The sequence below is a fragment of the Ahaetulla prasina genome, chromosome 1 (genome assembly GCF_028640845.1).
Source record: "Ahaetulla prasina isolate Xishuangbanna chromosome 1, ASM2864084v1, whole genome shotgun sequence".
Classification (NCBI taxonomy): Eukaryota; Metazoa; Chordata; class Lepidosauria; order Squamata; family Colubridae; genus Ahaetulla; species Ahaetulla prasina.
In genome coordinates this window covers 372,874,976-372,947,064 of record NC_080539.1, presented here as the reverse complement: position 1 = coordinate 372,947,064, position 72,089 = coordinate 372,874,976, and the positions used below count along the sequence as shown (strand labels likewise).

Genomic DNA, 72,089 nt, shown 5'->3' with positions numbered 1-72,089 from the left:
AGAATACCTCAGCCAGCAAAGCTGGCTGAGGAATTCTGGGAGTTGAAGTCCACAAGTCTTAAAGTTGCCAAGGTTGGAGACCCCTGTTTTATGACAGTTTTGCTGAAAACCAACATTTTAAGTTTTTGGCAAAATCTCACCCATCGTGAATCATTGGTTCACTTAATGACCATGGCATTTGCTTAATAACTGCTGTGGCTGCTTAACAACCACTGTATTCGCTTAATGACCATCGCAAAAAAGATCCTAAAATCGGATCAGTCACATAACCAACTTGTTTTATGTCTAATAGAACAAACGACCGTAATGGGCAGGCTCCATTATGGTCATATGTGAGGGACTACCTCTACTATTACATCGGGTAATCTGATGTAATAGGAGCACTGTGATGTTCAATCTAAATTCTTTTTAAACACCAAAGGCCTCAATCTTTGGCAAAATTAACTTTGATGCTTCCATATCAAGGAGGTATATTTATTTATTTTTATTTATTTATTTTTTCACAACAATATATGTAACTATCATACAGAAAGGTTATATAGTATATAAAGGTATAAATATATATATATATATATATATATATATATATATATATATATATATATATATATATATATATATATATATATATATATATATATATATATATATATAGGAAGAAGAAAAGAAAAACAATAGGACAGGAACGGTAGGCACGTTTGTGTGCTTATGCCCCTTATGGTCCTCTTAGTAATGGGGTGAGGTCAATAGTAGAAAGTTTTTGGTTAAAGCTTTTAAGATTATGGGAAGAGACCACAGAGTCAGGTAAAGTATTCCAAGCACTGATGATTCTGTTACAGAAGTCATATTTTCTGCAATCTAGATTAAAGCGGTTGACATTAAGTTTAAATCTATTGGTTGCTCTTGTATTATTGCAATTAAAGCTGAAGTAGTCTTTAACAGGAAGGACATTACAATAGATGATTCTATGAGTTAAACTTAGGTCTTGTCGAAGGCGACGGAGTTCCAAGTTTTCCAAGCCCAGGATTTCAAGTCTAGTGGGATAAGGTATTTTGTTGTTTTCAGAGGAATGGAGAACTCTTCTTGTAAAATATTTCTGGACACGTTCAATTGTATTGATGTCAGAGATGTGGTGAGGGTTCCAAACAGGTGAGCTGTATTCTAGAATTGGTCTAGCAAATGTTTTATATGCTCTGGTTAGTAGTGTAGTGTTTTTGGAATTGTTTTTGGAATAATTTTTGGAATTATATGATTGTGTTTTCTCAGCCATCCCAGGAGGAGTGGAGACGTCTATGCAGGATCTTTGCAAAGAAGGTTGTTTCATGAGGATCAACTCGCTTTCGACCCAGCTGAGGAACCGGGCCTTCAAAATTGTGTTGCGCCAAATCAAGGCAGCGCGTCAGAACACACATGAGAATCTCTCACTGCTTGATCAGATTTTAGAGATGGTAGGTCTGAGGAGAAGCTGGAGCAGGCTAGTCCCACCAACATTACATCCTTATTTCAAAGTTTTCTACTATCATATGTCCTCCATCCTTATTCTAAAGTTCTCTGCTATCGTATGTCCTCTATTCTTGTTTCAAAGTTCTCCACTACCATATGACCTCCATCCTTATTCCAAAGTTCTCTACCATCATATGTCCTCCATCCTTATTCCAAACTTCTCTACCATCATAAGTCCTCCATCCTTATTCCAAAGTTCTCTACCATCATATGTCCTCCATCCTTATTCCAAACTTCTCTACCATCATAAGTCCTCCATCCTTATTCCAAAGTTCTCTACCATCATAAGTCCTCCATCCTTATTCCAAAGTTCTCTACCATCATAAGTCCTCCATCCTTATTCCAAAGTTCTCTACCATCATATGTCCTCCATCCTTATTCCAAAGTTCTCTACCATCATAAGTCCTCCATCCTTATTCCAAAGTTCTCTACCATCATATGTCCTCCATCCTTATTCCAAACTTCTCTACCATCATAAGTCCTCCATCCTTATTCCAAAGTTCTCTACCATCATATGTCCTCCATCCTTATTCCAAAGTTCTCTACCATCATATGTCCTCCATCCTTATTCCAAACTTCTCTACCATCATAAGTCCTCCATCCTTATTCCAAAGTTCTCTACCATCATAAGTCCTCCATCCTTATTCCAAAGTTCTCTGCCATCATATGTCCTCCATCCTTATTCCAAAGTTCTCTACCATCATAAGTCCTCCATCCTTATTCCAAAGTTCTCTACCATCATAAGTCCTCCATCCTTATTCCAAACTTCTCTGCTATCATATATCCTCCATGCTCCATTCTTGTTTCAGAATTCACCTCCATCATAAAGAAAGTCTTCACAACAATTCATTTAATGACTGTTCAAACTTACAAAAGCACTAAAAAGTGACTTATGACCATTTTTCAGACTTACTACCATTGCCGCATCCCCGTGGTCACATGATCAAAATTTGGATGCTTGGGAACTGGTTTATATTTATGATGGTTGCAATGTCCCACGGTCACGTGATCATCTTTTGCAACTTTCAGACAAGCAAAAGTCAATGGGGGAGCCAGATTCACTTAGCAACCATGTTACTAATTTAACAGCTGCAGTGATTCACTTAACAACTGTAACAAGAAAACTTATAAAATGGGGCAAAACCAGGGGTGAAATGCTACCGGTTCACTCCGGTTTGGGAGAACCGATAGTGTTAAAAACTACCAGTTCGGGTGAACTGGTAGCTTTTTAAACGTGCTGTTATGACTCAGCCCCCGAACCTGGCCCCATGCCCGAAAGTGACTCCAAAAGTGAGGGGGAAGGGCCAGTAAGGCTTACTTCGGGAGCACCAATTCCTGTGGCTCGGCTCCAGGAGCCAGAACCAGACCAGTCGGAGGACGTAATGAGGCCGTCATCCCCTGATTCGTCCCTTCCCCAGGCTACGCCTTCAGACCCAGCTGATAATAATAATAATCAAGCTTGGCTTGACCCGGGCTTCAGAAGATTAGAGAAGCGGCGTCATCAAAAGGAAGGGTGGGGCTCCACAGGATATATAAGGAGCTTTGGGACTGCTCTCAGTTCCACGGGAAGCAAAGTTTAGCTGATTCATTTCAAAAAGAGCTGAAAGTCTTGCTACCTGAGTCATTTGTTTGAACTTTGGCAGGCAGCTGCGATTTCTCTGCCAGGACTGATAAGAGTCGTGAATCCATTGGCTGAAGGCCAGCTCGTGGGTCTGAAGTGGGGAAGGAGACAGAACACGTGCAGCACGCAATTGATGTGCACTCTGCATGTGCACGCAGTACACGTTTGGTATGCAAGTACGTGCGCATGTGCAGCCAGCACAACGGTAGCAAACCGGTTCAGATTTCACCACTGGGCAAAACCCGCTTAAAAACTGTCTCGCTTATCAACAGAAACTTTGGACTCCCATTGTGGTCGTAAGTCAAGGAATACCTATATTATCAACCCTGGCAACAGATTCGTTCTTGAGCTGAATACAGTTAGTCCTCAACTCACAGTCACAACTGAGGACAGACTTTCTGTTGGTAAATGAGACATTTGTTAAATGAACTTTGCCCCATTTTGCGAATTTTCTTGTCGCAGTTATTGAGTGAATTGAGTAAATTGAATAAAGCTGGTAACTCGGTCATTAAGTGAATCTGGCTTCCCAAGCTTGATTTTGCTTGTCAGAAAGTTATAAAAAGTGGATCACATGACCCTGGGACACCGCCACCCTCATAAATATGAGTCAGTTGCCAAGCGCCTGAATTTTGATCAGATGATCATTGTGATCGCTAAGTTAGTAACATACATTTGTCAATCTTTTCATTTAACAAACAGAATTATGCAGGAAGAGATCTTCTCTCTCATGGAGATTTCCTCTTGATACATTTTCCATTCTTTTATCATCCTTTGCTGATATTGAGTCGCCAGAAAAAGACATTCTAAGGAATATCCCACAGTATTTTGCTTGAAAAAAAACCCTTAAGAGATTTTTTGCTGCTCCATTGTGGGGTAGAATAGAATAGAATAGAATAGAATAGAATAGAATAGAATAGAATAGAATAGAATAGAATAGAATAGAATAGAATAGAATAGCAGAATTGGAAGGGACCTTGGAGGTCGTCTAGTCCAACCCTTTGCTTAGACAGGAAACCCTACACCACTTCAGACAAATGATTATGCAACATCTTCTTTAAAACTTCCAGTGTTGGAGCATTTACAACTTCTGCAGGCAAGTTGTTCCACTGATTAATTGTTCTCACTGTCAGGAAATTTCTCCTTAGTTCTAAGTTGCTTCTCCCCTTGATTAGTTTCCACCCATTGCTTCTTGTTCTACCCTCAGGTGCTTTGGAGAATAGTTTGACTCCTTCTTCTTTCTGGCAGCCCCTGAGATCCTGGAAGACTGCTATCATGTCTTCCCTAGTCCTTCTTTTCATTAAAGTAGACATACTCAGGTAATAGTTTTCATGGGGGTGCTACAAAGGTCATAACTGTGAAAAATGGTCCTAAGCAGTGGTGGGATTCAGCCAGTTCGCACCTATTCGGGAGAACCGGTTGTTAACTTTTTAAGCAGTTCGGAAAACCGGTTGTTGGAAGAAATTTCATTTTGTTTTTCCCCACTTTACAGGGCTAATCCTGTAAGGAAGGCAGGAAGGAAACATTCTGGTGGTGTTTCTAGCCTCATCTTTATTGCCCTGCTTACAGAAACTGCCTCCCTGGTTAACCCTTATTACATTGTAACAGCTAAGGCGAAGCGCCCATCGACGTGAGTGATGTTGAGTTGGCCACGCCCACACGGTCACATGACCACGGAGCCACGCCTACCCAGATGGTCATTAGGGCAGAGAACCTAATATTGTTAAATTATTTGAATCCCACCATTGGTCGTAAGTCACATTGTTCTGTGCCGATGTAACTTTGAACAGTCACTAGGTGAACCGTTGTAAGTTGAGGACTATCTGTAACCTTTCCTTTCACGCTTTGGATGAAGTTGTAAGTCGAAAGCTGTAAGCTGTACTAATGCTTCTTTCTCTCTTTGCAGGTGGAATACGCCCAAGCCACCGGGAGCGCCACTTTCTCCAACGTCCCACAAAAGTTGGCTAATTTGTGGACTCAATGGAATACATCCCAGGGTTTGCCCAACACGCAGCCAACATTGGCCACCGTCAAAGAGTCGCTCTCTTTAATGCCTGAGGTATTTTGGTACAACAGAAAACCCAAGTGGGTCCAGGTTTTATTAGTAGCCATTGGTGGGATGGGGGACAGAGCGGTGGGGCCGGAGCACAAGAATAACCCAACAGAAGGCAAAAAAGTCAAGCAGGAATCCAAGATTTTGCAGTTCGATTCCTTCTTCTTCTTCTTTTTTTTTTATTGAAAAAGTTTTACAACGACAATTAAATTTTTTCCCTCCCCCCTCCCCCTCCTTCCCCCCCTCCAAAACCCCCCTCCCCCCCTCCCGACTTCCCGGAGAAAACACAAGGTGTAGTTCAATAAACGAACAGTCATACATTAAATTTTTAAAATCTAACACAATTATAATCCTTCTCTCTCACATAACCTGACTTCTTCCATTAAAATCAAAAACAACATCCTTCATTCAAAGGCAATCTGAAATTTCTTAATCTGATATCTATTTTGAATATAATCGATCCAATTCTTCCATTCATTCAGATATTTTTCTTGAGTACTGTCTTTCAAGAAGGCTGAGATTTTAGCCATCTCAGCCAAATTGGAAACTTTCAATATCCATTCTTCTATTGTGGGTAGTTCTTTTTTCTTCCAATATTGTCCAATCAACAGTCTTGCTGCTGTTATTAAGTTCAAAATCAATTTAGTCTCAATCACTGTACAATCCATTGTTATTCCCAAAAGGAAAAATTGCGGTAGGAACTTTATCTTCTTCTTCAGAACATTCTGCATAATCCACCAAATTCTTATCCAGAAAGACTTAATTTTCTTACAAGTCCACCATACATGAAAATATGTAGCATCATCACAATTACATCTCCTTCTTCTTTTTTTGACGACACATGGACAAGGCAGGGTTCGGATCACTTAAGCATGCCCCCGTCCCCCAAGGCTTTAATCAGACCCCGTTAAGAATACAGGGAGCCCTCAACTTACAACAATTCGCTTAGTGACCGTTCGAAGTTACAACAGCACTAAAATAGCGACTTATGACCGTTTTCACACTTACGACCTTTGCAAGCATCCCCGTGGTCACGGGATTTGCATTCGGATGTTTGACAACTGACTCACGTTTATGACATTTATGGCAGTATCCCGGGGGACATATGATCCCCTTTTTGCGACCTTCTGGCAAGCATGCTCAATGGGGAAACCAGGTTCACTTAACAACCACGTCACTAATTTAACAATGGCAGTGATTCACTTAACAAATGTGGCAAGAAAAGTCATAAAATGGGGCACTTAACAAATACCTCACTTAGCAACATAAAATTTGGGCTCAATAAAATTTGGGCTCAATGGGCCTCCAGTGGCTCAGACTGGTAAGACAGTCTGTTATTAACAGCAGCTGCCTGCAATTACTGCAGGTTCAAGTCCCACCAGGCCCAAGGTTGACTCAGCCTTCCATCCTTTATAAAGGTAGGTAAAATGAGGACCCAGATTGTTGGGGGCAATAAGTTGACTTTGTATATAATATACAAATGGATGAAGACTATTGCTTGACATTATTATTATTATTATTTATTATTTATTAATCATATTTTATTAATCATATTATTATTATTATTTATATAATCATATTATATTTGTATACCGCCCATCTCCCGAAGGACTCAGGGTGGTTCACAGCCAAAAAACAACAGAAAACATATAATACATATAAACAGCTAAAAGAATAGACAGTTAAATTCAATTGATGCCCTAAAACTATAAGTATAAATTTTAAAACCTCATTTAAACCCCTTTTTTTAAAAATCCCAATTTAAAAACTACGTTCAAGCTAGTCCTGCTCTTCGAAATAGTAACGTCTTCAGCTCGCGGCGGAAGGACCTGAGATTACATAGTGTAAGCCGCCCTGAGTCTTCGGAGAAGGGCGGGATATAAATGCAAAAAAAAAAAAAAAAATTGGTCGTAAATTGAGGACTATCTGTACCGTGTCCGGTTCTGGAGACCTCGCTTGAAAAATGATATTAATAAGATAAAGCAAGTCCAGAGACTGGTAACAAAAATGGCGCAAGGTGTGAGGGACAAAAGCTATCAGGAGAGATTGGAGGAACTGAGTATATACAGCCTGGACGGCTAAGGGACACATGGTTGGAACCTTTAAATATATAGGTAGTCCTCGACTTACGATCACAATTGAGCCAAAAAATTGTGTTGCTAAGTGAGACAGTTGCTAAGTGAATTTTGCCCCATTTTTACCATCTTTCTTGCGACAGTTGTTAAGTGAATCACTGCAGTTGTTATGTTAGCCAAACGGTTGTTAAGCGAATCTGGTTTCCCCATTGACTTTGCTTGTCAGAAGGTCGCAAAGGGGGAAGGAGGGTCACGTGACCGCGGGACACTGCAACCGTCATAAATACCAGCCAGTTGCCCAGCCTCTGAATTTTGATCATGTGACCTTAAAAATATCACCGGCTATGGCAAACCTCCTTCCCAGGCTGAAGGTAATCAACAACTGGCAGATGACCTGAATGAGTTTTACTGCAGGTTTGAAAGGAAACTACAGCCACCTATCTCCACAACCCCCATCTCAGACACACCAACAACAGCCAAGCCTCCTACAACTGACCCCATTTCATTGGGTTCACAACCCCTAGTGATCACAGAAAAGGAAGTGCAGGACCTATTTCACAGACAAAAGCCAGGAAAAGCGCCAGGCCCAGACAAGATAACTCCTTCTTGCTTAAAAGTCTGTGCTGACCAATTGGCCCCCATCTTCACCCATATTTTCAATAAATCACTAGAGATGTGCTATGTTCCTTCTTGCTTCAAACGCTCTACCATCATCCCAGTGCCAAAGAAGCCCACCATCAAGGAACTGAATGACTACAGACCAGTTGCTCTAACATCTGTAGTCATGAAAACCTTTGAAAGGCTAGTGCTTTCCTACCTGAAAACCATCATGAATCCGCTTTTAGACCCCTTGCAATTTGCATACCGAGCAAATAGATCAACAGATGATGCTGTTAATATGGCTCTGCACTACATCCTACAACATCTTGAGTCTCCAAAGACCTATGCAAGGGTCCTCTTTGTAGACTTTAGTTCAGCATTCAATACCATCATTCCAGACATTCTTCTAACTAAGCTAAACCAGCTACAGGTACCGGAACAGACTTGTAAGTGGATCACAAGCTTCCTAACAAACAGGAAGCAGCAGGTGAAGCTAAGCAAGATCACATCAGATACCTGTACAATTAGCACAGGGGCCCCCAAGGCTGTGTGCTCTCCCCACTTCTCTTCTCTCTGTATACCAATGACTGCATCTCCAATGATCCATTTGTTAAGCTACTGAAGTTCGCAGATGACACAACAGTGATTGGTCTCATTCGAGACAATGACGAATCCGCATATAGGCGAGAGGTCGAACGACTAGCCTTGTGGTGCAACCAAAACAATCTGGAACTGAACACACTCAAAACCGTAGAAATGGTGGTAGACTTTAGGAAAACCCTTCCATACTTCCACCTCTCACAATACTTGACAACACAGTATCAACAGTAGAAACCTTCAAATTTCTGGGTTCTATCATATCGCAAGATCTCAAATGGGCAGCTAACATCAAAACATCATTAAAAAGGACAACAAAGAATGTCCTTTCTGCGCCAACTCAGTAAGCTCAAACTGCGCAAGGAGCTGCTGATCCAGTTCTACAGAGGAATTATTGAGTCTGTCATTTGCACCTCTATAACTGTCTGGTTCGGTTCTGCAACCCAACAAGAAAAACACAGACTTCAGAGGATAATTAGAACTGCAGAAAAAATAATTGCTACCAACTTGCCTTCCATTGAGGACCTGTATACTGCGAATCAAGAAGAGCCGTGAAAATATTTGCAGATCCTCGCATCCTGGACATAAACTGTTTCAACTCCTACCCTCAAACGACGCTATAGAGCACTGCACACCAGAACAACTAGACACAAGAACAGTTTTTTCCCGAAGGCCATCACTCTGCTAAACAAATAATTCCCTCAACACTGTCAGACTATTTACTGAATCTGCACTACTATTAATCGTTTCATAGTTCCCATCACCAATCTCTTTCCACTTATGACTGTATGACTATAACTTGTTGCTGGCAATCCTTATGATTTATATTGATATACTGATCATCAATTGTTTTGTAAATGTTGTACCTTGATGAACGTATCTTTTCTTTTATGTACACTGAGAGCATATGCACCAAGACAAATTCCTTGTGTGTCCAATCACACTTGGCCAATAAAATTCTATTCTATTCTATTCTATTGGGGATGCTACAAAGGTAAGTGTGAAAAATGGTCATAAGTCACTTTTTTCAGGGCCGTTGTAACTTTGATCTGTCACTTAAATGAACGGATGTAATTCGAGAACTACCTGTATTAAGACTGTGAATAGAATAGAATAGAATAGAATAGAATAGAATAGAATAGAATAGAATAGAATAGAATAGAATAGAACAGGGGTGTCCAACCTTGGTCCCTTTAAGACGTGTGGACTTCAACTCCCAGAGTCCCTCAGCCAGCAAAGCTGGCTGAGGAACTCTGGGAGTTGAAGTCCACACGTCTTAAAGGGACCAAGGTTGGACACCCCTGGAATGGAATAGAATAGAATAGAATAGAATAACAGAGTTGGAAGGGAATCTTGGAGGTCTTCTAGTCCAACCTCCTGCTCAGGCAGGAAACCCTAAACCGTTTCAGACAAACGGTTATCCAGTCTCTTCTTAAAAATTACCAATGTTAGCGCATTTACAACTTCTGGAGGCAAGTCGTCCCACTGATTAATGGTTCTAACAGAATGAGGTTCTAGAAGGCAGTATTATCAAATATTAAGCAAAAATCAAGAACCCGAGGGGAACATAACCCCCAAACTGACAGGAGGGAAGCTTAAAAGTAACTTTAGAAAGTCTTTCCTCCCAGGAAGAGTAGGGGGATCTTGGAATCAACTCGGTCGTCAGGAACTGAGTTTAAACGTGCGTAAGAGCACCGTGCAACGGCTGTTCTAATGTCGTCAGAGATGCTGACAAAAACTTGCAGTTTTATACAACTGAGGCAATCTGCGCTGTGATTGGTTGCTGTGGGTGAGGAGGGGGAGGGAGAGTTTCCCTTTTTTTCCCGCCTTTTTCTTCTGTGGGCCATGTGCGCTCCGTGATTTACCTCAGGGTGCTGCTGTTTGCCTGACTATCTAGTATGCTGTATATCAAGTTGTAAACTAGATATAAATAAATATATAAGTACGGTAAATAATTATATATTTATATTTTATAAATAAATATATTTTACAACTCTAAATCCAGCAAACTATATTTTTACCTCAGGGTGCTCCTGTTTGCCTGACTATCTCGAGTAAATAAGTATATATTTGTATTTTATAAATAAATATACTGTACAGCTCTAGATACAGCAAACTTGATTTACCTCAGGGCGCTCCTTTTTGCCTGACTATTTAGTGCGCTGTATAGAGTTGTAAAATATATATAAATAAATACACAGTATATAAAAATAAATATATATTTATATTTTATAAGTAAATATATATTACAACTCTATATACAGCAAACTAGATTTACCTCAGGGTGCTCCTGTTTGCCTATCTAGTTTGCTGTATATACATACAGTTGTAAAATATATATATATATAAATAAATACTTATTTATATTTTAGAATAGAATAGAATAGAATAGAATAGAATAGAATAGAATAGAATAGAATAGAATAGAATAGCAGAGTTGGAAGGGACCTTGGAGGTCTTCTAGTCCAACCCCCTGCTTAGGCAGGAAACCTTACACCACTTCAGGCAAATGGTTATTCAATCTCTTTTTAAAAACTTCCAGTGTTGGAGCATTTACAACTTCTGCAGGCAAGTCGTTCCACTTATTAATTGTTCTAACTGTCAGGAAATTTCTCCTTAGTTCTAAGTTGCTTCTTTCTTTGATCAGTTTCCACCCATTGCTTCTTGTTCTACCCTCAGGTGCTTTGGAGAACAGCCCGACTCCCTCTTCTTTGTGGCAACCTCTGAGATATTGGAACACAGCTATCATGTCTCCCCTAGTCCTTCTTTTCATTAAACTAGACATACCCAGTTCCTGCAATCGTTCTTCATATGTTTTAGCCTCCAGTCCCCTAATCATCTTTGTTGCTCTTCTCTGCACTCTTTCTAGAGTCTCAGCATCTTTTTTACATCGTGGCGACCAAAACTGAATGCAATATTCCAAGTGTGGCCTTACCAAGGCATTATAAAGTGGCATTAACACTTCACGTGATCTTGATTCTATCCCTCTGTTGATGCAGCCTAGAACTGTGTTGGCTTTTTTGGCAGCTGCTGCACACGGATGGCTTATAAACATATATAAATCCCAAAAATCCCAAATTCCCAAAACTTTAACCTTAGACTGTCAACTGTTGACCTCACCCCATTCCTAAGAGGTCTGTAAGGAGCGTGCATAAGCGCACCATACGTTTATTCGTATCCTTTACATGTATTTATAATCATGTTTAAATTTGTATCTGTCATTAAAATACATGCTTGATGAAATAAATAAATAAATAAATAAATAAATAAATAAATAAATAAATAAATATACATACATACATACATACATACATACATACATACATCTCTATATACAGCAAACTAGATTTACCTCAGGGTGCTCCTGTTTGCCTGACTATCTAGTTTACTGTATATAGAGTTGTAAAATATATTTATTTATAAAATATAAATTTTATAAATTTATATATTGATAGATAGATAGATAGATAGATAGACAGATAGATAAGATGATTATAAATATGGATATGGATATAGATATATATATAGATATAGATATAGATATAGATATAGATATAGATATAGATATAGATATAGATATAGATATAGATATAGATATAAACAGTGGTGAGATTCAGCCAGTTCGCACCATTTCAGGAGAACCGGCTGTTAACTTTCTGAGCAGTTTGCTGAACTGGTTGTTGGAAGAAATCATTAGGGCAGATACATATACATATACATATACATATATATATATATATGTAGGTCTTTGGTTGTTCGGGTTTTCTCCCGTGTAAAATTGGAAGTGTCTTGGCGACGTTTCGACAAAGTCTCATTCGTCATCTTCAGGCTTCAGCTTCGTGCTTCTGGGAGCAGTGTGCGATCGCAGCTGTTTCTTCCTTTTAACTGCTAGTGGGGGTTTGAACTGATTGGGTGGGAGCTTGGCTGTGCTCTGATTGGCTGGGGGTTTTTCTGTGCTCTGATTGGCTGGGGGTGTGTCCTGTATTGGTGGGGGCTTGGTTGTGCTCAGTCTAGTCTGTGCTGCAGGGGGATTTGAGCTGGTGAGCTGCATAGCTGTTGTTTGGCTTTGTGGTCGTGCTACATCTTCATAGTGGGTGTCAGTCTGCTGCATGAATGGATTGGAGGGGTTTGAAATGGCTAATGTTGCAGCTGTGGTCTGGCTTCTGGTCCTTGGTCGTGCTTCATGATCAGTGTGGGTTTGGGTCTGCTTTCTGGGTGGATGTGCGGTGGTGACATCCTGTGTGGACCTTGTGAGTGTGGGTCTGGTGTCATTCCTCGTGTTAGGGACTCGTTTGTCAATAAGGGCGGGTTTCCAAATGGCTAGTAGGCGGGAGGTGTCATCTCGTTTGTTCATGCTGTGTGGGCGTTTTTCTATCTCAATGGCTTCTCTGATTATTCTGTTGTTAAAGTGTTCAGTTTTGGCGATAGTTCTGGTCTTTTTAAAGTCAATATCATGTCCTGTGACTTTAAAGTGTTGGACCAGGGAAGAAGTTGGTTCCTCTTTTTTGAATGAGTTCTTGTGTTCTTCAATGCGTGCACTTATTCTTCTGTTGGTTTGTCCAATGTATGTGGTGGGGCAGGCGGTGCATGGGATTTCATATACTCCTTGATTTTCTAACTCAATTTTGTCTTTGGGGTTTCTTAGGATGGTGGATATTTTTCTGTTTGTGCAGAATGCTGTCTTGATGTTGTGTTTGTGGAGGATCTTGCTGATTCTGTCTGTGGTGCCTTTTATATATGGGAGGAGGGCTGTGCCGTATATATATATATATTTAGGTCTTTGGTTGTTCGGGTTTTCTCCCGTGTAAAATTGGAAGTGTCGTGGCGACGTTTCGACAAAGTCTCACTCGTCATCATCAGCGTTCAGGTTCCTCCTTCTGGGAGCAATGTGTATTCCCAGCTGTTCCTTCCTTTTAACTGCTAGTACGGATTTGAACTGATTGGGTGGGAGCTTGGCTGTGCTCTGATTGGATGGTTTTTCTGTGCTCTGATTGGCTGGGGGTGTGTCCTGTATTGGTGGGGGCTTGGTTGTGCTGAGTCTAGTCTGTGCTGGAGGGGGATTTGAGCTGGTGAGCTGCATAGCTGTTGTTTGGCTTTGTGGTCGTGCTACATCTTCATAGTGGGTGTCAGTCTGCTGCATGAATGGATTGGAGGGGTTTGAAATGGCTAATGTTGCAGCTGTGGTCTGGCTTCTGGTCCTTGGTCGTGCTTCATGATCAGTGTGGGTTTGGGTCTGCTTTCTGGGTGGATGTGCGGTGGTGACATCCTGTGTGGACCTTGTGAGTGTGGGTCTGGTGTCATTCCTCGTGTTAGGGACTCGTTTGTCAATAAGGGTGGGTTTCAAATGGCTAGTAGGCGGAGGTGTCATCTCGTTTGTTCATGCTGTGTGGGCGTTTTCTATCTCAATGGCTTCTCTGATTATTCTGTTGTTAAAGTGTTCAGTTTTGGCGATAGTTCTGGTCTTTTTAAAGTCAATATCATGTCCTGTGACTTTAAAGTGTTGGACCAGGGAAGAAGTTGGTTCCTCTTTTTTGAATGAGTTCTTGTGTTCTTCAATGCGTGCACTTATTCTTCTGTTGGTTTGTCCAATGTATGTGGTGGGGCAGGCGGTGCATGGGATTTCATATACTCCTTGATTTTCTAACTCAATTTTGTCTTTGGGGTTTCTTAGGATGGTGGATATTTTTCTGTTTGTGCAGAATGCTGTCTTGATGTTGTGTTTGTGGAGGATCTTGCTGATTCTGTCTGTGGTGCCTTTTATATATGGGAGGAGGGCTGTGCCGTATATATATATATATATTTAGGTCTTTGGTTGTTCGGGTTTTCTCCCGTGTAAAATTGGAAGTGTCTTGGCGACGTTTCGACGAAGTCTCATTCGTCATCTTCAGGCTTCAGCTTCGTGCTTCTGGGAGCAATGTGTGATCGCAGCTGTTTCTTCCTTTTAACTGCTAGTGGGGGTTTGAACTGATTGGGTGGGAGCTTGGCTGTGCTCTGATTGGATGGGGGGGGGTTTGTGCTCTGATTGGCTGGGGGTGTGTCCTGTGTTGGTGGGGGCTTGTTTGTGCTCAGTTTAGTCTGTGTTGCAGGGGGATTTTGTGTTTGTGGAGGATCTTGCTGATTCTGTCTGTGGTGCCTTTTATATATGGGAGGAGGGCTGTGCCGTTTTCTTGTTCTCTGTCTTGGATTTTAGTGGGGGGTTCTTTTTGGATTAGCTTGGTAATCTTATTTGTTTGGAATCCATTGGATGTTAGTACGTTTGTAAGAGTGTGTAGTTCGGTTTTTAGGTGTTGTTCGTCAGCTAAGTGTTTTGTTCTAGAGATGAGTGTCTTGGCTACGGAGTTGATCTGTGCTGGGTGGTGGTGTGAGAGTGCGTGCAGATAGCGGTTTGTGTGTGTTTTCTTCTGGTAGATGGTGTGTCCTAGGGAGCCATTGGGTTTCTTGTAGACTAAGACATCTAGGAAGGGAAGTTGGTTGTTAACTTCTGTTTCCATGGTGAACTGTATTTTGGGGTGTAGGCTATTGAGGTGTGTGAGGAAGTTGTCAAGTTTTTCTTTCCCGTGTGGCCAGATTATGAAGGTGTCGTCTACGTATCTGAGCCAGAGTTTGGGTTTGTGATCAGATTTTTCTAGTGCTTGGGTTTCAAAGTGTTCCATGTAGAGGTTGGCAATGACAGGTGAGAGGGGTGATCCCATGGGTGCTCCTTCTACTTGTTTGTATTTTTGTCCATTATAGATGAAGTATGTGTTGGATAGGCAGTGGTTGGTCAGATCTAGGATGTGCTTGGGGGGGTTATATTTGTTTTGGATAGCTGTCAAGGCTTCTTTGATTGGCACTTGGGTGAAGAGGGATATGACATCAAAGCTCACGAGTAGGTTGCTGGGCTGTAAGTTTTGTTTCTTTATGATCTCTATGAACTGGAATGAGTTTTTTACGTGTGAGGTGATGGATTCTGCATAGGGCTGTAGTTGTTTGGCGAGAAATTTGGCTAGGTTTTGTAGAGGTGAACCTATGGAGCTGACTATGGGTCTGAGTGGGGTTCCTTCTTTGTGTATCTTGGGGAGGCCATAGAGCTTAGGGCATCTGGATGATTTCTCTCTGGGAATGATTCTTTGTTGGATTTCTTCGCTGATGGGGGAGGCTTTTATTTTGGATCTAGTAGTTTTTCTAGGTAGGTGGTGGGGTCTGTGTTTAGGGCTTGTATGCAGGGTCTTGGAGTAGGTTGGTTAATTTGGTTTGGTAGTCAGATGTGTTCATAACCACCGTGGCGTTGCCCTTGTCTGCTGGTAGGATTATTATGCTGGTATCTTTTTTCAGGTTAAGTAGTGCTGTCTGTTCCTCTTTGGGTAAGTTGCTTTTGGGTGGCTTGCTGCTGCAGAGGATGTTGGAGATCTCGAGTCTGATTTTGTTAGCGTCATCGGGGTTGATTTTGGTCAGGCTGGTTTCAAAACATATATATATGTTTTCTGAGATTTTCATGGTGTTTGTATGTAGGTCTTTGGTTATTCGGGTTTTCTCCGTGTAAAATTGGAAGTGTCTTGGCGACGTTTCGTGAAGTCTCATTCGTCATCTTCAGGCTTCAGCTTCAGTGCTTCTGGGAGCAATGTGTGATCGCAGCTGTTTCTTCCTTTAACTGCTAGTGGGGTTTGAACTGATTGGGTGGGAGCTTGGCTGTGCTCTGATTGGATGGGGGGGGGTTTGTGCTCTGATTGGCTGGGGGTGTGTCCTGTGTTGGTGGGGGCTTGTTTGTGCTCAGTTTAGTCTGTGTTGCAGGGGGATTTTGTGTTTGTGGAGGATCTTGCTGATTCTGTCTGTGGTGCGTTTTATATATGGGAGGAGGGCTGTGCCGTGTTCTTGTTCTCTGTCTTGGATTTTAGTGGGGGGTTCTTTTTGGGTTAGGTTGTTAATCGTATTTGTTTTGGAATCCATTGGATGTTAGTACGTTTGTGCGAGTGTGTAGTTCGGTTTTTAGGTGTTGTTCGTCAGCTAAGTGTTTTGTTCTAGAGATGAGTGTCTTGGCTACGGAGTTGATCTGTGCTGGGTGGTGGTGTGAGAGTGCGTGCAGATAGCGGTTTGTGTGTGTTTTCTTCTGGTAGATGGTGTGTCCTAGGGAGCCATTGGGTTTCTTGTAGACTAAGACATCTAGGAAGGGAAGTTGGTTGTTAACTTCTGTTTCCATGGTGAACTGTATTTTGGGGTGTAGGCTATTGAGGTGTGTGAGGAAGTTGTCAAGTGTTTCTTTCCGTGTGGCCAGATTATGAAGGTGTCGTCACGTATCTGAGCCAGAGTTTGGGTTTGTGATCAGATTTTCTAGTGCTTGGGTTTCAAAGTGTTCCATGTAGAGGTTGGCAATGACAGGTGAGAGGGTGATCCCATGGGTGCTCCTTCTACTTGTTTGTATTTTTGTCCATTATAGATGAAGTATGTGTTGGATAGGCAGTGGTTGGTCAGATCTAGGATGTGCTTGGGGGGGTTATATTTGTTTTGGATAGCTGTCAAGGCTTCTTTGATTGGCACTTGGGTGAAGAGGGATATGACATCAAAGCTCACGAGTAGGTTGCTGGGCTGTAAGTTTTGTTTCTTTATGATCTCTATGAACTGGAATGAGTTTTTTACGTGTGAGGTGATGGATTCTGCATAGGGCTGTAGTTGTTTGGCGAGAAATTTGGCTAGGTTTTGTAGAGGTGAGCCTATGGAGCTGACTATGGGTCTGAGTGGGGTTCCTTCTTTGTGTATCTTGGGGAGGCCATAGAGCTTAGGGCATCTGGATGATTTCTCTCTGGGAATGATTCTTTGTTGGATTTCTTCGCTGATGGGGGAGGCTTTTATTTTGGATCTAGTGGTTTTTTCTAGGTAGGTGGTGGGGTCTGTGTTTAGGGGCTTGTATGCAGGGTCTTGGAGTAGGTTGGTTAATTTGGTTTGGTAGTCAGATGTGTTCATAACCACCGTGGCGTTGCCCTTGTCTGCTGGTAGGATTATTATGCTGGTATCTTTTTTCAGGTTAAGTAGTGCTGTCTGTTCCTCTTTGGGTAAGTTGCTTTTGGGTGGCTTGCTGCTGCAGAGGATGTTGGAGATCTCGAGTCTGATTTTGTTAGCGTCATCGGGGTTGATTTTGGTCAGGCTGGTTTCAAAACATATATATATATGTTTTCTGAGATTTTCGCGGGTGTTTGTATGTAGGTCTTTGGTTATTCGGGTTTTCTCCCGCGTAAAATTGGAAGTGTCTTGGCGACTTAAGCCACCCAAAAGCAACTTACCCAAAGAGGAACAGACAGCACTACTTAACCTGAAAAAAGACACCAGCATAATAATCCTACCAGCAGACAAGGGGAACACCACAGTAGTTATGAACACATCTGACTACCAAACCAAATTAACCAACCTACTCCAAGACCCTGCATACAAGCCCCTAAACACAGACCCCACCACCTACCTAGAAAAAACCACTAGATCCAAAATAAAAGCCTCCCCCATCAGCGAAGAAATCCAACAAAGAATCATTCCCAGAGAGAAATCATCCAGATGCCCTAAGCTCTACGGCCTCCCCAAGATACACAAAGAAGGAACCCCACTCAGACCCATAGTCAGCTCCATAGGCTCACCTCTACAAAACCTAGCCAAATTTCTCGCCAAACAACTACAGCCCTATGCAGAATCCATCGCCTCACACGTAAAAAACTCATTCCAGTTCATAGAGATCATAAAGAAACAAAACTTACAGCCCAGCGACCTACTCGTGAGCTTTGATGTCATATCCCTCTTCACCCAAGTGCCAATCAAAGAAGCCTTGACAGCTATCCAAAACAAATATAACCCCCCTAAGCACATCCTAGATCTGACCAACCACTGCCTATCCAACACATACTTCATCTATAATGGACAAAAATACAAACAAATAGAAGGCGCACCCATGGGATCACCCCTCTCACCTGTCATTGCCAATCTCTACATGGAACACTTTGAAACCCAAGCACTAGAAAAATCGGATCACAAACCCAAACTCTGGCTCAGATACGTAGACGACACCTTCATAATCTGGCCACACGGGAAAGAAAAACTTGACAACTTCCTCACACACCTCAATAGCCTACACCCCAAAATACAGTTCACCATGGAAACAGAAGTTAACAACCAACTTCCCTTCCTAGATGTCTTAGTCTACAAAAAACCCAATGGCTCTCTAGGACACACCATCTACCAGAAGAAAACACACACAAGCCGCTATCTGTACACACTCTCACACCACCACCCAGCACAGATCAACTCTGTAGCCAAGACACTCATCTCTAGAACAAAACACTTAGCTGACGAACAACACCTAAAAACCGAACTACACACTCTCACAAACGTACTAACATCCAATGGATTCCAGAGAAATAAGATTACCAAACTAATCCAAAAAGAACCCCCCACTAAAACCCAAGACAGAGAACAAGAAAACGGCACAGCCCTCCTCCCATATATAAAAGGCACCACAGACAGAATCAGCAAGATCCTCCACAAACATAACATCAAGACAGCATTCTGCACAAACCAAAAAATATCCACCATCCTAAGAAACCCCAAAGACAAAATTGAGTTAGAAAATCAAGGAGTATATGAAATCCCATGCACCGCCTGCCCCATCACATACATCGGACAAACCAACAGAAGAATAAGTGCACGCATTGAAGAACACAAGAACTCAGTCAAAAAAGAGGAACCAACTTCTTCCCTGGTCCAACACCTTAAAGCCACAGGACACGATATTGACTTTAAAAAGACCAGAACTATCGCCAAAACTGAACACTTTAACAACAGAATAATCAGAGAAGCCATCGAGATAGAAAAACGCCCACACAGCATGAACAAACGAGATGATACCTCCCGCCTACCAGCCATTTGGAAACCCGCCCTTATTGACAAACGAGTCCTTAACATGAGAAATGACACCAGACCCACAGTCACGAGGTCCACACAGGATGTCACCACCACACATCCACTCAGAAAGCAGACCCAAACCCACACTGATCAGGAAGCACGACCAAGGACCAGAAGCCAGACCGCAGCTGCAACATTAGCCATTTCAAACCCCTCCAATCCATACATGCAGCATACTGACACCCACTATGAAGATGTAGCACGACCACGAACACGAAGCCAAACAGCAGCAGTGCAGCTCACCAGCTCAAATCCCCCTGCAACTCAGACTAATCTGAGCACAACCAAGCCCCCACCCAAACAGGACACACCCCCAGCCAATCAGAGCACAGCCAAGCTCCCACCCAATCAGTTCAAACTCCCACTAGCAGTTAAAAAGGAAGAAACAGCTGCAATCACACATTGCTCCCAGAAGCACGAAGCTGAAGCCTGAAGATGACGAATGAGACTTCGTCGAAACGTCACCAAAACACTTCCAATTTTACGCGGGAGAAAACCCGAATAACCAAAGACACACACACACACACACACACACACACACACACACACACACATATATATATATAATATTTATTTAATATAAATATATAAATATATATGTTTTCTGAGGTTTTCGCGGGTGTTTGTATGTAGGTCTTTGGTTATTGAGTGAAATATCTTGGCGACGAAGTCTCATTCGTCATCTTCAGGCTTCAGCTTTGTGCTTGCTCCCAGAAGCACGGCTGAAGCCTGAAGATGACGAATGAGACTTCGTCAAACGTCGCCAAGACACTTCCAATTTTACGCAGGAGAAAACCCGAATAACCACAGACACACACACACACACACACACACACACACACACACACACATATATATATATAATATTTATTTAATATAAATATATAAATATATATGTTTTCTGAGGTTTTCGCGGGTGTTTGTATGTAGGTCTTTGGTTATTGAGTTTCAGAAGTGTCTTGGCGACGAGGTCTCATTCGTCATCTTCAGGCTTCAGCTTTGTGCTTGCTCCCAGAAGCACGAAGCTGAAGCCTGAAGATGACGAATGAGACTTCGTCGAAACGTCGCCAAGACACTTCCAATTTTACGCAGGAGAAAACCCGAATAACCAAAGACCTACATAAATATATATATATATATATATAAAATATATTTATATTTATGTAAAATATAGATATTTTACATAAATATGGGGAATTCTAGGAGTTGAAATCCATAAATGGTGAGTAGGGAATCCTGGGAGTTGAAGTCCACCTATCTTAAAGCTGCCAAGGTAGAAAAGCCTACATCATTAGAAGATTTCTTGCCACCCACAGCTACTTTCTGAGTTGAAAAAATCTCACGCACCGAAGCTGGAGACCCAATTCCTTTCTTTCTTTTGTTTACTCTTAGCAACTGGAGATGAAAGCTTTCCTTCTGACTCGTGACCTGGCCCGGGAGCTCTACCACACCTATCACAACCTCTTGCCGCATATCTCCGAGCTGCCGGCGCACCTGCAGGAGAAGGTGACTCAGATCCACGAAAACCTGGAGGAGATGCAGGCCTACCTGTCCTCCAGCACCAACTTGAGGGATCTGCCCAACAGCATCGTTTTCCAAAGCCGGCAAAAATTAGCCACGGCCCGGGAGAACCTGGATGAGCTGTTGGAATTCATGGGAAGGAATGTGGGGTCTGCTTGGCTCCCGCAGGCCAGCTCTTCTCCCTCAGGCAAGGAACTGTTGTATCATCCCGCCCTCAGGCAACGAGAAGGGACCACCTCTGAGCAGAAAGTCAAGGCAGAGAGCACAGGGTCTCGGCAGTTTCCCCACCTACCTCCTCCAACCCCACCTCGACTGTAGACTCCTTTGACCCGCAGATGCCAAACGTTGAAAGGCTGATGAGCTAGCAGGCTTCTGGTCCACCACAGAAGCCATGGGAGGGAGACGGAGGTCTCGTAGGGCTGGGGTGAGGTAGGTCAGCTTCCCCTGGGCCAGCAGAAGGGCTTCAGGCATCGTTTCCAATTAAAGACCCTTGGAAACCACTAAGCATCTGCACATTCCTTCAGGATCTCCTCATACAGTTGTTCCAGCTAAACATCTAGGTTTGACGAGTTCCTCAAGCTGGTCAGCTCGAAGACTGGGTGGACTTCGACTCCCAGAGTTTCCCAGTTAGCCAGTCTGGCTGGCTGGGGGATACTGAGAGTCGAAGTCCATCCATCTTCAAGCCGACCAGCTTGAGGAGCACTGTTCTAATAGCTAGAGTTGGCCTCTTCTGGCTTTCAACTCAAGCTGAGTTGAAGAGGTTCTACCAACTCATGGCTGGTGGTGATTATGGACAGCAGGGAAGGTCTTGTGGCCGTTGCTTGGATGAGATACTAAAGACGTCCCACCCCCACCCCATTGAAGTTGCTGACAGTGTGGACACTGGCTGACCTGAAGCTGTGGTAGATGATGGCCACCACTTGTGATCGCTTACGTGACACTCACACGGGTGTAGAAAGGGAGAATCTTTCCATGTAAGGGCCCCTTGAGGCCATCCAGTCTCGACCCCTGCTCAGGGCAGGAATTCGAATTCAAGATGGCTGTCCAGCCTTTGCTTGAAGACATCCAGCAAAGGAGAATCCCAACAGCGATTGAGGTTCTGAGTTCCTCTGTCTAACTGTTCATAGCAATTCTGCTTTTAAAGCAGCATTTTCCTGATTGATTTATCAAATTTATATACTGCAGTCTTGGGCACTGTAGTCCATAATCCTCCTAATTTTGAGGAGACCAATTCTTTCTGTGGATATAGCTATTCCTTGGCTTACAACTGCCTGTTTAACGACATTTCAAAGTTACGACAGCCGGGGTGGGTGGGGGAAAGGGATTTATGACCTGTCCTTCCAATTACAACTCTTGTATCTTTCTAATGATTGCACAATTGCAATTCAGCTGCTAGCTCGCATTTACGACCAGCGGCCAGGCCTGCTGCAGTGGCACAATTGCAATTTGTGACTTTGCCAGCTAATTTCCAGCAAAACAACATCAATTGGGGATGCTGGATTCATTTAACGATTACATGATTCACTTAACAACCACATGATTCACTTAACAACCACATGATTCACTTAACAACCATGTGATTCACTTAATGGCCATGTGATTTTCCTTACGGCTGTGGTAAGAAACAGTTGTAAAATCAGTTACGTTGATGTCTCGACTTACGACTACATCGACTTACGATTGAAATTCTGGTTCCAATTGCCGTCGTAAGTCGAGACATGCCTGTAATTCTACCAAACCGTGCACCAGGGATATTTTAGAAAGCTAGCAAAGCTTTTAATCAGAGCTGCCTTCCCAGAGATTCCAGCCATTTGGGAAATTTTAGTTTTTCTGAATTTGTGTAGCTTGTTAGTTAACGGTTCCCGAAATCAAATTTGGGACCTCAGATGACATGATGATCAAATAAACTCTGGGGGGGGAGGGTGTGTGTGCTTTGAAGCTTGGTCTGTAAATTGACCAAGCGGTCTGGATTTTTCTGATCCACTAAAAACACAATTCCCCATCACTAGTGTGAAAGCTAACCAAGCGGTTGTTCGAACGCAGCTATTTGGGTTTTCACCGATAATCCACGATGCGCAAATTCCACCCAAATGTTTCAAGTAATGTAAAGGATTTTGTTTCTCCTCCTGATACCTTCAAATCTTCCGATTGTTAAAGAGCAAAAAGCCAAAACGGACGAGAGGAGGGTCAGAAAAACGGGATGCACAGTTTGGCCAGTTGGGAAATAAAACAGGAGGGAAGCAAATCACACGCCCACCACATTAAACACAGGAGAGAAAGCATCTCCTCAAAGGCCAAGAATTTAAAAATAAAAGTGACACTCCATCCAGAAAGACCTTTCTTTAAGCAATGTTTCAAAAGATTTTAAAACCCAAATGCACAGGTATACAAGAGGTGGTACCTGGCTCAATAAGCAGTAACTGTGAGAGGGATCTTGGAGTCCTAGTATACGCTCACTTAAATAGCAGTGTGTAGCAGCAGCCAAAAAAGCTAATATAATCCTTGGTTGTATAAACAGAGGCATAGAATCAAAATCACGTGAAGTATTAGTACCACTTTATAAAGCCTCGGTAAGGCCACACTTGGAATACAGCATCGAGTTTTGGTCACCACGATACCAAAAACAAAAGAGATGTTGAGACTCTAGAAAGAATGCAGAGAAGAGCAACCAAGATGATTAGGGGGCTGGAGCACAAAACATTTGAAGAACAGTTTGCAGGAATTGGGTCTGATGAAAAGAAGGACCAGGGGTGACATGACAGCAGGGTTCCAATATTTGAGGGGCTGTCACAAAGAAGAGGTGGGGTGAACCTCTTCTCCGAAGCACCCGAACGCAGGACAAGAAGCAATGGATGGAAACTACTCAAGGAGAGAAGCAATCTAGAACTAAGAACTTTCCTGACAGTAAGAACAATTAAGCAGTGGAATGGTTTGCCTCCAGAAGTTGTGGGTGCTTCATCGCTGGATGATTTTAAGAAGAGATGGGACAGCCATTTGTCCGGAATAGGGTTTCCTGCTTGAGCAGAGGGTTGGGCTAGAAGACCTCCATGGTCCCTTCCCATTCTGTTAAGTATCGAGACGACAGGCAGAAAAGTTTATGGAGGGTCCTTGGTGCTTTCTGAGGTTGGTGGTTTTCTTGCAAACATTTCATTCCCCAACTAGGTAACATCACCAGTGCTAGTAAGAAATGAGGGTTGCTCTCAGTTTATATTCTAGTTAGCAGTTTGCCCTGTCAGCATTGGTGGGATTTGGTCTTAGAGGTTCTTCGGTTGAGCCGTTTACCGTTATGTTGTTTGGCAGTTGTTTACTTGATTTTTTTTGATCTGATGTTAAACTTGGAGTTAATTTATGCCGATCTGGGTGCTGATTGCTGGTGGAGAAGAGTCTTTTTGTTCCCTTGTTGGTTTGTTGATCCTCTCTTTTGCATAGTCTGTAGACGTTGTTAATGCCTAGGTGTCTGTTGATGGCTCATTCGCCAGGCTTCTAGAAATCCCCTGGCATTTTTGGGCTTGGCCTGGTCTAGGATGGTCACCTTTTTCCCAGTTGAAATTACGGTTAAGTCTGTCCATATGTTGTGAAGTTAGTTTTCATCGTGTCTTCTGACTGCCATCTGGGGGTTCACGGATGCATTCTGTTCTGTCCTCCCTCGCCTCCGTCCGAGCGATGGCTTAATTAGCCGGCACTATCAGCCCTGGCAGCAAAAAAATGAGCATCTGCCAAGTGGCTCTGTTATCTCCCTCGATGCCGATAAATCAAACAGTACTTCAGCTCTTAGTTCAGCAGTTAATTTGCCTGCTACGAAGAGATGCAGCAGCTCTGGTTGCCTTTATATCCTGTGGGGTGTGGCTCCATGACTCAGCACTTCCTAGGCCTGCCCCACCCCTGTTTCTGTTGTTCCCGCCTCTCCTGCCTACGAAACCTAGGGTCCGGCCAGGTCTGATTGCCATCAGCTGGGTCTGAAGGCGTGGCCTGGGGGGGGAAAGAGTCAGGGGACGGAGGCCTCGTTATCTCTTCCACCTTGCCTGCCTCTGGCTCCTGGAGCTGAGCCAGGGAAGCCGGTGCTCCCGAGGTAAGTCCTGACGGCCCTTCCCCCTCACTTTCCAAGTCACTTTCTGGAAGGAGACCCGGCTCGGGGGGCGCAGACACAACACATTCCGTGAGTCTTCTGCCTGTTTGATATACCAGGGGTGTCCAAACTTGGCAACTTTAAGACTTGTGGACTTCAATTCCCAGAATTCCTCAGCCAACTTTGCTGGGAGGAATTCTGGGAGTTGAAGTTCACAAGTCTTAAAGTTGCCAAGTTTGGACACCCCTGTCCTATATAGTGGTTGTGACAGATCTTACACTGTATGTTGTAGTTGACTCTACAACAGAGTCATCTTCTGGGGCTGTTGGCTTTCTGGATCAAAGATTCTCTAAGACTGCCCCAGGGGTGAAATGCTCCCAGTTCGGACTGGATTGCCCGATCTGTTAGCGGGTGGTTCGGAGAACCGGTAGCAAAAATCCCTGCGCCGCCCCCCCCCCCTACACACACACATGCCCAGCTGAGCCGCGCGATCATCAGAGGGTTTTGTTTTTTTTTACTTTTAAAAGCATTTTTTCTTCTGGCAAAAAAAATGCTTTTAAAAGTAAAAAAAAATCCTCTGATGATCGCGCAGCTCAGCTGGGATCGTCAGAACCATTTATTCTACAGCCTCTTTGGCTGAAGAGGCTATTAAAAAATGCTTTTAAAGGGATCAGGTAACTCAGCTGGGATCGCCAGAACCCTTTAGAATCATTTTTTTTCTACAGCCTCTTCGCCCGAAGAGGTTGTAGAAAAAATGCTTTTAAAAGTAAAAAAAAAAAAAGTTGGCCACGCCCACCCAGTCACATTAACCCCCCACACACACACCAAGCCATGCCCACAGAACCGGTAGTAACAAATTTTACATTTCACCACTGGACCACCTCCATTAACCCCAACAGGGTAAGCAATAGTACTTAGACTTATATACCGCTTGACGGTACTTTACCGCCCCTCTCTAAGCGCTTTACAGAGTCAGCATCTTACCCACCAACAATCTGAGCCCTCATTTTACCGACTTCAGAGGGATGGGAGACTGAGTCGACCTTGAAGCCGGTCAAGATCGAACTCCTGCAGTGAGCAGTGACTTAGCCTGCAATACTGCATTCCAACCACTGCACCATCACAGCGCACTAGAACAGGGATGTCAAACTCGTGGCGTCACGGTGGTGTCACGTGACGTATCGGGACTTTTTTCCCCTTTTGCTAAACCGGGTGTGGGTGTAGCCAGTGCGTGACACATCCAGCCTGTGGGCCAGGCGTCTGACAGCCCTGCACTAGAATATAAACTGAGAGCAAACTCCACACTCCCTTTGACACTGATGATGTTCGCGATAGTGGTGATTATCTGTAGCTCGGGTGTAGGATGAGAGTGGAGGTTAATTCTCTGAGTTTGTGGGTTGCTTTCTCGTTGTTTCCAGGCGAGGTAACATCTCCAGTGGAATTTAGGGGATGTCAGTGCTATTAAGGGCCTTCACACGGTCAGTAGGTCTTGTGATGTGGAGTTCACGTCAGGTGTGGGTCGTGCCAGGTGTCTTGCGATGGGTCTTATGATGAGGTCACGTCTGGTGATGGACGTTGTGGTTCTTGGGGGGGTGGGGTTGTGTGCAGTGGTGGGACTTGAATAACTTAACAACCGGTTCTCTGGCTGAGTAGGCGTGGCCGATTGGTCATGTGACTGGGTGGGTGACGTCACTCATCACACCCAGCCCCGCCTCCCGGCCACTTGCCTCATAGGCAGTGATAGGATTCAGAGGGTTTGGGCAAATCCCATTATGGGCTGGCCCCGCCCCCGCCCATTTTTCAGCCTGTTTTTTAGCTAGTTCTCCAAACTGTGCAGAATCTTAGCTAACGGTTTGCCTGAACCGGTGCAAACCGGCAGCAGCCCAGCTCTGTTTGCGTCGGTTGGTTGAGAGTTGGTGCCATCGCTGGTTGGCTATGCCAGGGGTCTCCAACCTTGGCAACTTTAAGAGTTGTGGACTTCAACTCCCAGAGCTCCTTAGCCAGCAAAGCTGGCTGAGGAATTCTGGGAGTTGAAGTCCACAACTCTTAAAGTTGCCAAGGTTGGAGACCCCTGGGCTATGCGGTTGATCCATCCACGCAACTCACACACGCACAAAACCAGCACGTCACCTCCCAATTGATGGGACCTCCTTGCCACAGGACCCATCACAAGGCCCTTACCTGATGTGACCCTCACGTGACATGACCTCCCCATCACAAGACCTACTTGACCACACGGAGTAAGCAGAATACCGACACTGACATCCCCTAACCTCCGCTGAAGATGTTACCTAGCCTGGTAATGAAACGTTCAGAAAACAACGCATAAGCTCGGAGAATGATACACACACACACCCATGCTTACTGATGTTGTTACCTAGTTGGGTCATGAAACGTCTGCGAGAAAACAAGCAAGCTCAGAGAGCACTAAAGATACCACCGTTCAGCTCTGAATTGCAAATATTCTCCTTTATTAGAAAATTTTACCTCAGGATCCTACAGTAGTGGCCAAAATTGTAGAAACCTTTTGGGAAAAGTGTATTTTTTGAGGTTTGGTGGCTAATAACACCACTTTTGGGGGGTACTTTCAAGATAATTCTATTCCACTTCTGAAACGGCCTGGGAATAGCCCAGATTTTCTTAACCCAATTGAAAATCTATGGAGCCGACTAAAGAAACTTGTTAGTCAGAAGCGACCCAGCAATAAAACCCAGTTAATAGAAGCCATCATTCAATCTTGGTTTCACATGATAACAGCTGCAGAAGTAAAAGACTTGGTTCACTCCATGGGAAGATCTTGTAAGGCCGTAATTCCTTCTAAAGGTTACCCAACTTAAGTATTAACTCACATGGGTATAATTTTTGTATCTCTCGTTTTTTTTCTATGGTGATCATTTTTGTATATCTCGTTTTTTCTACGCGTTTCACTTGTCTTCTTTATACTGTAGCTGCTATTCTAACAGCAAATCCTTCCTAAAAGTTATTGCATTGCATTCTTGATTAAATTATCTTTCCACTGATCTATAATTTTACGGTTACTACTCAGGAGTGAAATGTAAAATTTTGTTACTACCGGTTCTGTGGGCGTGGCTTGGTGGGGGGGAGGTAATGTGCCTGGGTGGGCGTGGTCAACTTTTTTTTTTTTTTAAACTTTTAAAAGCATTTTTTCTACAACCTCTTCGGCTGAAGAGGTTGTAGAAAAAAATGCTTTTAAAAGCCTGTGATGATCAGGCAACTCAGCTGGGATCGCCAGAGGGAAAAAAATGCTTTTTAAAGGGTTCTGACGATCCCAGCTGAGTTGCCTGATCGCCAGAACCTTTTAAAAGCATTTTTTTTACAACCTCTTCGGCTGAAAAAAAAATGCTTTTAAAGGGTTCTGGCAATCCCAGCTGAGCTGCGGGATCATCAGAGGCTTTTTTTTTTTTTACTTTTAAAAGCATATTTTCAGCTGAAGAAAAATTGCTTTTAAAAATTAAAAAAAAAAAACTCTGATAATCGCGTGGCTCAGCTGGGCATGGGCGGGGGCGGAGGGGGGCAGGGATTTTTGCTACCAGTTCTCCGAACCACCCACTGCCATCACGACCGGATCGGATGATCCGGTCCGAACCGGGAGCATTTCACCCCTGGTACTACTCAAAAATAGAATGAGACTATTGCCTTATACACTGTAAGCTGCCCTGAGTCTTCGGAGAAGGGCAGGATATAAATGTAAATAAAATTTAAAAAAACAAACAAACATAAATGGGTATTATTAACTAGTTTTAGAAAATACACTTTTCCCAAAAGGTTTCCACAATTTTTGGCCACTCCCGTAGAAGGAGATCTCTTTACAGTAGGTAGATCATCTCAACCTCAGCTGGGAATGATGTTCTCTCCTGGTGTTCCCCCCCACTCCCCGCTTCCCCTTGGCTGGGACGTGGGACCTGCGTAGCAGTGAACCAGCTTCCGGCCATCTGTGACATCACCATGCCTCAGAAGGGCAGTATGGAATGCCGGGAGTTCCTTGAGCTCCAGAAAAGAAAGGAAAATGCTGCCATGAAGAAAGGGGTGATCTTCGTCCATCTGAGGTGGCTGATGTGGGGGAACCATGGGTGAGCAAAAGCCAGGGCTCCCCATTTCTATCCCGAGATTTGGGCAAGGAACAGAAATTAAGGGGAGGTCTGTAAAGCCATATTTGTGGACACCAAGGCGTAAACTCTCTCCTATACACAGAACGGGACGACTCTCCACGGCCAATGCGCCACGTCGCGGCAGGACAAGTCAGCCATTTAATTATTTAAAATAGTTTTTTAAAAAAACTTTTAATTTTTGTCATTCAGCTTCCGTTTCGTGTCCCCTCCCCCACTTTTTGCCTCCATCCTTTAATGATCCTATTCCACTATTTCTTCGATATTAGTGTAACTCTTGTCCCGCGGTGACTTAGCCGTGGTGAGTTGGCGTAGACCAGGGGTAGTCAACTTTTTTATACCTACCGCCCACTTTTGTATCTCAGTTCGTAGTAAAATTTTCTAACTGCCCACCGGTTCCACAGTAATGCGCCGTGTATCGTCGTCTGCGCATGCCTCTCGCGCATCGTGGATTGGGTTTTGGGGGGGGCATTGGCTGCCAGTTCTGCTTGTCTGTTACAGCTGGGTGGTGTGGGAGGAGATGCGCGAGCTATTCTGGGATGAGGCTCTTTTCGCACTATAGCGCCATTTAGTTTCACTTACGTAACGCGAACTAAACTTACGCGCGGGTGATGCAGATAGTATATTTTCAGAAACTGAAATTATCACGAGAATTTTATGAAAACCTAATGAAAATGTTTTTAAATAATGCTATGAATTTTTTTTTTTAAAAGTCAATTAAATTAAAAAAAAAGGAAAGTGCTTCAGTATCGGACAAAACCCCTACCGCCCACCATGAAAGCTGGAACGCCCACTAGCGGGCAGTAGGGAGCAGGTTGACTACCACTGGTGTAGACTGTTTATGAACCAGACGCAGAGAGAAAGAGGTTCACGCCAGCGCAGTCTGTATTAGCTGCCGAAGTTAGACTTAGGGTCTTAATCTTAAGACCCTTAGACTTAGGGTCTTAATCTTAAGACTTAATCATATTTTTTTTAAAAACCCAGTAATTTTTCTGGGCTGCTTGTGTAGCTGGCTCTCTCCAAAGGGGCTTGCAAAAATGCACACAATGCTATCCAGGGCAGCATCATAATCACCCGACCTTACAATTGTCACCTCCCTCTCAAAGCTGCCATCCCTCAGCCCACTGAAACTCTTTCAAAGAGGCAGGTCCTGAAAATCCCCCCCCCTCCAAAAAAAAAGATCATGAGAGAAGGCGGGGGGGAGAATTAAAATTTGAAAGATGTGTGCGGGAACGGGCCCTTTGAAGTAGCCAAGGGGAGAAAAACACCCGAAACGCTGCTGCGTAGGTACTCTTTTTTGCGTGCCTCTGGGCTGGATTAGTTGCCCTCGAGGGTTCCCATCCGCTCTAACGGTTCTGCTGTTTCATTTCCTTCCTTTGGACTTCCTTTGGACCTTTGGATGATGCCCTGTGGATGAATGCAGACCCTAACCGAGAACAGGTATTTGTTGTAGAGACACATAGACCTGGGTTGTTATGAAAGACGTGAGGTGTGTTTCCGTTGTTCGCACAAAAAGAGGCAACTCACAGGAGGGATATTGGCAACAATAAGATCCACAGTTTGGATAACCAATTGAAGACAATATGTCTAGCTCAGGGTCGAAGTGTGGAATCTTTGGTGCTTTCTGAGCACGTTTGCTTTCTTGTGGACGTTTTATAACCCAGCTAGGTAACGTCATCAGTGGTAAAGGGGAGCGGGGTTTGCTTTCTGTTTATATTTACATCCCATTCCTTTACTGTATATACTATTCAAAAGAGATAATCAAACATTAAAAAGGAAGCGAAAAGATCAAAACACCTCCTCACCAGCAATCAACGTCCAGATAAGCAGGGATTAATACCAGACAAATAAGCAGAACTACTAAGAAGAAAACAACACTCCCATCAAAACTGACAATGTAAGTCAGGGGTCCCCAACCTGTGGGGTGTGGCCCACTACCGGACTGTGGCCTATTGGCCATTGGGCAGCATAAGTAGCTGGCCAGTGGGTGCCCTCGCGCACTCCGCTATTCATGATAGCATCGCCGCGAGTGTCGTGCAAGGCACTAGCATGACCACAAACATTGTGCAGGCACTAGCATTGCACACATGCTCATGGCCCCATTCGCGTCACGCTCGCAGCCCCGTTGGGACATGCACATGTGTGCGTAAAAGCACCCGCCCCTGTCTCTCCTCCAGCTCGCCATCCCAGAAACATCGGGGGACTCCGACGTAAGCGACTTGTATATAAACAGAGAGGAAACTCCACTCCTTTGCAGCACGGATGATGCTATCTAGTTGGGTAATGAAATGTCTCCAAGAAAGCCACCAAGCTAAGAGAGCACCAAGGACTCCACAGTCGTCGTCGTCCTCCTCCTGTCCGCACATCCTATTCGCTTCTAGCTGATGATGTTACCTAGTCCAGCAGGTCCCCCAAACTTTGCTCGGCTGGGGTCGGGGAAAGGGGAACCAGGCCGTGTGCATCTACAATTCGATTTCCGTGAGCAGCGGGCCGGTGCAGCCACATATGCACACACCACTCAACTTCCGTATGTTGAGCCGCTTGCACTTGTGCATGCATCATTGGGCGCTATCTAACAAAATGAAATTCAACAGTGAAAAAAGGAAGGTTCTACATTTAGGCCAAAAAAACAAAATGCACCGGTACCGTATATGTGGTACCTTGCTCAATAGTAGTACCTGTGAGAGGGATCTTGAAGTCCTAGTGGATAACCATCTAGAGATGAGCCAGCAGTGTGCAGCAGCTGCCAAAAAAGCCAACACAGTTCTGGGCTGCATCAACTGAGGGATAGAATCAAGATCACATGAAGTGTTAATACCACTTTATAATGCCTTGGTAAGGCCACACGTGGAATATTGCATCCAGTTTTGGTCGCCACGATGTAAAAAAGATGTTGAGACTCTAGAAAGAGTGCAGAGAAGAGCAACAAAGATGATTAGGGGACTGGAGGATAAAACATTTGAAGAACGGTTGCAGGAACTGCGTATATCTAGTTTAACAAAAAGAAGGACTAGGGGAGACATGATAGCTGTGTTCCAATATCTCAGGGGCTGCCCCAAAGAAGAAGGAGTCAAACTATTCTCCAAAGCACCTGAGGGTAGAACAAGAAGCAATGGGTGGAAACTGATCAAAGAAAGAAGCAACTTAGAACTAAGGAGAAATTTCCTGACAGTTAGAACAATTAATCAGTGGAACGACTTGCCTGCAGAAGTTGTGAATGCTCCAACACTGGAAATTTTTAAGAAAATGTTGGATAACCATCTGTCTGAAATGCTGTAGGGTTTCCTGCCTGGGCAGGGAGTTGGACTAGAAGGCCTCCAAGGTCCCTTCCAACTCTGTTGTTATGTTATGTTATGTCGGTCTGTGCTCACTCAAGTCAAGCTCCATCTGTGCATGCCTACTGGCCCGCTGGTTGCACGGCCCAGTTGCGAATATGCCATGGTTACGTTATGGGTTGGGGACCACTGACCTAGTTGGCTCATGAACAGAGGTGGAATTCATTTACCTTCCCTACCGGTCTCGCTTTGCTTGGACGCGCCACCTCCACGCATGCGCACGGCCTTCTGAGCATGTGCAGTAGTCACGCATTATGTACAGGTGGGTGGGCGGAGCCTCCTGCAGTCACCGCTACCGGTTCGTGCGATTCCAGAGAGAACCGGCTGAAATTGCACCACCGCTCACGAAACATCTGCAAAGAACACAGCCAAATTCAGAGAACGTCAAGCACAATCTGGAAAGAATAACAGAATAACAAGAGTTGGAAGGGATTTTGGAGGCCTTCTCTTCCAGCCCCAAAACTCACTTAACAACTATCTTGCTTAGCGATGGAAATTTTGGGCTCCATTGTGGTCACAAGTCAAGGACTGCCTGTCTGGTTTTTAATTTGGATCTGTCCTTTGAACTGTCACTAAAGGATGGGTTAAAGACTTTTTATAACTGGAAGAAGTTTTGTCACATGCCAAAAAAAGGCTCTTTTTCAGCCTCCCCCTCACATTATGGAATGCCACAGAAGGTCTCTAAATTATACATAATTTCCTGAGAAGGTAAACAGTGGGTGCATTTGTGCATCTCCATAAAATCCAGACCACTGACTCCATGGCCCAAAATACCTTGTCACATCCGGTGGTCTTTCGGGTGCAATTCAAGGTGCTAGTTACTATCTTTAAAGCGCTCCATGGCTTAGGACCGGGCTATTTACAGGACCGCCTACTGCTACCAACAGCCTCCCATTGACCTGTGCACTCTCACAGGGAGGGCCTCCTCGGGGTGCCGTCGGTTAGACAATGTCGACTGGCAGTTCCCAGGGGGAGGGCCTTCTCTGTGGGGGCTTCTGCCCTCTGGAACGAGCTTCCTCCGGGGCTACGATCACTCCCCGACCTCCGGACCTTCCGCCGCGAGCTGAAGACTCTTTTATTCCATCGAGCAGAACTAGCCTAAAAATGCTGTTTTAATGGGGTTTTAGGTTGCTGTTGTTTAGTTTTTAGGAAATTTAGCCACAAGTTATATTAATTTTATTCTGTTTTTAATTTGTATATAAATGTGTTTTTTAAATTGGCTGTTAAACAAGTCATCTCGTGACCAGACCTGATTTTACCAACCATTTCTTACTCCAGTTGTTAATTGAATCGATCAATCAATCAATCAATCAATCAGAAGAGAGCTGGAAGGAGTTTAGAGGTCTTTTATTCCATCGAGCAGAACTAGCCTAAAATGCTGTTTTAATGGGGTTTTAGTGTGATTGGACACACAAGGAATTTGTCTTGGTGCATATGCTCTCAGTGTTACATAAAAGAAAAGATACGTTCATCAAGGTACAACATTTACAACACAGTTGATGATCAATATATCAATATATGCAGCAATCTTCAACATGGCTAGCAATAATGGATCAGGAGTAATATGTTACAGGCAGTTCTCCACCTATAACAACAATGGGAAACAAAATTTTGACCTCTAAGCAATGTGGCTGTTAAACAAGTCATCTCGTGACCAGACCTGATTTTACCAACCATTTCTTACTCCAGTTGTTAATTGAATCGATCAATCAATCAATCAATCAATCAGAAGAGAGCTGGAAGGGAGTTTAGAGGTCTTTTAGTCCAACCCCTGTTCAAGCAGGAAACCCTATTCTATTCCTGACAAATGGTTGTCCAGACTTTTCTTTAAAACCTCCAGTGTTGAAGGACCCACAACTTCTGGAGTTGTGGGTCAAAGAGTTGGAGGCAGGTAGTTCCACTGGTTAATTGTTCTCACTGTTAGGAAATTCCTCCTAAATTCCAAATTTCTTCTCTCCTTGATTAGTTTCCTTCCATTGCTTCTTGTCCTGCCTTCTGGTGCTTTGGAGAATAAATTGACCCCCTCTTCTTTGGGGCAGCCCCTTAAATACTAAATAAATAAAATCGCCATGGTTGTTAAAGGAATCTGACTTGCCTTATTAGTTTTGCCGATGACTGCAAGGCTAGGGCGATGGTTGTAGCTTCAAGGACAAGTCGTGAATCAATTTCCCCAGTGTCGTAACTTTGAACCGTTGTTAAACGAACAGTCAGACATTGAGGATGACCAGGATTGCCATTAAAGTGTGAACTGGTTGTGAGTAATATCACATACCATTTTTTTAAATTCTTCTTCCTACACCCTTTAGGGATGTATTTGTTAAAGAATGATGCATAAAACTAATTTTAAACCTAAGCAATGAACAGGGAAAGAACAGCCAGATGGCCGGTTTCTTTTGATAAGAAAAATGCATTTGACCTCATATGTTGGAAACCAGCTTATAGCTCCAATAAAAAGAAAAAAACAACAGCACTAAGCTGCTCCTTTTGAATCTTGATCGTTACGTACAATTATTATGCATGATTATATTACGTATGATGGGAACAGTGGTGGGAGTCACCGGCTGTAACAACCGGTTCGCTTCGCGCGCCCTCCGGATGCCAGAAATGGGCCCGTTTCTGGACTTCCTGGACTTCTGGTAGGCCTGCTTTTTTGCCCTCCTCAGGTTCCAGAGGCTTTTCTGGAGCCTCCAGGAGAGCAAAAACGGCCTCCCCCGGGCACCGGAGGCCTGTTTCTGGATTTCCGGTAGGCCAGTTTTTCGCCCTCCAGAGTCTCTGCGGGTGCCCTGCACTTACCTGCCATCCAAAACAGGCCGTGTGGAGACTCCTGGGCGGGGTCAGCCAGTCCTTGGAACAACCGGTTCAACAAACCAGATTAAAATTAACATCCGGTTCGCTCGAACCGGTGCGAACCGGTAGAATCCCACCCCTGGATGTGAAGTATTAGTACCACTTTATAAAGCTTCAGTAAGGCCGCATCTAGGATACCGCATCCAGTTTTGGTCACCACATTACAAAAAAAAAAAAATGTGGAGACTTGGGAAAAAGTGCAGAGAAGAGCAACTAAGATGATTAAAGGCCTGGAGACTAAAACATATTGCAGGAATTGGAAATGGCCAGTCTAGAGAAAAGAAGGACTAAGGGTGACATGATAGCAGTATTCTAGCATTTGAAGGGTTGCCCCAAAGGAGAGGGAGTCAAGCTATTCTCCAAAGCACCTGAGGGCAAAACAAGAAGCAATGAATGGAAACTGATCAAGGAGAGAAGCAACCGGGAATTAACGGTTAGGACAATTAACCAGTGGAACAACTTGCCACCAGAAGTTGTGGGTGCAATATTGAGGGTTTTTAAGAAGAGACTGGACAGCTATTTCTCTGAAATGTTATAGGTCTCCTGCTTGAGCAGAGGGCTGGACTAGAAGACCTCCAAGATCCCTTCCAGCATTTCTCTTCTCTTCTCTTCTCTTCTCTTCTCTTCTCTTCTCTTCTCTTCTCTTCTCCTCTCCTCTCCCCTCCTTTCCTCTCCTCTCCTGTTCTGTTCTATGTTTGGTACTATTACTATTAATTGAGTGGGGATACAGATAGAGATATCTACAGAAGGGGGTCAAAAAAGTCAAGGTGGCAGTCATTCGTTGTTGTGATCAAAGCTTCACCTGTACATAACAGACAAGCAAAGCTTTAATCATACTGTCGTTCTACCATCTTCACTTTTTGGGCTCCCCTATACTGACAACCAATATACCGGTCGTCCTTGACATACGACCACACCTGGGCCCAAAATTTCTGTTGCTAAGCGAGATAGTTATTAAGTGGCTTTTCTCCCATTTTTGTCTCAATTATATCGTGGCAACCAAAACCAGATGCAATATTCCAAGTGTGGCCTTACCAAGGCATTATAAAGCAGTATTAACACGTCATGTGATTTTATGGAATGGAATGGAATGGAATGGAATGGAATAGAATAGAATAGAATAGAATAGAATAGAATAGAGCTGGAAGGGACCTTGGAGATCTTCTAGTCCAACCCCCTGGTCAAGCATGAATCCCTGTACCATTTTGGACAAATGGTTGTCCAATCTCTTCTTAAAAACTTCCGTTGTTGGAGCATTTACAACTTCTGGAGCCAAGTCGTTCCCACTGGTTAATTGTTCTCACTGTCATTTTGATTCTACGTCTCTGTTAATGCAGCTGAGAACTGTATTGGCCAGGAAAAAAAAAATATCTCAAGGCTGTGATTCAGCTGAAAAGTCAAAAAACAGACCAGGTTTTTTTTTTAAAAAAATGCTACCTCCAATTGTGGTTTGTTCGCCTTTAGCATGCTCTTTGGTGCAAATCCTGGCCTATTTGGGCTTAATCAGAAAACTCGGATTAAATAAACCCCGATTGCCACGTGCAAACTTTTGTCTGGGACGGTATTTGTCATGACCGATTTGTTAATATCGTTAATGACTGCTTAGCACATCTTAGGAAACAGAGAAACCTGGTTAAAGATCTGGCTTGGAATTCAAGTCTGCTTTCTAATTTGTCTTTCTATCTGTTGTCCAGTTTGGAGACAGGGACACACAGAGCATATCAGACGACAATCAATCTTTGCAGGATTTGAATTACATCATCGATCAGCTGGAACGGGAGGAAATGGAAGGTAAGTAAGAGGATTCTGGGAAAAACACGGGAGACTTCTGGACCATAAGATTTAGGAAGGCAGGTAGTTCTCGGGTTACTAGAGTTCATTTAGCGTCCGTTCAAAGTGACAACGGCCCTTAAAAAAGTGACCATTTTTTTCATGCTTATGACCGTTGCAACATCTTCGTGGTCACGTGAGCAAAATCATGCAGTCTGTTATGAACAGCAGCTGCTTGCAATTACTGCAGGTTCAAGTCCCACCAGGCCCAAGGTTGACTCAGCCTTCCATCCTTTATAAGGTAGGTAAAATGAGGACCCAGATTGTTGGGGGCAATAAAAGTTGACTTTGTATATAATATAGAAATGGATGAAGACTGTTGCTTAACACAGTGTAAGCTGCCCTGAGTCTTCGGAGAAGGGCGGGATATAAATGTAAATTAAAAAAAAAAATCAGATCCTTGGCAAGTGGTTCACATTTATGACGGTTGCAGCCTCCCACGGGGGGCGGGAAGGGGTCATGTGATCCGCTTTTGCGACCTTCTGACCAGCAAAGTCCAGATTCACTTAACAACCGTGTTACTAAGTTAACCAATGCAACGATTCGCTGAACAACTGTGGCATGAAAATTCGTAAAATGGGACAAGCAAACGTTAAAAAACGTTAACAAACGTTTTACTTAGCAACGTCCATTTTCGGGTTCAGTTGCGGTCATAAGTCGAGGACTACCTGTACTGACTTCAGAGTGGCAGGATATTCGTTGCATAGGGACGTCATGGGTTATACGACACCACTGGGACTTCGAAGAAATGCCTTTGATTGACTCTAAGGCAATGGTTCTCAACCTTTATAGTGCTGCGACCCCTTTAATACAATTCCCCACGATGCGGCGACCCCAACCGTAAATTATTATTTTTTTAGGCAGCGATCTCAGCGCGCCTCAGCAGCCACAGAAGGGGGGGAAAAACGGCAAACTGTTTTTTTGAATTTATCGCGGCTGAAGCCGTCTTGGCTAGCGATCTGAACTGCTTGCGATTGCCTTGAGGACGGAGGCATTAAAGCGGAGACTCCTCCCCTATTAAGTTTATCGCGTCTGAAGCCAGATTAGGCTAGCGATTGGGAGTGATTGTAGCTGGCTTGAGAGGGAGACATCAGAGCAAAGATTTCTCTCTTTTTTAATTCATCGCGCCTGAAGCCGAATTTGCGATTCTTCAACTCGCAAGTATATTTCCCATATTTCCGATGGTCTTAGGCGACCCCTGGCAAATCGTCATTCGACCCCCAACGGGGTCGCGACCCACAGGTTGAGAACCGCTGCTCTAAGGGGCTTAAACAAGCCCTGAAGTCTTATTGGGGAAAAAGCGCCACCTGCTGGCTGCAATGGGGAAAACTCAATTTGTATCACATACAGTAGTGGCCAAAATTCACTGGGAATCATGGTTGTACGAGGGGGACTACCTACAGTAGTGGCCAAAATTGTGGAAACCTTTTGGGAAAAGTGTATTTTTGAGGTTTGGTGATTAATAACATCACTTTTTTGGGGGGAGTTTCAAGAGAATCCTATTCCACTGCTGGAACGGCCTGGGAATAGCCCAGACCTTCTTAACCCAATTCAAAATCTCTGGGAGTCTTAACTCTGGGAGTTGAAGTCCACAAGTCTTAAGGGGACCAAGATTGGAGATCCCTGGGTTAGAGTGCAGTGCTGCAGGCTACTACTTTCTTTTCCCCCAAGTTTTTTATTTATTTTTTATCAAAATATCAAATCAATTCGAGAACAGTGTGTTGTACATTCTAATACAAATAAAGCTAATCAAGTTAATCATAATCTTTATATTCAATCCACATTATTATTTCTAATAATAATGCATACTTATATTGATTTGTAGTCTGTCATTATTCAATTATTCCACATTTTCTCTTGTTATTGCTTTCATTTTGTAATATAAAAAGTCTATACTAATATTCCCCCTCTTCTTATTTCTATCACTTCTTCTAGCTTTTCACTAGGGGTGAAATGCTCCCGTTTGGACTAGTTCGCCCGATCTCGTAGCGATGGTGGCGGATGGTTCAGAGAACCAGTAGAAAAAATCCCTGCCCCACCCCTCCCCGCCCCAGCTGAGCCGCGCTATCATCAGAGGTTGTTTTTTTTTAGTTTTAAAAGCATTTTTTCTTCAACCGAAAAAATGCTTTTAAAAGTTAAAAAAAAGCCTCTGATGATCGCGTGGCTCAGCTGGGATCGCCAGAACCCTTTAAAAGCATTTTCTCTACAACCTCTTCAGCCAACAAGGTTGTAGAAAAAATGCTTTTAAAAGGTTCTGGTGATCAGGCAACTCAGCTGGGATCGTCAGAACTCTTTAAAAGCTTTTTTCCCTCTGGTGATCCCAGCTGAGTTGCCTGATCATCACAGGATTTTAAAAGCATTTTTTTACAACCTCTTCAGCCGAAGAGGTTGTAAAAAAAATGCTTTAAAAAAAAAAAGTTGGCCACGCCCACCCAGTCACATTACTCCCCACCACCAAGTCACTCCCACGGAACTGGTAGTAACAAATTTTACATTTCACCCTTGCTTTTGACCATATGACCCTTTAATAAAAGAAAGCTTTTCCTTTCTTTCTGATCTAAGTTCTAATCATGTCACCTACTTAAAAGAGGAAAAAGGAAAAGGATGCGGAAAGCGAGAGGGGAAAAAAAGAAGCAACTCCTAAAAAAAACAAAAGAGCATCTATCTATCATCCCTTGACCTCTTCCATACTTTCTTTACAAGAAAGTAATAGGAAAATAGGAAAGAAGGAGAATAAATCAAAACAACAATATAAGAAGAAGAAGAATGTCACCTATCCATTGTCTCTTGCCCGCCTCACGATTTTAATTGCTATGCCTTCCAAATTCCTCTCTAAATCTGCTTCCTGAATATTTAATCTAGGTATTCTTTTCCACTCCCTAGTTTCTAACCTTTCAAGCCAAGCCCTTATCTTGCTTTCAGACCACTCTTCCCCTTCTGATATATTCTCCCCCTGGATTAATTCATTAGCCATTATTATTTCCACAGTTGTCTTCTCTTTGTCTTCCTCCTTCTTCATTCCTTCAGTTGACTCCTCCTTCTCCTGGGCGTCTTGGTCTGTCCTTGTATAATATTCGCCATTTTGCCCATAGTCTCCTTAAATCCTTTCTCCATAATGGTTTTTTTTAAATTTTGAAACAGTAAATCCAACTCTTGTACAATTCCACCCATCTCTCTTTTATTAGGTACCTTGTTTTCTTTTGAAAAAGAGTTCAGTTTTTATCCAACAATCCAAGAGGCTATTTGTTCTATCTTTAATTTACTAATCCCAGTTCTTTATGTCCTGTTAAAAACCAGTTCCATTTGAATAGTTCCAGAAGTTAAACTTGTCTCTCCAATAATCCAATAGTCATAGAGTGGCTAGAAGTAATTCATTAAAGATTTTCATATAAATTCCTTTGGATATTTCCAAGTTTGTAAAATAAAATTATTTTCCAACATATAGTTTTCTCTTTCATCAGCAGGTGGCAGTATCAGCTTAGATTTCAGTATAATCATGTTTCCAGCATATTTTTAGTTATAACAGGGTTATAACAACAATAGGTTTTAAATGATTCCAACATAAAAATACCTTCCCAGTAGCAGTACCATGCCTTCACAGCTTAAAGCTTTATATATATATATAGCTATATATTCCAAAGTTTCAAAGTTTTATTATTTTCACTCCAACAGTTCACTTCCTGTCAGGTAGTCTGATAGTTTCGCTGAGTACCTAGCCGTGGCTTAAACAGCTGATTTGGAGCCAATTATTCTGGATTACTCCTTGGGTTTAAATTTAAGATAAAATAAAAATCCTCTTCCCCAGTTGCATCATAGCTCACCTTCTTCTCTCCTGCACCAGTCTTAGCTGTTATTCATCGGTTGTCCCAGCTTTGTAGCAGCCATCTTTAGGCTGCTTCTTCTTCATGCTGTGGTTGAGAGGGAAAAAAGCCCCCGGGCCAGACAGGAGAAGTGTGATTCTCCCCAGGCTCACAGGATGCCGCCACCCCCGCTTTGTTTAACACACACATACACCCCTTCAAGGCAGTTTAGGCTCTCCAGAGACCACAAAAAGGAAGAACTCAGCACAGGGAACATGGAGACCCGTTCCTGTGTCTGAAATCACCGCGATGTCAACTGGAAGTCCTTTATACTGCAGGCTACTTCTGCTGACTGCCGGCTGCCTGCAATTTGGCACTTCAAATCTCACCAGGCTCAAGGTTGACTCAGCCTTCCATCCTTCTGAAGTCAGTAAAATAAGGACCCAGATTGTTGAGAGCGAGAGGCTGACTCTGTAAACCACTTAGAGAGGACTGTAAAGCACTGTTAAGTGGTATATAAGTCTAAGTGCTATTGCTATTGCTACTGTGGGGACGAGAATTTTCTTTGCCAAGTAAGTCAATTCAGTGACTCGGGCTCGATTTAGCAACCTTTTCTGCCATGGGTTGTTCAGCAAATCACTGCCGTTGTTAAATGAATCCCACTGTCGTTAACCAAATCTGGTTCTCTCCATTATCTACTCAGCCGAAGGTAACGAGGAAATGTCACTAATGGTGAAAACATGATCCCGGGGATGTTGCAACCATCATTAAATACAGGCCGGTTGCCAAGCGCCTGGATTTTGATCTTGTAACCATGTTGACCCTGCAATGGTCGTAAGTGCGAGGACTGGTCCTAAAACATATTTTTCAATTTCGGTCACTAAATGAGTTGAGAACTACCTGTAATATTGATCACTTTGATGGGGGTCTCCCGAGGAAGAGGCGGCCCATCTCTGAATGGTAGAAGCTGTCGGGAGCAGGATGATGGGCTTTGGTCTCAAGCCAGCTTTCTCCACAGCTCTCTCTGTGGACACCATGAGCAGCCCAGACGAAGAGCTAAAGGTAGAATGGGAGGTTTCCCGAACCCCGTCGCCGGACAACACCATCGCTCCGGAAGTCTCCAGCCAACCATACCTGTTGGAGACGGACCTCACCCTGTCGGTGGACTCGGTCTCTTCTCCGCCCCCTCCCTCCCTCGATTCCTTCTTTCCTTGCAGTCTGATTGAGGACTCGGCGTTCTCCATCGAGAAGGTGGGTGGGCTCCGTCTCTTTTAGAATTTAGGATAACAGAGTTGGAAGGGACCTTGGAGGTCTTCCGGTCCAACCCAGGGGTGGGCTTCAAAAATTTTAGCAAGGGGTTATCTGCCCAGTTGCTGAGTGGGTGTGGTCATGGTGGGCGTGACCTAGTCGGCCTCCTGAGCCATGGCAGGAGGGAATTTTTGCCCTCCCTGAGCTCCGCAGGCTTTCCTCAATCCTCCGGGAGTGTGAAAACTGCCTCCCCAGGCTCCGGAGGCCCTCTGGAGGCTGGAACAGGCCTGCCACAATGTAAAAAAGAGGTTTGAAACTCTGAAAAGAGTGCAGAGAAGAGCAACTAAGATGATTTGGGGCAGGGGTGAAATCTACTTACCTTCCTTACTGGTTCGGAAGTGCAGGCACCGCGCATGTCCCATCTGTGCGCAGTCCTTCTGTGCATGCACAAAACCTTCCGTGTATGAGCAAAACCTTCTGCACAAGTGCAGAAGGTAAAAAAAACACCCAGGCAAGTAGGCGGAGCTTTGCTCCACCATTGCTACCAGATTGCCAAACCACCAGCCACAATCGCTACTGGATCGCGTGATCCAGTCTGAACCAGGAGCATTTCACCCCTGATCTGGGGCAGTGGTGGGATTCAAATAATTTAACAACCAGTTCTCTGCCCTAATGACCAGTTGAGTGGGCGTGGCCATTGTGGGCATGGCCAGGGGGTGTGTGACAGGCAGCACCCGGCATCCTGCACCCTTCCTGAGAACAAAAACAGGCCGTGGAGGGGGGGCGCACCGCACCCCTCTGCACTCAATTTTGGGCCTAGTAGGCCTCCATGCACTTACCCGGAAGCCAAAACGGGGTGCGTGGGGACATCTGGAAAGGGCGGGTAGGGTGGGGCCAGCCAGCAATTTAACAACCGATTCGGCCGAAGTGGTGTGAACTGGTTGAATCTCACCACTGATCTGGAGGCTGGAGACTAAAACATATGAAGAACAGTTGCAGGAATTGGGGTTGGCCAATCTAGAGAAAAGAAGGACTAGGGGGGACATCAGAGCAGTATTCCTGTATCTGAGGGGCTACCACAAAGACAAGGGGGTCAGCCTAGAGCCCCGGTGGCGCAGTAGTTAGAATGCAGCATTGCAGGCTGACTCTGTTCACTGCCAGCAGTTCGATCCTGGCTTGGCTCAAGATTGGCTCAGCCTTCCGTCCTTCCAAAGTGGGTAATACCCAGATTGTTGAGGGACAATCGGCTGACCCTGTAAACCACTTAGAAAGGGCTAGAAAGCACTGTGAAGCGGTATATAAGTCTAAGTGCTATCGCTAGTCTCCAAAGCCCCTGAGCGCAGGACAAGAAGCAACGGAAGGAAATTAATCAAGCAGAGAATGAAGCTAGAACTAAGGAGAAATTTCTTGACGGTGAAAAAATTTATTCGGTGGAACTGCTTGCCTCCAGAAATTGTGGGCGCTTCAACGCTGGAGGCTTTTAAGAAGAGATTGGACAACCATTTGTCTGAAATGGTATAGGGCCGTGGTGGCGAACCTATGGCAGGCGTGCCACAGGTGGCACGCGGAGCCATATCTGCAGGCACGCGAGCCGTTGCCCTAGCTCAGTTCTAGTATGCATGTGTGTGCCAGCCAGCTGATTTTTGGCTGGCCCCGGCCACGTCCCCCCTCCCCTCCCAGGAGTCTCCACGCGGCCCGTTTTGGATGCCAGGTAAGTACAGGGCTCGCGCAAAGGCTCTGGGAGGGTGTTTTCGGCCTCCGGAGGCTTCAAGGAAGCCTGCGAGGCCCAAAACGGGGCGCAGGGAGTTCGTACACGCATGCACAGGGGGGGCAGGGACATTGAATTATGGGTGTGGGCACACACGCGCATGACACCCCCCTTGCTCACCCCCTCTTTTGGCACGCAATGGCAAAAAAGTTAGCCATCACTGGCATAGGTTCTCCTGCTTGGGCAGGAGGTTGAACTAGAGGACCTCCAAGGGTCCCATCCAACTCTGTTATTATTCTGTTAATCATGTTTTTTTTGTGTTCTTGCAAAAGGTCCTGGGACCCACCACCGCCAACATCTTAGCCGAAGCAGAAGCCGAAGCCTCCAAGTACGCAGATGGACTACAGAGCCTGGAAGTTGAGTGGTCCGAAGACACCAACGAGCCTCACCGCATTCTGACTTGTCAAATATGCCAACTTTTTGTGCGTACGGTCGATCGGCTGCTGGACAAATCGGAGCAACTCATGGATCATTACTTGCCCCTTACAGAGGAGGAAATAGGTAGGTGCAACACAACAGCATACAGGTAGTCCTCAACTTACAACCGTTTGTTTTAGTGACCATTCAAAGTTACGATGGCGGTGAAAAAAGGACACTTTTTCCCACTTATGACCGTTTCCGCGACCCCGTGGTCACCTGATCTGCTGCCAATCGAGACAAATTTGTTAAGTGAGTTCCTCCCGCTTTCTGGCCACCGTGGTTAAGTGAATCACCAAAGGTGTTAAATTAGTCGCGCGGTTGTTAAGCGAATCTGGCTTCCCCCGTTGACTTTGCTTGTCAGAAGAGCGCAAAAGGGACATAATCCCGGGACACTGTGGCCGTTATAAATATGAACCAGTTGCCAAGCGTCCGAATGTAAATCACGTGATCATGATGGGGGAGGGGGGGGCTGCAAGGGTCTTAAGTGTGAAAAACAGTCATTTCCCCTTTTTCAGCGCCAAAACCTTGTCACTGAACAAATGGGTCGTAAGTTGAAGACTAACGATAAAGGGAAGTTGTTGTCCACTCTGAAGCTGGCCTGACTGAGGCCATTTTGAGGCTTCAATGTAGCTGCACTGGAGCCGAGGGATAGAGATAGATTAATAGAGATAGATAGGGTTTGCAGCCAAAACAAAATACTTTCTCTTGAGAATCAAGGACATTTTATTTTATTTTATTTATTTATTTATTTAATCACATTTTTATACCGCCCTATCTCCCAAGGGACTCAGGGCGCTTTACAGCCTACTAAAAACACCAATACATAACTATAAATACAGAAATAAAACACTAATTAAAAAACTTATTAGATAAGGCCGAATTAAAATTTACAATTAAAATAATAAAACCCCATTAAAACTACATTTAATTAAAAACCTAGCCCAGTCCTGTGCAGATGAATAGATGTGTCTTAAGCTCGCGGCGAAAGGTTCGAAGGTCAGGAAGTTGACAGAGTCCCAGGGGAAGTTCATTCCAGAGGGTGGGGGCCCCCACAGAGAAGGCCCTTCCCCTGGGTGTCGCCAGTCGGCACTGCCTAGCGGACGGCACCCGAAGGAGACCCCTCCCTGTGAGAGCGCACGGGTTGGTGGGAGGCAATTGGTGGCAGCAGACGGTCCCGTAAATAACCCGGCCCTAAGCCATGGAGCTCTTTGAAGATGGTTACCAAAACCTTGAAGCGCACCCGGAAAGCCACAGGCAGCCAGTGCAGTCTGCACAGGAGTGGTGTCACATGGGAGCCACGAGGGGCTCCCTCTATCACCTGCGCAGCTGCATTCTGGACTAACTGTAGCCTCCCGGTGCTCCTCAAGGGAAGCCCCATGTAGAGAGCATTGCAGTAATCCAGGCAAGATGTCTCGAGAGCATGAGTGACTATGCATAGGGCATCCCGGTCTAGGAAGGGGCGCAACTGGCGAACCAGGCGAACCTGGTAAAAGGCTCTCCTGGAGACGGCCGTCGAATGATCTTCAAAGGACAGCCGTCCATCCAGGAGAACACCCAAGTTGCGCACCCTTTTCACCTTTCCCACATGTGCGCAGGGACAGGAGGAGTGATTAGGTGAAAACCACGGGAACCTTCAGAGTCGGTTTTCAACAGCCTGTGCTAATATGATATATCCAGTGACGAAATTATTTGAGGAATCTTCTGTCTCGGAGTCCTGCTTGTTTTGGATGTATTACTTGGAACCCTGACAGTTGTTTTCTTGTGCTTGCCTGGTCAGCAAGTCTGAGGAAAGCGGTAGAGGAGATGGACGATTCCAACACCGATCATGAGATGCAAGTGTGTTTCGCACGGATCAGCAACCTTTCGGGTAAACTGCGTCAACGTGCCTACATGATGGCCCTGAGCAAGCTCAGGCTAGCCCGGAAGAATACTGAAGAGAATCTGGCTCAGCTTCAACAAACCATTGATCTGGTAAGCTCCGATACCCTTTTCCGTTTGGCACTATCGCCTTCCCGGAGGGCAGTGTTTTTAAAAATTTCGAAAATATTTTTTTTACAATTTGGAAAACTTCCACTAATATTTTCTTTAAAACAAATGTTTTTAAATGTTTGAAGATTTTAAAATGTTTGGTTTTTTTTTTTAAATTTAAAAAGTTTTACCTTAGACTTTAAAAATATATTTTTAAAGAACTTCCTTTTTAATTTTTTAAAAAATGAAATTTGTAAAACATTTTAAAAAATTTAGACTTTTTAAAAAATTTAAACGATTGGCATTTTTAATTTTGAAAAAAATAATAATGTTCAAATATTTTAAATTTGAAATTTTTAAGTTTTTAATGTTTAAAAATTATAGCATTTTAAATTTAATTTTTTTGACATTTTAAATTTGAAAAAAAAATTATTAAATTTTTAAAATGTTATTTTTTAATTAAAAAATAATTTGTAAAAGTTTTTAAAAATTTAAATTTTTTAAAACTCAACAAATTATTGATTTGATGTACTGAGAGTCCCTTTTCCTTTTTCCATATTACCTTCCAGGATGGGTGCATTTTTAAAAGTTTTGAAAATGTTTTACAAATTGTAAAACTTAAAGAAAAAAGTTTATAAAAGTTTTTAATGTTTACAGATTTTAAAATATTTATTTTTAAAAAGTTTTACATTTTAAACTTAAAAATTATTTTTTCAATTTAAAGAACTTCCTTTTTAATTAAGAAAAAATTGCAAAGCATTTTTAAAAATGTAAACTTTACAAAAATTTAAACAATTGACATTTTTAATTTTAAAAAATTTAAAAGTTCAAATATTTTAAATTTTAAATGTTTCCAAAATTTTAACATTTTAAATTTTAAAATATTTTTAAAAACATATTTTTAAATGTGTTTAAAATTTTAAACTTTTTAAAATTAAAAAAAAATCACAATTTCCATTTAATTTTTTTTTAAGTTCAACTATTTTAAATTTTAATTTTTTAAAAAAATTTCTTAAAATTAAAAAAATCAAAACGTATATTTAAAATTAAAGGTGACCATCCTAAATTGGGACTTGATTTGATTTGAGATTAATGACATTAATCATGATTTTGCTGGAAGTAAACCCTGGTTTTTAGCAAAAGCGTCATTAAATGTAGTCACGTGACCACGGGATGCTGGGAATGGCCATAATGTGGCTGGGTTGCTGACTGTCACATGATCATGGAGGGTAAGTCCAGCCCCCCCCCGCAGTAAGGTCCATTGTAACTTCAAACGGTCACTAAGCAAACGGTCTTAAGTCGAGGACTAGCTGAGGTTATTTTTTTTCCCCTCTCTCACCTTGCTAAAGAAATGCTTAAAAGCTCTCAGATCCATCCTGCAGGATTCCAGTCAGTCACCTGGAAGACCAAACAATATTTTGGAATTACAGTAAATTAACTCGCAGGCAGCACGGGTTTGTTAACAACAGATGATGACGAACCAATCTTATTTCATTCTTTAACATAGTGACTAAATTAGTAGATCAGTGAAATGCTGTGGATATAATATACTTAGACTTCAGAAAGGCACTTGACAAAGTAGACCACAACCTACTTCTTAGTAGGCTAGAAAAAAGTGGGTTAGATAGCTTCATCACCATATGGATTCATAACTGGCTGATAAACCATACTTAATGAGTAATCCTTAATGGGTCTAAGTCTACCTGGAGAGAAGTAAGCAATGGGGTGCCACAAGGTTCTATCTTAGGCCCAGTACTCTTCAATATCTTCATAAACGACTTAGATAAGGGAATAGAAGGGGAACTCACCAAATTTGCAGATGATACTAAGCTGGCAGGAATAGCTAACACCCTAGAAGATAGGTTCAAGATCCAGATGGATCTTGACCAGGGGTGAAATCTAAACATTTTCCCTACCAGTTCTGTGGGTGTGGCTTAATTGGTGGGTGTGGCTTGGCGGTCAGGTGACTGAATGGGCATAGCCAATAATAATAAATAATAATAAAAATAATAAAGTATACAAAACTTGGGAGCGCACCGGTCTACCTTCTTTAAAAATAGAGGCACCGGTCTACCAATTGCCTTGTTTTGGGAGGCACCGGTCCACCTTCTTTAAAAATAGAGGCACCGGTCTACCAATTGCCTTGTTTTGGGAGGCACCGGTCCACCTTCTTTAAAAATAGAGGCACCGGTCTACCAAATGCCTTGTTTTGGGAGGCACCGGTCTACCTTCTTTAAAAATAGAGGCACCGGTCTACTAGCCACCTACCACACTGATCAGCTGTAGTTACAGCTTTGAAGCACCGCAGCAGTCATTTAAGGCCGTTTGCAGCTATATCACCACCGAGAGCTTCAGGGACAGAGAAGAGGAACAGTGAGGCATGGGCGGTGGGGGGGGGGCAGGGATTTTTGCTACCAGTTCTCCAAACTACCTGCCCCCATCACTACCGGATTGCACTATCCGGTCCAAACCGGGAGCATTTCACCCCTGATCTTGACAGACTTGAACCCTGGGCCCTATCTAACAAAACAAAATTCAATGTAGAGAAAAGTAAAGTCCTACACTTAGGTAAGAAAAACCAAAAGCACACGCATAAACTGGGGGAAACCAGGGTTAATAGCAGTGGCTGTGAGATGGATCTTGGGAGTCTTAGTGGACAATCAGCTAAGTATGAGTCAGCCATGTGCAGCGGCAGCCAAAAAACCCAATTCAATCCTAAACTGCATTAACAGAGGGATATGATCAAGATCAAAGGAGGTACTAATACCACTCTATAAAGCCCTAGTAAGACCACACCTAGAGTACTGCATCCAGTTTTGGTCACCACACTATAAAAAAGACGTTGAGACTTTAGAAAAAGTGGAGAGAAGAGCAACCAGGAGGATTAGGGGACTGGAGAATAAAACATATGAAGAACGGTTGCAGGAACTGGGCATGGCTAGTCTAGTGAAGAGAAGGACCAGGGGAGACATGATAGCATCTTCCAATACTTGAGGGACTGCCACAGAGAGGAGGAAGGGGGTCAAGCTATTCTTCAAAGCACCCGAAGGCCAGACAAGGAATAATAGATGGAAACTGACCAAGGAGAGATTCAACCTGGAAATAAGGAGGAATTTTTTGACAGTGAGACCCATCAACCCATGGAACAGAAGTTGCCTTCGGAAGTTGTGAGAGTTTCATCACTTGAGACTTTCAAGAAAAGATTGGACTGCCATTTATCAGAAATGGTGTAGGGTCTCCTGCTTGGGCGGGGGGTTGGACTAGATGACCTATCAGGTCCCTTCCAACTCTGTTAATCTCTTAAAAGATCCAGAAACTCTAACAACTTGTAGCCTCTGATTAATTTATTTATAGGGAGAACTCAACTTACAACGGTTCATTTAGCAACCATTCAAAGTTACAACGGCACGGAAAATAATGACTTAGGACTATTTTGGTGGTGTCCCCACTGTCATGTGATCAAAATTCAGACACTTGGCAACTGACTCATATTTATGACGGTTGCGGTGTCCCGGGGTCACTTTTTACGACCTTCTGACAAGCCAAAAAATGGGGAAGCCAGCCAGATTCACTTAACAACTTAAGAATTGCAGTGATCCACTTAACAACCATGGCAAGAAATTTCGTAACAGGGAGCCAAATTCACCAACCAATGTCTCACTGAACGGCCGAAATTTTGGGCTGGATTGTAGTCGTAAGTCAAGGACTAGCCTGAATTCAGTTCCTATAGCTGCCCAATCCATTAGCCTTCTGGATCTCTAATCCAGATTCAGTAGCCCTAATAATTACCGTGCTTCCCCGAAAATAAGACAGTGTCTTATTTTCTTTTAACCTCCTGAAATATGGTCTTGGCCTTATTATTGGGGGGTCTAATCCTTAAACCTCAGCCGCGGAGTGCCGCTCAGGCCGTTGCCTCCAGCAATCATGGCAGTTTTTGTTATTTCCCATGCAAACAGCACGAGGTGAGGAGGCGAGACGGGGGGGTTGGCAAAGGTGGGGAACATGCCCCACACCTATCTGCCATCCACATAGAATGGCCTCACGGCGCCTGCTCCCACAAACCCTACCTCGCGCGCCCCTGCTCTTAGTGGTGGCCGCAAAGAGCAGCTGCAAAAAAACTCTTGCCCTGTCGACCTGGGACTAGGGGGAGAGGGACTGGCACCAGAGCTCCGAGCAGTGGTTGTGTTGTGTCTCACTCGCTTTCCCCGCAGCCGGGTCCCTCTTATCTCCTGCCGAACGCTGAGGAATGTTCTGGCATGCCTCCAGGCCCCAGCCCTGGCACCATGCCCAGACAGGCCGAACAAGACGAAGGGCCTGACGTGCCTCCAGCCCCCAGCCCTGGCTCCATGCCCAGGCAAACGGAGCAACTAGACCCCTCCCCCTCCCTCACAGCATGTGAGCCTGAGGAATGTCAATTACCAACAGCTGGAGCCTGGAGAGATCCTCGCTTCAGGAGAATTGATAGGCGGCGTCAGCAAAAGGAAGGGAGGGGCAGGCCTGGATAAGTGCTGAGTCATGGAGCCACACCCCATGGCCTATATAAAGGATCTGCTTTCTGACATTCTCTGAGTCAGGCAAAGTCTACCTTGGATTGCTGAAGTCACTTCCTGGTCTCCTGCCTGCCTTGAGAACTTTGCTAGGACTTTGGCAGAGCTGCAGAGGCACACCTGATACGGACTTCCCCGACCCGGCCGTCAGCGGAGGAGTGGGACACGACAGGTTGGTGCAGGCTATCTGCACAGCCATGAAGCGAGATCAGCGTGGCTGGTGGGGTGGGATGGGGCAGTGGAGAAGCGAGACACATGGAACAAGATGAAGCTCCCCTTGCCATCTCTTCTCCATCCCCCCCTTGCCGGGCATGGCAGGAGCTGGAAGTCAGGTAAGACACGGCGGAGAAGCGACCATTTGAACATAAGGAACAGAGCAGGAACTTGAAGTTGCTAGGCGGGACCGCTCCAACTTCGGACTCTAATCCAAGTTTAGAAAAGCGGCCCCAGTCTCCCTTTGCAATCCTGCATCTCCTCGTCCAGCCTTCTTCTGCAAAACCATGGCCAACGACGAATTCGCGTAAGTGGACATTGCGACCAAGGCAGATCTGGAGGGGGGTAAACCCAGAAAGTTGGGTCGGTTGTCTGTTAGTGGAAAAAGCTGGGACAGAAGACCACACTGCTTCTTTGTATCTCTTGGGTTCAGTTCGCGTGGCCTGGACATTGAAAGCTGGGGGGGAGGCTTCACTCTGCTGTCGGGTACAGGGCTGAGGGGAGGTGGGCAGCGCTTTAAGGCCATTTGTGCAGCTGAAGCAAGAAACGCCTCATCCCATGCCCTCCCCTCCCAGTTAAAGAATAAAGTTGGGGGGGGAGAGAAAAGCGAGGGGGGAAAAATAGTCACCTCCCAAATCTCCAAAGGATGTGGAGTTGAGATCTGAGTAAATGGTCAGCGTGCCATTACCTGTTGTGGCTCCTGCCCCCGGACCTGGCCCCATGCCCGAAAGTGCCTTGGAGCCGGGCCTGCTGCCAGAAAGTGACTCGGAGCCGGGCTTGCTGCCAAAAAGTGATTTGGACAGTGAGGGGGAAGGGCCATCAGGATTTACCTCGGAAGCACCGGCCTCCCTGGATCAGCTCCAGGAGCCAGAAGCAGGCCAAGCGAAAGAGATAACGAGGCCTCCTTCTCCTAACTCTTTCCCCCCCCCAGGCCACGCCTGCAGACCCAGCTGACAGCAATCAGGCTTGGCTCAATCCCAGGTTTTGTAGGCAGGAGAGAAGAGAACAACAGAAGCAGGGGAGGGGCAGGCCTAGGAAATGCTGAGTCATGGAGCCACACCCCACAGGATATAAAAGGCAGCAAGAGCTGGTGTGTCTCTTTGTATCAGGCAAATCCACGGATTGACTAGAGCTGAAGGTTGTGACTCACCAGTGTCTTGGCAGCCAACGAGGGCTCTTGGCAGACGCTGGCTCTTTTGCTGCCAGAGCTGATAAGATCCAGCTAATTAAGCCATCGTTCAGACGGAGGCGAGGAGGACATAACATCACCAAATAAAAGCGGATGGGAGGATATTCACTCCTGTTGCTTCTCTCCCTGTCTGTCTCTCTGACTGTCTTCTCCACCGTGTCTTACCTGATTTCCAGCTACTGCCATGCCTGGCGAGGAGAAGAGACGGCAAGGGGAACCCCATCTTGTTCCATGCATCTCGCTTCTCCATCGCCCCATTCCTCCCCACCTGCCACTCCCCCTCGCCAGCTGAGATCAGCAAGCCAGATTCGGGAAGCTGAATGCGCTGCCGCCACCCAGGAGGAATAGAATATCAGAAATGGGCTCTCTCGCAGCACCTCCTCTCTCTCTTCTTCTCCCAAGTGGCAGCGGTGTCCGGCTCACTGTATCTGGCCTGCTGATCTCAGGTGGCCACAGCAGTTGCTCTGACCCAATCCTCACTGGCAATGTTGTGGACAAGAACAGGCCATGCCGATCCTGCTTCATATCTTCGCAGGCAGTCCGCACCAGCCACTGCTCTGAATTCCGGTGCTAGTCCCCCTCTCCCCAGTCCCAGGTCGACAGGGCTAGGGCTGGCAAGAGTATATTTTCCGGCCGCCACTAAGAGAAGGGGCGCGTGAACTAGGGTTTGCTGGAGCAGCCGCCATGAGGCCGTTCCGCATGGATGGCAGGTGTGTATGGGGCCCGTGGGGCATGTTCCCCCTCCATTCCGTCCCCCTCCGGCCTCGCCTCCTCACGTCGTGTTGTTTGCGCGGCAGCTGCAAATGCGTCTAAGTATTGGGGGGGTATTTTGGGGGGAGGACTTATTTTAGCAAATGCACTCAAAAGTCCAATTGGGTTTATTATCTGGATATGTCCTAATTTCGAGGAAACACAGTAGGTTAAGAGGTACGGGCTTCTGTACCTTCTGGGATTTGTGTCAAGCATCTTTGCAACCCTTGCACTGATGGAGTTACCTAGTTTGGTATCAAAATGTCTGCAAGCAAACAGGCCAGGTCAGAGAGCACCAAGGACCACGTCTGTACATGTTTACCCTCCAACCAGTGACTTCATCTTTTCTTCTTCCTCTCCCCGTTTGCTTGGTGGGCTCCTCCACAGATTGGACAGGTCCAACATGTGGACGCTATGGACTACCAGAAAAGTTTTGAGAAGCTAACCGAGATCAGCATCCAATGGACTCAGAGGAATTCTCTCCAGCAGCAATCCGAGTGCCTGCAAACCGAATCCTTCTCCCCCGGCACCAGTATTGACAAAATTGGTCCACGACTTGCCCTGAGCAGTGATAATGAAGATTCGGGGGTCTCCATATCTATAAGCAGCAAGGTCGAAGAAAAGCAAGAACCTCTTGTTGAGGGTGAGATGGTCTCAACGTTTTCCACAGAGATTCACTACAGGGAGACGATTGAGGTAGTGCCGAGCGAAGAAGTCATGCCACCTCCATACGTCAGCTCTGAAAAATTGCCAAGTCCTCCAGCAGAAGTTGAGCCGGAAGCACCACCAAGCCCTCCAGCAGAGGTTGAGCCAGAAGTCCCACCAGGTCCTCCAGAAGAGGTTGAGCCAGAAGTTCCACCAAGTCCTCCAGAAGAAGTTGAGCCAGAGGTACCACCAAGTCCTCCAGCAGAAGTTGAGCCAGAAGTTCCACCAAGTCCTCCAGCAGAAGTTGAGCCAGAAGTCCCACCAAGTCCTCCAGCAGAAGTTGAGCCAGAAGTCCCACCAGGTCCTCCAGAAGAGGTTGAGCCAGAAGTTCCACCAAGTCCTCCAGAAGAAGTTGAGCCAGAGGTACCACCAAGTCCTCCAGAAGAAGTTGAGCCAGAAGTTCCACCAGGTCCTCCAGAAGAAGTTGAGCCAGAAGTTCCACCAGGTCCTCCAGAAGAAGTTGAGCCAGAAGCTCCACGAAGTCCTCCAGAAGAGGTTGAGCCAGAAGCTCCACCAAGTCCTCCAGAAGAGGTTGAGCCAGAAGCTCCACCAAGTCCTCCAGAAGAGGTTGAGCCAGAAGCTCCACCAAGTCCTCCAGAAGAGGTTGAGCCAGAAGCTCCACCAAGTCCTCCAGAAGAGGTTGAGCCAGAAGCTCCACCAAGTCCTCCAGAAGAGGTTGAGCCAGAAGCTCCACCAAGTCCTCCAGAAGAGGTTGAGCCAGAAGCTCCACCAAGTCCTCCAGAAGAGGTTGAGCCAGAAGCTCCACCAAGTCCTCCAGAAGAGGTTGAGCCAGAAGTTCCACCAAGTCCTCCAGAAGAAGCTGAGCCAGAAGTACCAAGTCCTCCAGAAGAAGTTGAGCCAGAAGCTCCACCAAGTCCTCCAGAACAGGTTGAGCCAGAGGTATGTTACAGTGGTTATGTCTGCTGTGTAGGCATCTCTATTCTGAGATACATTTCCTGCCTCCCAAGAGTTGCCTTTAGCTGCTCCTGTGAGGCATTTTCCAGTTCCTGTCATATGCATATGTATATATATATATATATACTCCTAATGATGGCTTATCACTGTTAACTGTATTTTGATTAAACTTCTTGAAACATGGTGTCAGAAGTCTGAATCCATGCGTTCCTGATACATTTGAGGCATACTCCCAAAAGCCTAGCAATTGAAGCAAGGAACTCACCAGCATGGCAGCTGCTAATAGCATACCTCTACCTGAGGCCATTAAGGTGAGTGGAGACTGCAGCACCAATTGGGATACGTTGAGGGTGGAGTCTGAAGACTATTTCTTAGCTACAGGCTTGAATGATAAGCCAGCAGCAGTACAAGCCGCCACATTAAGGAGATTGATTGGCAGTGAATGCTTCCACATTTATAAACACAACGGTAACCCTTACTGAGGAGCAAAAAAGTGACATCAAAGCTATCCTAGATGCTTTAAAGGACTATTTTAGACCTCTTTAAAATGTCATATACAAAAGATATATATTCGGCAGCTGCAAGCAAGAAGAAGGTGAAACAATAGATAGTTTCGTCACACGCTTAAGGGAAAAGGCTGCAAGCTGTGACTATGGCCTCTTAAGAGACAAACTTATTTGGGACAAAATAGTTTTGGGCATTACCAGTGAAAGCTCACGCCCACAGCCTCTTGAGGGAGCATAATTTAAGCCTACAAGCAGCAATTGAGATGTGTCGGACTATAGAACCTACTGACAAACAGCTGAGAGCTCTAGAGTGGATTAATCATACAGTCTCTAAACAACTGCCAAGTATGACGAACTACCAACACAAGCACCAGCATAAAACACAGCTGCATAATTTGTTTGCAAATAATCAAGTAGCATGCAAGTATTGCGGCAGTGTGCATATACAAGAGAGAGCAGTGCCCTGCATATGGAAAAACCTGTAGAGTGTTGTTGTTAGTTGCAGAGTTGTGTCCGACCCATCGTGACCCCATGGACAATGTTCCTCCAGGCCTTCCTGTCCTCTACCATCCTCTGGAATCCATTTAAGCTCACGACGACTGCTTCAGTGACTCCATCCAGCCACCTCGTTCTCTGTCGTCCCCTTCTTCTTTTGCCCTCCATCTTTCCCAGCATTAGGCTCTTCTCCAGGGAGTCCTTCCTTCTCATTAGGTGGCCAAAGTATTTCAGTTTCATCTTCAGGATCTGGCCTTCTAAAGAGTAGTCAGGGTCGATCTCCTCTAGGACTGACCGGTTGGATTGCCTTGCAGTCCAAGAGACTCGCAGGAGTCTTCTCCAGCACCAGAGTTCAAAGGCTTCAATTCTTTGGCGCTCAGCCTTTCTTACGGTCCAACTTTCACAGCCATCCATTGCAACTGGGAAAACCACAGCCTTGAATATACGCACTTTTGTTGGCAGGGTGATGATGTCTCTGCTTTTTAGTTCGCTGTCTAGATTTGCCATAGCTTTCCTCCCCAGGAGCAAGCGTCTTTTAATTTCTTGGCTGCAGTCCCCATCTGCGGTGATCTTGGAGCCCAGGAAAATAAAATCTTTCACTACCTCCATTTCTTAGACTTGAGAATGGAGAGGAATTGAGACTGCAGAGTGTGTGGGAGGTTAAATCACTTTGCAAAAGTGTGCCGGGCACGTAAAATGGAAGTGAGGAAGCTGCACACAACTGAGCAAATGTCAGACTCGGAGCATCCATCCTTGTTTACTACTGATGTGGTCTATAGGAAAGAATGTATTGGCGCAGTACACTCTAAGGGCAAAAAATGGTTTGTAAATCTCAGGTTTAACAGCATAATTCAACCCCCTGCCAGCTGGACTCAGGTGCAACGTGTGATGTTATGAGTCTAAAGGATCAAATGAAACTAGCACCTGAGATACTTCTTCGGCCTAGTAGTACTAAACTGAAGTTACCGTATTTTTCAGAGTATAAGACGCACCTACCTTTTTTGGTGAGGAAAACAAGAAAAAGAAATCTGCCTCCTAGCAATTTTGCCTCATTGCAGCAAACAGCAAATAGCCTGCTTTACTTTCATTGTTGTCTTCAGCATAGCTTGCTTAGCACAAGAAAAAAAAATCTGCTCCCAGCAATTTACCACCTTGCAGCACAGCAATAGGCCATGGCAATCCTGCAGCCTGAAAGAGCTGAGAGTCGGGAGGCCGATCCAATGGACAATCAACTTGTGCTAATCAGGCTGTGCTGAAGCTGAAATGGGCTGTTTCTTCTTGCTGCTTGCTGCAAGGAGGTAAGTTGCTGGGAGGCAGACGCCAAAGGGTGGGGGCCAGTGGGTGGGTGGGCTACATTCGGTGTATAAGGCGCACCTAAATTTTCACCCCCTTTTAGGGGGTAAAAAGGTGCATTTTACACTCCGAAAAATACAGTATATTCAGGGGAACTAATGGACTCACTGAGCCTATTTCAAACAGAACGCAGCGTACGTGGGGATATTTATAAACTTGAATTTGAGATTGCGGACGCTGATCAGAAACCGCTATTGTCAGGATCGACATGTGAGCACTTGGGGTTAATGCAGTCCACCAGTCCGGCCGAGTTACACAATGCTGTGAGTTACCCTTCTCCCCAAATTTGACAAAACAGCAAATCCTCCAAAGTTTACACGGAGGTATTTGAGGGCCCCATAGTATCTGTTCCAGGAGAGGTTCATTTTGAACTTGGTTCTACCGTTTCCCCAGTACAGTGCCTATAGCTATTAAGCTGCAGGTTAAAGCACAACTCGATAAGTACGAGGCGGAAGGACATATTATGTCAGTACCTGAGCCCACTGTTTGGATAAGCAACATGGTTGTTATTAAGAAGACGGAGAAGATTAGAATCTGCATTGATCCAAAGTTTCTGAAATGGTCACACTACTTAATGCCAACTACTTGATGACGTTTTGCACAAGCTACCCAAAGCACAGTTTTTCATGCTTGTTGACGCCAGAGATGCCTTCCTACAGTGTAAACTGGATGAAACGAGTAGCTACATGGGGCAGTTTCCGTAGCACCAACGATGTATCAACGAAAGCAGCACGAATTACTGAATGGGCTCAGTGGAACTGAGCCAATAGCTCATGACATCCTTATAGTTGGCTGTGGCGAAACAGATGAAGAAGCTGAGCGTGACCATGATGAGAAGCTAATAGCACTACTAGATCGGTGCAGGCAGGTGAGGTTAAGGCTCAGCGTAAAGAAGTTGCAGTTTAAGGTGCAAGAAGTCCATTTCCATGGGCATATCTTGTCCTCACGAGGCTTAAAAGCTGATCCATATAAGATTAGAGCCATTGCGGAGATGGCACCGCCTGCTGATGCCAAACCGGTGCGGAGATTTATCGGTTTCGTTACCTATTTAGCAAAATTTCTGCTGCACCTGTCGGAGGTGTGTCAGCCATTGAGACGCCTTCTGGACAAAGATGCAGTTTGGCACTGGCTTCCCGAGCATGATCAGGCAGTACAGGAGATAAAACGCTTGGTTCACCATTGTTCCAGTGTTAAAATATTATGATGTTACGAAGACGGTTACTATTCAAAGTGACTTGAGCAAAAATGGCCTAGGACGTTGCCTCTTGCAAGAAGGTCAGCCGGTTGCATACACCTCCAGACTGCTCTGTTCTTCCGAGTTGAATTATGCACAAATTGAAAGGGAATGCTTAAGTATTGTATTTGCCTGCCAGCGTTTCCATCATTATCATTATGGCCGGGATACAATCACAGCCAAAACTGATCACAAGCCGCTTAATAGCCATATTCAAGAAGCCCCTTTTGTGCGCTCTCAAGTGGCTGCAGAGCATGATGCTTAGTTTACAGAATTACAATCACAATGTTGTCTACAAGCCAGGACGTGAAATGTATATTAGTGATACCCTGAGTAGGGCTACGTTAGATCAGGTGACACCTGGAGGAGAACATGAGATCATCAGACGGTTTGCTAGTTGCAACAGGAGCAAACGTTCTTCGCCGAAGTTAATCAAGCAGACTATCTTAATATCACAAATCAGCGGCTACATCAGCTTAGGCAGCACGCAGGTACTGATGTAGATTGCCAGGCACCGAAGGCTACCGTTCTGAGCGGGTGGCCGGATGAGAAGGAGGGAGTTCCTGCAATAGTGAGGGAATACTGGTCTTTTAGAGATGAGATTGCTGTACAAAATGTGATCTTGTACAAGGGGCTAAGAGTCACAGTGCCAAGGTCACTGAGAGCGGAGATGCTATTCCACATACACTCGAGCCATATTGATGGAGACCCATGCTACAGACAAGCCCGTGACACACTTCACTGGCCCAACATGCAAGGCGAAATCAAGAACTTTGTTAGCAATTGTGCCACCTGCAAATGAATATGAACATTCGCAACAAAGAGAAACCATGATGTCACACGAGATACCATCACGTCCTTGGCAGATTGTTAGCGTGGATTTTTTTCAACTACCGCAGGAGAAGAGTATCTAATATTAGTTGACTGTTATTCTGACTTTTGGGAAACCGAACCCCTTACGGACCATTCGGCTGAGACTACCATCAAGAGATGCAAGACGCAGTTTGCACGCCACGGCCAACCAGATAAAGTGATCTCGGGATAATGGTCCTCAGTTTATGAGTTTACAATTTAGGAAATTTGCCGCGTCATCCACAAGCCAACGGCAAAGCTGAATCAGCTGTGAAGATCGCTAAGAATCTATGCAGGAAAGCTCACGGTGAAGGTAAAGACCCATGGAAATCCATTCTACATTGGAGAAATATCCCATCTGAGGCTATGGACAGTAGCCCGGCACAGAGACTGATGCCAAGGAGACTAAAGACATCACTACCAGTGGCAGATTATCTGCTTGAGCCCTCGGTGATACAAGGGGTTTCAGAGAAGTTACGGCTGAAGAGACAAGCGGTCAAGGCAAGATATGACAAATCAGCTAGAGATTTGCCAGAATTGAAGATTGGGGAAGGGATTCGGACGAGACCGCTGCCTGGAGATCGAACAGGCCTCTGGAAAATGGGTAGCTGCTTACAACAAGTGGCTCCACGCTCCTATGTAGTGGACGTTGAAGGAACTCTATATCATCGCAATCAGGTAGATTTGCGCGCAGCTGAGCAGCCAGATATTGCATATCCTGCGGATAGGCAGTTGCGTCTGGTATTACCATGCCGCACTTACCCATGGACAGTAAGGATCGCACAGGGATGAGCCCTCAGACCAATGTCGAGGAGAGCTTGGAGCAAGAGCGAATATCCGATAGCAGTCGAACGCTGGACACCCCAGTAAGTGGCAAGAAGAGCCCAGCGGTCTCAGTGAGGCTGGAGAAGCCCATAGTGCGAGGAGAGCCAGTCGGCGCAAGAGGGCCAGTCGTCCGTCACCCGTAGCTGTAGATGTTCGCAACCACCTGACAGACTTAATCTGTAGAAAGCATTGATACTGTCCTCATCTGTATTTTTGTATAACGTTTTGTATAATGTTTATAATATGTGTTAGTAGGAAAAGGGGAAGATGTTACAGTTGTTTTCATCGGAACCTGTCCAATGTTTTACAATGCTTATAATGTTGTTTATGTAATATGATAAGGGAAGGTGTCACAGTGGTTATGCCTATTCTGAGATGCATTCCCTGCCTCGCTAGGAGTTGCCTTTAGCTGCTCCTGAGAGGCATTTTCCAGTTCCTGTCATATGCATATATATATATATACTATATACTCCTAATGATGGCTTGTCACTGTTAACTGCATTTTGATTAAACTTCTTGAAACAAGGTAGTACCAAGTCCTCCAGCAGAAGTTGAGCCAGAGGTGCCATCAAGCCCCAAAGTTCCAACCCCTCCACCAGAAGTGGAGCCCGAGAAGCCGCCAACCCCTCCACCAGAAGTGGAGCCCGAGAAGCCGCCAACCCCTCCACCAGAAGTGGAGCCCGAGAAACCGCCAACCCCTCCACCAGAAGTCGGCTCGCCCCTCAGGAGGATATCAGTGCCCACTGAGCCCAAGGAGAAGGTCCACAGAGATGTGGCTCACATAACTCTAACAGCTCCCGGTTGCGATGAAGACGATACTCTGTCGATAAGGATGGCTAGAAGTGAAGAAGATTTCGCTTCTGAAGTAAGTTTCCCTCGCCCCCTGCTCCCTTCCCCAAGTCATAACGCGATCGGTGTCTCGGTGATCAATATGTTGAAGACACCGTAGCGCACAAACTGGAGAGGCTGCCTCTGCATGAATCCCTGTTCTGGACTTTGAATCTTGGAACACAAAATGCAGAACAGCAACTCATACCGAAGTAGCCCTTTCAGTACCCCCGCCCCGCCCCCCAGTACAGTGGGGAAGTTGCTACCCCTTTCTCAACCTTGGTCACTTTAGATTCTGAGGACTTTAACTCTCAGAATTCCCCCCAGCCAGTCCTGGACTTTTATTTCCCTAATCTGGAACCTGATCAGAGTAGAACTTCTTTATCATGTGGATCGCAATTGCAATCTGGCGTATTGATGAAATGGCAAATTAGCGAAGGCAGATTCATTTCAGATACAGAGTTGGAAGGGGGCTTGTAGGCCATCTAGACCAACCCCCTGCCCAAGCAGACCCTACACGATTTCTGACAGATGGCAGTCCAATCTCTTCTTGAAAGCCTCCAGGGATGAAGCTCCCACAACTTCCGAAGGCAACTTCTGTTCCAAAGGGTTGATTGTTCTCACTGCCAGAAAATGTCTCCTTATTTCTAGGTTGAATATCTCCTTGGTCAGTTTCCATCCATTGTTCCTTCTGGCCTTGAAGTGCTTTCGAAAATAACGTGACCCCCCCTTCCTCTCTGTGGCAGCCCCTCAAATATTGGAAGATGCTATCCTGTCTCCCCTGGTCCTTCTCTTCACTAGACTAGCCATGCCCAGTTCCTGCAACCATTCATTATATGCTTAAGCATCTCGCACTTCCCTTAGTAGCCACTTACAGCTAAAAAGCCAGATTTCTCTTTAACTGGATTTATTGAAAAGGGAAACCCAAAAGGGAAAGTCTTGGCAACTGGACGGTTCCTTCAGCGTGCCAATTCACTTCTAATTTTGTTAGGTTCAAGATGCTTTGATTCTTTTGTTCTAATCCTCTGTCAGTGCTGTGGAGGAAGGGCTACCCATTTTCCTGAGGAGGAATGTGCAGACACATGGCGTTTGTATTTATTTATTTATTTAATTAAACTTTTATACCGCCCTTCTCCCGAAGGACTCAGGGCGGTGTACAGCCTACATTAAAACAATTAAATACACACACTAAAATAACAATTAAAAAACTTATTCAATAGAGGCCGAAATTAAAACCGTCCAATTGACCATATAAAATACCCACTAAAATATTAAAATTTAAAAAATTTAAAAATTTAAAAGTTCAGGCCAGTCCCGCTTGGATAAATAAATAGGTTTTCAGTTCCCGGCGAAAGGTCCGAAGGTCGGGTAATTGGCGTAAACCGGGGGGAAGTTTGTTCCAGAGAGTAGGTGCTCCCACAGAGAAGGCCTTTCCCCTGGGGGCCGCCAGCCGACACTGCTTGGCGGACGGCACCCTGAGAAGACCCTCTCTGTGAGAGCGCACGGGTCGGTGGGAGGCATGAGGTAACAGCAGGCAGTCCCGTAAGTACCCGGGCCCTAAGCCATGGAGTGCTTTAAAGGTGGTAACCAAAACCTTGAAGTGCACCCGAAAGACCACAGGTAGCCAGTGCAGACTGTGCAGGAGTGGTGTTACCCGGGAGCAACGTGATGCTCCCTCAATCACCCGCGCAGCTGCATTCTGGACTAGCTGGAGTCTCCGAGTGCACTTCAGGGGTAGCCCATGTAGAGAGCATTGCAATAATCCAGGCGAGAAGTGACGAGAGCATGAGTGACCGTGCATAAGGCATCCCGGTCAAGAAAGGGGCGCAACTGGCGGACCAGGCGAACCTGGTAAAAAGGTTTCCTGGAGATGGCCGCCAAATGATCTTCAAACGACAGCCGTCCATCCAGGAGAACGCCCAAGTTGTGTACCCTTTCCGTTGGGGCCAATGACTCACCCCCAACAGTCAGCCGCGGTTGCAGCTGACTGTACCGGGATGCCGGCATCCACAGCCACTCCGTCTTGGATGGATTGAGTCTGAGTCTGTTTCTCCCCATCCAGACCCGTATGGCTTCCAGGCAACGGGACAGCACTTCGACAGCTTCGTTGGGGTGGCCCAGGGTGGAAAAGTACAGCTGAGTATCATCAGCGTACAGTTGGTAACTCACCCCAAAGCCACTGATGACCTCGCCCAACGGCTTCATGTAGATGTTGAACAGGAGAGGCGAGAGAATCGACCCCTGAGGCACCCCACAAGTGAGGCGCCTCGCGGCCGATCTCTGCCCCCCTGTCAACACCGTCTGCGACCAGTCGGAGAGGTAGGAGGAGAACCAACGATAAACGGTGCCTCCCACTCCCAACCCCTCCAACCGGCGCAGCAGGATACCATGGTCGATGGTATCAAAAGCCGATGAGAGATCTAACAGGACCAGGACAGAGGAGCAACCCCTATCCCTGGCCCTCCAGAGGTCATCCACCAACGCGACCAAAGCTGTCTCCGTGCTATAACCGGGTCGGAAGCCGGACTGGAACGGGTCTAGATAGACAGCTTCATCCAGGTACTGGGGGAACTGCCACGCCACCACTCTCTACAACCTTCGCCACAAAGCGAAGGTTGGAGACTGGACGGTAATTACCCAAAATAGCTGGGTTCAGGGAAGGCTTCTTGAGGAGGGGTCTCACCACCGCCTCTTTCAAGGTTTGTAGTACTTTGTCAACTGCTGTCCTCTGTCAAGAATCAGAATAGAGCTGGAAGGGACCTTGGAGGTCTTCTAATCCAACCCTCTGTTCAAGCAGGAGACCCTATAGAATTTCAGACAGGTGACCATCCAGTCTTTTCTTACAAGCCTCCAGTGATGGAGCACCCACTAATTGTGGTGGCAAGTTGTTCCTCTGGTTAATTGTCCTCAGGGTTAGAAAGTTTCTCCTTAATTCCAGGTTGCTTCTCTCCCTGATTAGTTTCCATTCATTGTTTCTAGTCCTGCCTTCTGGCACTTTGGACCACCTAACCTTGCTTAGGGTCACTTTTATGACTGCAGGAATGTAGAAACCTTGAGACTTAGTTCTCCGAGGTAAGCCAGAAACAACATAAGAACTATAGAAAGAACAGTGGGCAGGAACTGGACATGGCTAGTCTATTGAAGAGAAGGGCCAGGGGAGACAGGATAGCAGTCTTCCAATATTTGAAGGGCTGCCACAGAGAGGAAGAAGGGGGTCAAGCTACTTTCCAAAGCACCTGAAGGCCAGACAAGGAATAATGGGTGGAAACTGATCAAGGAGAAATTCAACCTAGAAATAAGGAGAAATTTTGTGACAGTGAGAACAACCAAACCGTGGAACAGAAGCTGCCTTTGGAAGTTCTAGAAGCTTCAGAGAAAGTGTGTGGAGCTTCCCACGATATCAGTCACAAAGAATGAAGCTCCTTGTTCTTGTGCTGGCTTCTCCCTGTTAGTGGGCTCTGAAAGGAGCCAAAAAGCTGCCGTGTGGGGGTAGCGAAGCTAAGAAGGAGCACCCTGTGAGGTCCACTCTCCTGTCGAAATCCAGGTTTTTTTCTTTCTCCCTCTATCCCATGACGGGAAGAAGAGACAGCCTAAGATGGCTGCTACAAAGCTGGGACAGCAGATGACCATCTAAGCGCAGTGCAGGAGGACATTGTGAACAGTGCGTGAACAGGGTGAGAAGAATTTCTTTTTGTTCAAATTTTAACCCCAAAGAAACACGGAGAAACTATTGATTTACAGCTATCTGTTTAACTGCGGACAAGAGCTTTGGAAAGTGATTAGGCGATTAGCAACCAGAAGGTCGGTGTATTTTTACTAAGGACTGTGTTTGTTGCTATCTGCTCGAGTCTGGGTCACAACAAGGAGATTTAAAAACAGAAGAAACTATTTATTCTTTAAAAACACAGGCATTATAAATGCTGGAACTATGGACTTTAAAAATTAACATTGCTTTTTCAGTTGAATTTGAAAGTGTTGGAATTATTTACCTACAAAACCTATCCTGCTTTAATAACCGTTTTATAATTAACTGTCGACGAGTAAACTGAAACTGAAATTTAAGTGGAGAGTGCCACCTGCTGATATGAAAGAAAAAAAATAAAAATTTGGAAATGCCTATATGACAGACGGTGCAAATACTTATGGAGGCTTCTTGATAACCTCTGGGACTATCTATATGGAACTGATAGTTTACTTATGTGACATAAAGAATTGGGACTCGTGCACTCCTTGACGGGTAGCAGAAGGACTGAATAAATAGCTCTTGGACTGTGGATTTTCGATGGAGATGGAATTATTTTTTCAAAATGCAAAAGACGCCATGCAGAAAGTATTTAAGGAGTTTATGGGGAAAATGGAAAATACCATATGAGGGATGATGAGCAAAGACCAAGATGCCCAGGAAAGGAAGGAGTCAACAGAAGAAATGAAGAAAGAGGACAAAGAGGAGACAACTATGAAAATAATAAGTGATTGATGAATTAAAACAGGGGAAAAATATATTGAGAGTTGGAAGAGGTGTTAGAAAGGGAGATAGGGATCTGGGTAGAAATCTTAGAAATTAGGCAGTGGAAGAGGGGGGAGGCAGAAGGAATATCCAGATTGACCATCCAAGAAACAAATGAAGACAAAGATAAAGATCTAAGAGAGGAGGTGGAAGGGAAGTCAAAAAACAAACAAACATAGCAATTAAAGTACTAAAGCGGGCAAGAGACGATGGATAGATGATGATGATTTTAATTGTTTTAATTTGTCTTTTCTTCTCCCTCTCTTTCGCTTAAAGCATAGCAATTAAAAGTACCGAAGCAGGCAAGAGACGATGTATGGATGTTTTCTTTTCTTTTATGTTGTTGTTAGGAGTTGCTCCTCTCTTTCTCTCTCTCTCTCTTCTTTTCTCTCTCTTTTTTTTTTTAGGTAGGTGACATGATTAGAAGAAAGGAAAGAAAGGAAAAGTCTTTTAATAAAGGGTGATACGATTAAAAGCTAGAATTGGTGATAGAAATAAGAGAAAGGGGACTATCCATGTATACATTTTTATATAATGAAAGCAATAACAAGAGAAAGTGTGGAATAACTGAACGATGATACATCGCAATCGAAGACAAATGTGTATTATTTACTAGAAATATATAAGTTGGTTGAATGTAATAACTATGATTAACTTTAATTATAATTTAATTAAGTTTTATTTGTATCAGAATGTATGACACCCAGATGCCACACTGTTCACACATGGATTTGTTACATTTATAAAAATAAAAAACGTGATTAAAAAAAAAAGTTGTGAGAGCTTCATCACCGGAAGCTTTCAAAAAGAGATTGGACTGCCATCTGTCAGAAATGGTGTAGGGTCTCATTCTTGGGCAGGGGGTTGGACTAGATGACCTACAAGGTCCCTTCCAACTCTGTTATTCTGTTCAGATCAGTGGAACGGCTTGCCTTCAGAAGCTGTGGATGAACTGCCATGTTCCTATGGGTATCCCAAGGCTGGCTAGGGAATTCTGGGAACCGGTCAGAGAAGCACTGAGCTATTGAAATTCTGTTATCATAAGATATAAGAACAGATTCTCAGGCGCCTGACAATTTCTTTCCATCGTTCTTAAACCACAGAGAATCAAACTCAGTCTTGAGTTTCTTCCTCATTTGCTTTTGTTTTTCCAGCTAAACTGATTTCAACCCCCCTAACGATCGACCCATTTCAGGGCTATAATCAGTACCCCTTCTCTGCTGGGAAATAAAATATCCTTCTTGAATTTACAGGCCTCCAAATCCCTAAAATTCCCAATCAGGATTCTGGGATGCTACCGTGTTTCCCCGAAAATAAGACCCTGTCTTATATTTTTTTTGAACCCCGAAATAAGCGCTTGGCCTGATTTTCAGGGAGGTCTTATTATTTTGGGGCGCATGAAGCAAGACGGGGCTCCTCTTGCCGTCTTACCTGATTTCCAGCTCTGCGTTTAAATATTTTCGGGGAGGGCTTATTTTCGGGGGGGGGAGTTTATTTTAGCGCATGGATTCAAAAGCCCGATTGGGCTTATTATCAGGGGAGATCTTATTTTCGGGGAAACAAGATAACCTATTCTGAGAGTGCCAAGTCCCAAAAGGAGATACAGGTAGTTCTCGATTTACGACCACCATCGGATTTCCATTGCTACCTAAGGCGCTTGTTAAGTGAGCTGCAAACTCCGTTTTACAACCTTGTTCCCGATGGCTACTAAGCAAATCCCTGCCGTTGTTCAGTGATCCGTGAAGTCATTAAGTGAATCTGGCTTTCCCCACTGGCTTGGCTTGCTGGAAGCTCCCTGGGACAGTTGCCGAAGGAGATCATGTGACCGCAGGGCATTGCAATTGCCACAAATACATGCCAGTTGTCAAGCAGCTGCCTTATGACTGGGCGACCATGGGGATGTCACAGTGGGGTGATAAGTGCGAGGATTGGTTGCAAGTCCCTTTTTCCAGTGCAGTTGTAACTTTGAACAGCCGCTAAGTGAATTGGTTGCAAGTCAAGGAATATCTGTACAGGAAAAAGAACTCTTGCTTCACAGAGTATTTAAACATGCACGCACACACACACAGCAACAAAATATAGCTGGAAATTGAAAATCTGAAATGCTCTGTCCCTCAACCTTTGTCCTCCAGAAAACTATTTTGCGCTTGATGTTTTTACTCCGGTTTTATATTTTTGATGAAGTTTCATATTTTTATGAGGTTGAACCACGACAAATCGCCCGCCAAAAAAACCCCCATAAAAATGCTGTGTTTTCCCGAAAATAAGACCCAACTTGAAAATAAGCCCTAGCATGATTTTTTTTAGAATGCTTGTAATATAAGCCCTACCCCCAAAATAAGCCCCAGTTAAGATCATCAGACAGACAGAAAAGACGCATATTTCCCCAGGGGGGGCGGGGAAAAAAAGAGACCTAACTGGAAAATGCGTCTTTTGGAGCAAAACTTAATATAAGACCCTGTCTTATTTTCAGGGAAACACGGTCCAATCAGAAGACTTAGTGGGAAAGTGCAGAAAGCAACTAATTGTGTGTCTCCACCCTCCTTTATGGTAATAACTCTGTTAATCGTGCTTTTCCAAAGTTCAACTTAAGGATCTTTTTTTAAAAAAAAGTTTCTGCAAAGCATTCCGAAGCCTATTTGCTTTGGTTCCCAAAATCTTGACCACTGGGTGCCTCGTTTGGCATCCAATTCATTTCTGATTTTGTTAGGGTGGAGGTCCCTTGGTTTGTTGGGGTCCTTGGTGCTCTCGGGACTTGCTGGTTTTGTTGCAGAAGTTTCATGACCTGACTAGATTAAAACATCATCAGGGCTAGAGGGCGAGTGGGGTTTGTGGAGAGGAGAAGGACTGAGGTCGTCCTTGTCTTCTTGCAGACGTTTCATGACCCAACTGGGCAACATCACCAGGGTTAGAAGGGAGTGGGGCTGGCTCCCATTTTATATACCGATGGTTTGCCTTGTCAGTGTGGGTGGGAGTGTTTTTGGTGGGCCCCCTGATCAGGCTGCTGTTGACCGTTAGTTTGTTTGTCTAAGTTGGCAGTTCTTTGATCATTAATACCAAAATTAATACCAGATTAATATTCAAGAAGTGAAGAATCGTCCAATCAAGCACTGATGATGTAACCTAGTTCGGTCATGAGACCTCTGCAAGAAAATAACCACGCTCAGAGAGCATCAAGGACCCCATAACTGTCATTGTCATCCTCCTCCTCTTCTCCACAACCCCACTGCTTACTAGCCCTGAGGATGTTCCCTAGTTGGGTCATGAGATGTTTGTAAGAAAAGCACCAAATTCAGAAGCTACCCAGAACTTCACAGTCCTCCTCCTCCTCCTCCCCTCCCCCTCCCCTCCTCCTGTCCACAACCCCACTCCCTACTAGCCCTGAGGATGTTCCCTAGTTGGGTCATGAGATGTTTGCAAGAAAAGCACCAAATTCAGAGGCTACCCAGAATACCACAGTCCTCCTCCTCCTCCTCCTCCTCCTCCTCTTCACAAACCCCACTCCCTTTTAGCCCTGATGATGTTCCCTAGTTGGGTCATGAAAGGTTTGCAAGAAAACCACCAAGCTCAGAGAGCACCAAGGACCCCCGTATTTCAAACCTGAGCTACAAATATTCTCTTCTATCCATATTCCTTGATTCCCTCGCTAATCACCTGCTAATGCAGCGAGGAGGAGGTCATCCCTCTTCCTGATGGAGAATAGGCCAAAATTGGGTTTTAGTTGGTTTAATTGCTGGCCAGGACTGCTACCTACTTGACGAGCAGGTAGGAAGGAATATGTATCTGAAAGAATGTCTTTTGGTTCCAACAGGTAGAAACCAAAACCCTAGAAATGTCTCGGAGCCTGACCAGCAACTTGAAGAACACTTACGAGAGCCTGTTGGCCAACCTGAAAGACCTTCCCTCTAATCTCCAAAACAAGCTGTACCAAACCTACCAAGATATGAGCGAGCTCCATTCCACCTTTGCCTCCGCCCACTGTTTCAGTGACCTGTCCAGCAACCTCTTGAACAAAAGCTTCGCCATCATGGCCGAAGCCCAGGGCTCGATGGACGAACTCATGGAATTCGCCTTGCAAAGCCCCAAGGCCCTGCTTTGGTTGAAGGACTATTTACCTCCCATCCTGACCAAGAAGCAGGAGACCAAGGAAGATGCGCCGGAGACCAAAGACGAAGCCAAAGAAGAGGGGGCCCCGTTCGACATGAGGAATGTCGAGAGCAACATCTTGAAAATCCAGAAAGCGTACGAACCTGGAGAGTGCTACAATGACACCCTTTTTGTGAAGACAGAGGTGGCGGCCGCGGAGGTCCCACCTTCTAGTTTAAGAGAATCGGAGGACATCCTCAAAGTCCAAGAGGCATATGATCCTCAAGGTTGTAAGGAGGATGTAACTCCTAGCAGGGATGAAAAGGAAGAGGAAGCGCCATCCCCAAGCAAGAAAGGATCCCAAAATTGGGGCATCATGAAAATGCTAGAGACCTATGTACCCAAAATCTCCACCATCCACGCACTGCTGGAGAAGAACATCCAACCTTCTGGCCAGAAGGAAGAGGAAGAAGTTCCTGCCCAGGAAGAGGAAGAAGCCTTGACCAGCAGGAATGACATCTTGAAGCTCCTCCGAGCTTATGACCCTAAAGATTGCGAAGACTCGTTCAACGAACCCGAAGTCCCAGATCCTAACCAAAGAGAATTCCTTCCACCAAGCAGGGCAGACATCCTGCAACTCCTGAAGGCTTATGAGCCTCAAGAATGTCTTGACGACAGTCTACCCAGCAAGGAGGAGAAAGAGGAAATGGAGGTGCCCCGAATTTCTATTAAGGAAGCACCTTCCATTAAGAAGGTCCCACCTCCTGTCCAGAAGGAAGAAATCATCTCACCTCCTGTCCAGAAGGAAGAAATCATCCCACCTCCTGTCCAGGTGGAAGAAGTCATCCCACCTCCTATCCAGGTGAAAGAAGTCATCCCACCTCCTGTCCAGGTGGAAAAAGTCCCACCTCCTGTCCAGGTGGAAGAAGTCATCCCGCCTCCTATCCAGGTGGAAGAAGTCCTATCATCTATCCAGGTGGAAGAAGTCCAATCATCTATCCAGGTGGAAGAAGTCCCATCATCTATCCAGGTGGAAGAAGAGGTCCCACCACCTGTCCAGGAAAAAATCTCACCACTGGCTTCTCATTCGGGGCTGAAAGTTGCATCTACTAAGAGCCAGTTGATTTCAAGCATGGACAACATTCTGAAACTTGAGACCAACAAGAGCAACAACAACAACGAGGTCCCTCCTTCGAACATGGAAGAAGAGAAACAGCCACCTCCTGAGAAACCCAAGAACCTCCTGGACATCCAGAAAGCCTACGAACCCAAAGAATGTGAGGACGGGTCCTCTATCAGGAGGCAGGAGGATGAGTCCTCCTCTTTTGCTCCAGGGGACCAGGTCGACATCCTCAAAATCCAGCGGGCCTATGACCTCAAGGAGTGCGAAGAAATGACTCCCCACAGAGAAGAGGAGGAAGAATCCTCAACAGCAGCATCCACGACCTCCAGAGGTCAAGAATGGAGCCTCTTCAAACTCGTGCAGTCCTACCTCCCTAAGAGTCTCAAGGAGGATGCTTCTAACAAGGAGGAGGAAGACAAGTAGGAAGATAGAAGCGGTGGGGGGGGGGAAATGCTTTGGAAACAGGAGTGCTTAGCGGGGGCTGCAAATGGCGATGGACTCACCCTGGAGAAGGACCCAGGCGGTTACTCTCCATAAAGCCAGGCAGGCAGCATGAATCACTAAAGAACGAAATGTTGAATCACAAGCTCACTTGAATGGTGTTTGTGTGTTTGCACCTGACTATCACACCCCACTTGTCACTCCCTGTTGTGGCTCCAGCCCCCTCCCCCCCGGGCCTGGCCCCCTGCCAGAGAGTGACTCAGAGAGTGAGGGGGAAAGGCCGCCAGGGCTCCGTTCTGCAGGGCCGGCTTCTCTGGCTCAGCTGCAGAGGCAGGCCAGGTGGAAGAAATAATGAGGCCTCTGTCTCCTGTATCTCCCCCTGCCCAGGCAATGCTCCCAGACCCAGCTGAGGACAATCAGTCCTGGTTGGACCCTAGGTTTCGTAGACAGGAGAGGCGGGAACAACAGAAGCAGGGGTGGGGCAGGCCTAGGAAGTGCTGAGTCATGGAGCCACACCCCACAGGGTATAAAAGCAGCAGGGGCTGCTATACTACTCTGTGGCGAACAAATCAATGCTTAGAACTTGAGCTGAAGTACTGTTTGTTCCTGGTTTCCTGGTTGACTCGCCGGCATCAAGAAAAGATAACAGAGAAACTTGGCAGAGTTTTGCTCGCTAGTTTGCTGCCAGAGCTGATAGCTGCCGTGCACTGAATTGCCGGCTAATTAAGTCATCGCTCATGCCTCCCGGACTGAGGTGGCAGGGGACAGAACACTGCCTGTTCTGACCCGGCCTTAGCAAAACCAAAAAAAAGAATATCTTGTCCCGAAAAAACCCTCTTTCTTTAGCTACTGGGAATTCATGGCATTCCCACACTAGAAAAATCCAAGCAATAATCCTTCCAACTGAAGTACAGACCTTATCAGTTCTGGGATAATTGCCAGGCCGGCAGCTTCCAGCCACAAAGCTGTAAATCAAACTCTTTCAAATCGTCCCTGAGACACGAATCACTAAATTGAATGGTTGTTTCCCATGACACCACAATTCCCTTTAGCTTCTATACGCCTCTGTAACAGGCCCCAGCTGTTCTTCTTTCCCACTTATCTCCGACTCCGAAGGCAGCTCGGAAATGTCGGACAGCCCTGACTCTTTCTCTGCTTCTGTTGTGTCTTGTCCGCTCTCACAGCAGCCGGGGCCTTCTTATCTGCTCCTGAACACGGAGGAATGTA

At 45.0% G+C, this 72,089-nt stretch overlaps 1 protein-coding gene across 1 annotated transcript; it reads left to right on the top strand.

The window, feature by feature from the left end:
- Positions 1-68,781: 68,781 nt before the first annotated feature.
- Positions 68,782-71,715, top strand: LOC131188378 (probable serine/threonine-protein kinase kinX). Its single transcript, XM_058163613.1, has 2 exons — positions 68,782-70,217; positions 70,248-71,715. Exons 1-2 carry the CDS (start codon positions 69,045-69,047, stop codon positions 70,842-70,844), a joined length of 1,770 nt encoding a protein of 589 aa, XP_058019596.1. The 5' UTR covers positions 68,782-69,044; the 3' UTR covers positions 70,845-71,715.
- Positions 71,716-72,089: the final 374 nt, after the last annotated feature.

Excerpts from the sequence above, each read along its gene's own strand:
- LOC131188378 (XM_058163613.1), top strand. The coding sequence starts at position 69,045 with ATGTCTCGGAGCCTGACCAGCAACTTGAAGAACACTTACGAGAGCCTG. Across the intron at positions 70,218-70,247 it reads AAGTCCCACCTCCTGTCCAG|GTGGAAGAAGTCCTATCATC; the intron begins GTGGAAGAAGTC and ends CCTCCTATCCAG.